General features: G+C 50.2%; 2 protein-coding genes, 2 long non-coding RNA genes and 1 pseudogene across 4 annotated transcripts; 2 read left to right on the forward strand and 3 right to left on the reverse strand.

Moving 5' to 3' along the window:
- Nucleotides 1-2,487: 2,487 nt before the first annotated feature.
- LOC123630037 lies at nt 2,488-7,841 on the reverse strand. The gene is made up of 3 exons (XR_006732566.1): nt 7,693-7,841; nt 3,056-3,215; nt 2,488-2,584 (listed from the first exon to the last, which is right to left on the reverse strand). It is a non-coding gene; the product is annotated as an uncharacterized LOC123630037 (long non-coding RNA).
- A 7,594-nt stretch (nt 7,842-15,435) lies between these two features.
- On the forward strand, nt 15,436-16,859 carry LOC123630039 (pseudouridine-5'-phosphatase-like). The gene is given in 2 exon segments (XM_045539356.1): nt 15,436-16,321; nt 16,446-16,859. Coding segments are annotated over 2 exon segments (942 nt in total). The 5' UTR covers nt 15,436-15,786; the 3' UTR covers nt 16,853-16,859.
- A 6,147-nt stretch (nt 16,860-23,006) lies between these two features.
- On the reverse strand, nt 23,007-27,103 carry LOC123630040 (annotated as a pseudogene).
- Nucleotides 27,104-39,515: 12,412 nt separating this feature from the next.
- LOC123630041 lies at nt 39,516-40,446 on the reverse strand. Its single transcript, XR_006732568.1, has 4 exons — nt 40,366-40,446; nt 39,994-40,146; nt 39,769-39,843; nt 39,516-39,648 (listed from the first exon to the last, which is right to left on the reverse strand). It is a non-coding gene; the product is annotated as an uncharacterized LOC123630041 (long non-coding RNA).
- A 7,152-nt stretch (nt 40,447-47,598) lies between these two features.
- Nucleotides 47,599-54,896, forward strand: LOC123630038 (zinc finger and BTB domain-containing protein 47-like). Its single transcript, XM_045539355.1, is given in 10 exon segments — nt 47,599-47,802; nt 51,366-51,432; nt 51,673-52,064; nt 52,435-52,513; nt 52,516-52,831; nt 52,833-52,978; nt 52,981-54,401; nt 54,403-54,527; nt 54,529-54,561; nt 54,563-54,896. Coding segments are annotated over 10 exon segments (3,117 nt in total).
- Nucleotides 54,897-70,645: the final 15,749 nt, after the last annotated feature.

Below are 70,645 nucleotides of genomic sequence, written 5' to 3' on the forward strand. Positions count from 1 at the left end.
GAGCACTTAGCAGTTCTGCTTCCTAGCCAGGCACAGTGGCTCACTCTTGCAATCCCAGCATTTTGAGAGGCCAGGGTGGGAGGATCACCTGAGGCCAGGAGTTCGAGACCAGCCTGGGGAGTAGAGTGAGACCCCTGCCACTACACAGCCTACATGCTAAGTGCAAATGGAAAGTAGTCCCCTACCCTCAGGAACTAAGAGGAATGTTGGTGGCCCTGCCCTGCTTTCTGCTTGCTGTCACCGGACAACCTGTGTCCCCAAAGCTTCCTTTCATCTCTTAAGTAGCTGGCTGTCAAATCTCCATGTCCTCCACACCTTCCCCACGTGAAGGAAGCTCTTAGAGGGATCCTGGGAAAGTGTCCCTGCCAGCGACCAGCCTTCCCCTCTGCTCACTCTCTTCCCGGCTGCTTGGCCTCCCCTGGGCCGTGGTCACTCGCGCTCCGCCCTGGTTTGCTGACCCAGCGTGTCAGGGGTGAGTCTGCCGAGGGCCTAAGCTCAGGCCAAATGTTTGAGCCCGGCTGTTCCCAAAGTCCCAGTCCCTGGAGTGAAAACAGAGCGGCAGTGGGGCAGACGGCAGCAGGAGGGAGGGAGGACGGCGGGGATCTTCCGGAAGGGCAGCTAGGGCGCAGGATGCACAAGGCCTCTGGCCGCCCCCCAGAGCCAGCTGAGACGCGGCCGCTGCCAGGGCAGCCTGCATTTCCGGGCAGGAAACAGCGGGGGTCACCTTCCAGCCTCGCCGCCGTGGAACACCAGCCTGTTCGGCCCGCACTGAGCCCAGGGAGGCGGACACCTGGCCAGGGAAGGAAAGGGGGCGCAGGTGTGTGTCTGCAGGTAGCTGCGCAGCGCTGGTTCCAGGATGCTCTTCCCCCCACTGCGCAGGAGCTAAGGGGTGGGGCGGGGCGAGGGGTGCTGGTGCTTAGTGTAGGGACAGGTACCGGGCACCACTCTGCCCCACAGCACGCCACGCACTGAGGCACGCAGTGGAGTTTGGGTCTTCAGTAAATGCCCGAATGGAAGGATTTTGCTTTTGCACCACCCCGCACGCGGTGTCCGTGCTCTAATGAGGTCAACCCGGCTGGGCCCCTTCCTGCAGGGGGTGGGGGTGGGGGGGCAGTCGTGTGTGGGGAGACGGGTTGCAGGCTTGGGGGCGGCGCGGACTGGGAGTGTTGGAGCAGGAGTCGGGAGGGACCGGCAGCCACACCCCCGAGCTCTGGCTTGAGCTCCTTCCTGGACTGTTAACTCAGGTATTGATCCGGTCCCCATTCCCTGGGGCCAGCCACTTTGTAGGCACCGAGGGCAACAGAATGAGCAGGAAAATGCCAGCTCTCTAACTCAGGGCTTGCAACTTTTTTGATCATAATCCACAGTAAAATGTAAAAAATACATTTTTCACGGTGATCCAGCACACACACACACACACAGTCACACACGGAGACACAAACACACACAGACTCACACAGACACAAACACACTCACACACACAGAAACACACATTCACACACAGAGACACACGGAGGAAACAAAAGTTGTACAAAACAGGCCGATCCATACTATCAATATGTGCGATGCATCCTATTTTGTTCTATTCTCTTCTTTTTCTTTCCTTAAACGCTGACCACAGCTCACTGCAGCGATTTCCTGATGGACTAAGGGCCGAGGGGCAGTGCGAGGAGGCTGCGGAGCCGCACGGGGAGCCGGCTGAGAACCGGGCGGCCGCGTGTGCGGCTCTGAGCTCTGCGGCAGGGGTTTCTCCCGAGCCGGGAGCTGCGGCTGGGGGGGCTGGGGGGGGGAACCTGGATCAGCCGGAGCAGGGGACGAAGGGTGGCCCGGGCCATTCGGCAGAGGAGGTCGGGCTGAGCCCGGAGAAGAGGCTGGAGGCGGCCGGGAAGACGCCGTGGCGGGAGCGCGTTTGCGAGCCGAGGGTGACGCTGTGTCGCTCCACGCTGTGTCGCTCCACGCTGTGACCCACGGCGCGTCTTGGCCTTCTCCAGCCCTCGGCTTTGGCGTTTGTGGAGTGTTTCTTATTTGGGCTGCGTGTAGGAGGAGTGAATATTCACACACGGATCATTATATTGTACGTAACATGCACTGCGCATCGGCCCTCCAGCTGGTGTCCAGCTACACAGTCCCGCACCGCGTGAAAACATTCTGTCAAGGCAGACCACACATATGACAGTGGTCCCCAAGGTCAAAACGGAGATGAATGATTTCTGTGGCCTAGTGACGCAGTGGCGGTGGAGCGTGACACATTAGTCCAACACTGCCAGGGCTATGAAAGCAAAGCGCATGCAATACGCTCGGTGTGCGACACTTGATAAAAATAAACAACTAGGTTACTGGTTTGTATATTTATTAACCTTTTATTTTTTTTTTAGAGTATGCTCATTTTGCTTACATAAAAAAAGTAAATGTAACACAGCCCCGGGCAGGTCCTCCAGGAAGCATCCAGAAGGCATTGCTGTCACAGGGCGGCAGCCTCAGGCCTGCTGTCGGCCCTGAAGACCTTCCGGAGGGACGAGGTGTGGAGTGGACGGCAGTGATATCGATGATCCTGACCCTGTGTAGGCCTACTGTGTGTTTGTGTCTTAGTTTTTAAACAAAAAGTTTAAAAAGTAAAAAAAAAAAAAGTTAAAAATAAAAAAGCTTATAGCATAAGGATGTAAAGAAAGAAACTCTTTGTATAGCTGTACAATGTGTGTTTTAAACTAAGTACTATTACAAAACAGTCAAAAGTTAAAAAAATTAAAACAAAATAAAAATGTTACAGTAAGCTAATGTTAATATATTATTGAAAAAATAAATTTTTTTTTATAAATTTAGTGTAGCCTAAGTGTGCAGTGTTTCCATAAAGTCTACAGACTTTATAAACACTAGGAACGTCCTAGGCCTCCCCTTCACCCAACACTCACTCACTGGCTCAACCAGAGCGATTTCTAGTCTCGGGAGCTCCATTCATGGTCAGTGCCCTACACAAGTGTCCATTTTTCATCTTTAGTGCTGTATTTTCACCATATCTTTTCTAAGTTTAGATATGTTTAGATGCACAAATACTTACCATTGTGTTACAGTTGCCTACAGTGTTCAGTACAGTCACATGCTGTGCAGCTTTGCAGCCCGGGAGCAATCAGCTGTCCATGTAGCCTAGGTTTGGAGTAGGCTGCACCATCTGGGTTTGTGTAAGTAACTCTGTAATGTTTGCACAGCAATGAAATCACCTAAAAAAAAGCACTTCTCAGAACATAACCCCATCATTGCCCGATGCCTGACTGTGTCAAGCTGTACATGGAGTGGTTCGTGTTGTACACTGTGTGGTGCATTGTCCCTCAGACTGCATATTGTAAGTTGTATAATGAGCGCATTGATTCGGATGTACTTGATCTGCTCAAATGCACTGATGTTATATAATAATCATACTATATTGATTTTGTTATCACCGTCACCATTAAAAAGTAGCTGAGGAAGAACCACCCCCCAAGCCATCCTGCCTGCTAAAACCATCTGTCCACCTTTGTCTTGGTGGACAGGGGTCTTGCGTGAGTTCCTGTTAGGGATGAGGGCCCATCTGCCCTGAGATCAGGATCAGGTGGGTTCTGAATGTGTCCTGAGGCCGTCCCAACCCTGGGAAAGGGGGCATTGCTCGCTCTGCAGGGGGTAGCCAGGCAAGGCAGCCTCCAAGGCCAGGGGAGCAAGCCACTCCTTCTCTGGGGGCTGCGGGGGAGAAGTAGGCGGTGCATCTGGAGAAGGCGACAGCAGGCACCCCCCAGGGTGACCCAGCTCTCCCCTAGCCCTGCCTGCTCTCCCTCTGGACTCCCTGTCTCAGGGATGGCTTCTCTCCCCTGCCCCCACAAGGCCATCGCTCCCTTGTCCTCACGGAGCACTCAGTGTCTCCATGCCACTCATCTAGCACTGTTCATACTAACTATCCTCATTGACTGGATTGTCGGGTGCTTTAGGGCAGGGCAGTGAGGTTTGCACCTGTCTCTGTTCGAGTATGCGGCCCCAGCAGGAGGCAGCTCCTCACAGGCCCTCCTGTTTCGGTAAATTGGTAAATTAAAAACCGTGCACAAGGTGTGTTGTGCCAGTGGCTCCAAGCAAGGCAACAAACAGCAATGACATATGCCCATTATAGGCAAGACAGAGAGCACCAAGGAAGGGCACAGCGAAGGCTTGCCTTTCCCAGGTCAGGTGCTGCGGGAAGACAGCCGGTGCGAGGACCCAGCTGGGGTAGTTGGCGCTCACGAGACACGCTTGCTGTCCTCCAGGCAACGCATAACACAGGCAATGGTGTAGTTACTTCCTTTCTGATTTCCTTAAGCTGTTTTTGTTTTATTCCCAAACATGACATCTCTTGTCTCCCTTTCTCATGGAGTTAGTTAAAAACAACAACAGCAGCAATAGATAGTAAAGAGAATACTAAAGAGGTAGGTGTTTGCCCCAGGCTATGAAAATTAAGTTGGGAAGAAAGAGTAGTACTGTTAGTATCAGTAGTTGTCAGGGAGAGCTATCACTAGAACAGCTCTCACAAAATCTCCACTTCTCAAAACAGCCCTGCAGTGTAGACATTATCCCCATTTTAAAGGGGAGGAAGTGCCAGCTCAGAGAAACTACCCTCACAGGCTGGGAGACGTCCACACTGATCAAGGGGTGGGGGCTTAGCACACCCCCACGTGCCTACAAGCACACACTAGCTGACGTGGACTCTGGAAATGTAATTCAGTTTAAGGTTAGCATATGCAAAAAATTATCAAGATAGCAAAATGCTACCAGTGCTGCAAAAAAAAAAAAAAAAAATACATTGGATGTAATACATGTTCAATCCGAATCAAAGCCACTTTTTCTTCATCTGCTGTTTTACAGGATCGGATTTAGCCAGGACTTCACCTTGGAGTGACCTGCTCCACTCATGAAGCAGAGCTGCGCTGCGGAGGCAGGGGGTGGGGAGTGGAGGGCCTGTCTCCTGTGTCAACCCACCTGCCACTCCAGGCCCTGAGGACAGGTGAGCCCAGCCTCTGTAAGATCTCACTGGCCTCCAGGATTTAAGAGCACCAAGGAGGGGCCAGGGGACCAGGGGGACTTTGGAAGTCTCAAGACAAAGAGACGCTCACAGCTCCGGCCAGGTGAGAGTGGAACCAGGCTCCCCTGCTGGGTTCAGGCCCCTCGTGCTCTGCTGAGGCGTGGGAGCAAAGGTGACTCTGAGGCTGAGCGGAGAGGAGTGAAAGAAGGAAATGTGGCCCCCACGGATCCTGCCAGGGGGTGGGAGAGGCTTCTGTGCACAAGCCTAGGAAAGAAAGAATATGGGAAACAGGTTCCAACATGTGCTCTGATGGGGACTCAGCACTCAGCGTATGGTGCCACCAACATCTATTTGTCATCTACCACGTGCCAGGGCCTGCGCCAGCTGCTGGGAGCACAATGGTGTATAAGTTGGTCCCTGCTCTCCAATCAGAGAGACAGATACACGACTAAACATGATTTGCTATCTGCTAAGATAGCGCCACGCAGAAGGGGGTACAGGTGACCAGAAGAGGAATTCTTAGCCCAATCCAGAGGATTCTTAGTGGAAACGACTCATGAAGTGAATCTCAAAAGACTGGCAAAGGCCGACCGAGCAGAGACAGTGGACAGAGCACCCCAGGCGTGGGGCCCGGGTCTGAGCAAAGGCCCGGGCAGCACACGGGGAGAGGCGTCTCGGGCCGCTTGGGCTGCCACAGCAAAGAACCGCAGACTGGACGAGTCGCCCGCAGAGACACGTTGTCTCCCAGTCCTGGAGGCCGGCAGTCTGGGATCCAGGTGCCTGCAGGTTGGTCTCATCTGAGGCCTCTCTCTTTGGCTTACAGCTGTCATCCCTCTGTGTGTGTCTGTGTCCTCAGCGCCTCTTATAGGGACACCAGGCACACCGGATTAGGGCCCATCACCAAGGCCTCATTTTGACTTCATCACCTCCTCAAAGACCCTGTCTCCAAATACAGATCACATCCCGAGGTACTGAGAGTTAGGGCTACAACACACAAATTTTGGGGAGGGGGACACAATTTAGCCCACGACAGTGGGGAAGTACAGGCGGCCGGTGCCCCCAGGGGAGCTCAGGTCAGCAGCTCAAGGGACATGCAGAGAGCTCTGACTTTGCTCTGCGGATGGCAGGGCTTTGAGGGTCACAGAGCCGCAAACTCAGCTCTTGCACTGGGCAGCTGTTGAACTTGGGCGTGCTGCTTCACCTCGGAGCCATAGCTCTCCCGTTTGTAAAACTGGAGTAAAACTGTCTACCTCATTGGGTTTGCCGTAAAAATTAAAAGGAAATGTTTCTAAAGCCATCGCACAGCGTGTGACAAGCGATGGGCATGCCGGGTGGCAAATGTGAGGAGAGTGCAGGTTAACAGGCCCAGCATCCAGGGGGCTGTGCAGACGTGACAGCCACTCCCCAGGCGGAAGAGCGGACCTGCCCGGCCGAGCCAGCGTCCTTGTGTGCGGCGGCTCCGCCTGGGCGGCCCGCGTGGCCGCTCCAGAGCCGCCCTGTGACAGCGCAGACCCGGGACCCGCCGGGCGTGACTCGGCCCGCACCTGCGGGGAAGCGGCTTCCAGACGTGAAGGGCGGAAGCACGGAGGGAGGCGTGTGGCTCTCACTGTCCCTGCTTGTCGCGCTAGTCAGGGAAGAAGGAGGACTCCCCAGGGGCGGAGCGGGTCGCCCTCGCTGTGCCGCTGTCTCCGCAACACCCGCAGTCCAGCGGGGCGAGAACCGAGAGTCCCCGCGACAGTCAGCCGTCCGCTGTCGCCGGGCGGCGGCTCCCCGGGACCCGGCCGTGTGGAGAGTGTGCCACACGCCGCCTGATTATTTGGGGGATTGAGGGATTGTGCGGGACCAAGCTTGTCTCCTTCCAGAAATTTAATGAGAAAAATATTACAATTAGTCAAGCCTGCAGGGCCACCAGCTGACCCGGCGCCTGGGGGTCTTTAATTAAGCTACAGTGATGAGACCCCCCCCCACCAGGTGTCCCCCACAGAGTCGTGACCAGATGAGTTCATTCGCCTTGAGTCTTTAACCTGAGAGGGCCATTAGCTCTCCAGGAAACGATCTTAATGTGAACCGGTCGCCTCTCACTGGGAAAAGGGATGCTCCGTCCCGTTGCCACCCAGCTCGGGCGGGACAGCGGTCGTGAGTCCAGTGGCCGTTTCTCCAGGGTGGGCGGCACAGTGGGGGGAGTTCACAGGCAGCCTCAGTCCTTTCTTCTCTTCTCAAAAAATTCGGGGTCTCCCAGCCACGCCCCCACAGGGCTCCCCATGCGCGCGCGCGCACTCTGACCTTCTAGAGCTCACCTTCCCGGGGGAGGGGTCATGGGGCCTGTCGCTGCGATCACAGCCTCCCTGAGAAGTGGCGCCAGCCTAGCACCGGGGCCTCTGAAAGCAAAGGGCCTGCGGAGCCGGCTCCCTGCCGTTCGCCCTCGCGCGCTCGCAAGGACGACGGTCGCTAAAACGCGGATTCATAGTAGACGCGGGACCGGGCAGATTGGCTGTGCGGGACCAGGACGCCTGTGCCGCCGGTGTTGGCTGCAAACCACAGACGGATGCACACTTTTCATGTCACGCCCAGCGTGGTGCTGGCTTAGCGATGCTTCATAAGCATGAGTCCGGGAGCTTTTGTGTGGAAGGAACAAAATGGCCTTTTTTGAAAAATGAAATTCTGCACCTCAGACTTACCAAATCTAGACTGTCCACCCCTCCCTCAGCTTGTCCTCGGTCGGGCATTTACTGCTTCCTGTTCCTGGCTCTGAAGAGGCCTTGCTGTGCCCGTCCGGAGTCCGGCGGGCGGTGCTGAGGAGGGGCAGCCTCACGCCATCCAGTGTGGCCAAGAGCCGTCAGAGACAGGGCGCCGCTGTCCCCAGGCGGTGAGGCGGCAAGGGAGGCTGCCCGGGGGAGCAGCCCTGGCTGCGCAGCCACACGGGCTGCTGAAGACTGGATCCACTCCGACTTCCTCACTCAAGCAGAACTGAAATATTTCCACAACATGCTCATGCTCCAAGGCCAAAACTGTGCCAGGCCCTGTGGAAATATAAAGATGAATCTAGTTTCTGATCTTCAGCCGAGAGACAGAGACACCAGATGCGGGCGGAGGACACAGAAGCAGCCGCAGCTGCCTGTGCTGGCCTTGCGGAAGGAGCCCGGGAAAGGGGAGCGCAGGGAGCTCTGTCCCGGGCAGGAGGCGGAAGCTTTGTCTGGAAGAGGCCAGGCAGTAGCTGTGTTCGGCTCTGCAGGCCACACGGTCTTTGTCCCAACTCAACTCTAACGCTGCACAGTCGGAAGGCATCGGGGATCACGGCTGTGTTCTGATGAAACTTTATTTATACAAACGGGCGGGGGGCTGTAGGTTATAGGCTGCTGAGCCCCACACTGGGGGAGGGATTATTGTACGTGGTTCCAGTCTATTTCTAGGAAATTTTAGAGGAAAATTGTTATTACTATTTCTCTCTCTCTCTCTCTTTCTCTATCTTCTGATGGTATTAATCCACCAGAATGATAATTTCCTTTACAATGATCATATTTTTCCTTTTTAAAACATAATAAAAGAAATACATGGTCACTATAAAATCACTGGAAAACAGAGGTAAACAAACAAAACAGTCTGATTGCTGGGCTAGTCCTCGTCCTTTACCTTGCCTCTTCCTTTCTCTGTTCACAAAGGTCCCTTGCAGTCCCACGGCCACCCACTGGAGGGACGCTCGGCTGGCAGGAGGGGAGGGAGAGCTTGGTGACCTCAGTGGGTCACTCGGCTCGTGGTGAGGCCGGCGCATGAGCACGGGGAGCTCACGGGTCTCTGCTGAAGTTCACTGTCACCTGCCTCAGCCCACTGGGCTGGAGTTGTTAGTCTCTAAATGGTGGGAATTTCTACTGCGGTGACTTCGGAAGATAGAACCTGTCCAGCTCAACTCACCTCACTTCATTCCTTCGAGAAATGTTTGTTAAGAGCCCACTGGTGCCAGCCGGGCAGACCTAGGGGCTTTCGTTCTTGTCGGGGAGGCTGATGATCAACTAACACCGTAACAATGATCACTTCCGCATTGGATGGTAATGGCCGCGAAGAATAAAAAGGCAAGCACGCGGTGGCGGGGGTAGGGTGGGGGACACTCCCTCATGGGGGTCAGGAAGCGATGAGAATGTCGAGGACAGACGGGAGCCCTGCAGGCTGCAGGAGCACAGGCGCCCGGGGCAGGAAGGACCGCAGTCCGGGAGGGAGGCAGGGCCCCGGGGCTGTGCCGGGCAGCTGGGGTCTGGCTGCAGAGCAGTGGGGAGCCGGGGGGCGCAGGCAGGAAGGCTGTGCGATGTCACCTACACTCACAGAGGCTCGCCCTGCTGTGTTTGCAGAACACACTGCAGGCACAGAGGGCAACCAGGAGCCTTATTGGCAGCCGCAGGGGAGGTGCTGATGGTTCCGATGCCCCCAGAGAGGGGGAGCTGGCAGGGCAAGATGCCAGGAACCCCTCTCGGCAATAGTGGGGAGGTGCCACTCACTGAGATGGAAACACAGAGGAGGTTGGGGCAGGCTGGGGCAGAAAGCAGGTGTGGGTCTGGATGGGACAAGCTGGCAGTGCCTGTTGACAGCAAGGGGGGGCGCTACGGCAAAAGGATGTTTTAACCAGTCCTGACTGGACATCCCCAGTATGCCAGGCACAGGCCGGGTCTGTCTGCAGCACTGCCCAGGCCCTCCTGTCCTCCTGTCTGCAGCCCGGCCCAGCAACACCTGTGGGCCTGTGACTGTCAGGCCAGGGACTTCATGCCTGCAGCCTCACCCCATCAGCCCCAGGCAGGAGGTGGCCCATTCCCAGGTCAACAAGGGACAGAGGGGTATAGGGCTCGCCACTGGGCATCTGGGACCCTGTGTGGCCATTACAGGCCCAACTGTCTCTCTGGAAAAATGCCTTGGACACTGTTGCTGGCAGTCATCACACCCACATGTCATTTCTCATGTCAGTTAGTGGCAGAGTTGCTATAACACAGAGGCCTGAAAATGTGTGGCCCAGAGCTGGGTCATGCTGCTGCAGGGTGTCATCCAGGACCCAGTTCCTTTGCAGAGGCCTGGGGGGCTGTTCTCAGTCACATAAAGCAGGGGTCACTGAGGGGCAGGCGCCGTCCTTCTAATAATGGGCCTCAGGACTTGCCCAGGGTCCCTTCTACCTGTATCCTTCTCCCAGGCTTCACTCGATGGCCACACTGTGGTCAGGGAGGCTGAGAAATGTCATGTCTACACAAGCAGACGGGAGCCCTGCTAATGCCCAGGGATTCTGTCATCGAGAGCGAGGGGCGATGAATGTGGAAGGACAATTTTATAGTCATTATCTCACTTTCAGACAGTAGCTGACCAAATTTTGAAGTCCCTGGAGCTGTCCTCAAACACAGAGGTGACCCTCATAATGGAATCCAGACAGCAAAGGAAAAGATAGGGGTCGCTTTTGGAAAACTCAAAGAGATGGTCAAAGTTTTTTGGTGAAACGTCTCCAAAATATATACTATTCTTAGATTTTTTTTCATGCCATGAAAACTTCAATTCTCACTATAATCCAGTAGTTCCCAGGATCATGACCTTTTAAAATTTATCCTTTTTGGATTGAACTCCTGCATTTTGGATCTTAGTCTAGAAGGGATTCTTTTTTTAATACAGGAAGTTTGAACAAGTTCCATTTGGCAGATTCTAGAGCAGAGAAACAAAAATCTCTCTTACATAACATATTTTGGGGTTTCTTTACGTTCAGTTAACTCAGAAGTCACCGAATTATTATGAACATTTGCGGCCTAGGGTAGGCATTGGAGTTCGGGGTTCATGTTACGCAAACCACTGCTGCTAAGAATTCCCGAGCACAAGTCTCCTCAGCCCCGGACACCTTTGGGCAGCTTTCCAAACAGTACACCTTGCTCTTTCATTTAGCATATGAAGGGGCATGGAATGCCAGGAACGTAGGTCTGCAAGGCAGGCTAACTGCTGTGCTGCTGCCGGCCGCAGTCTGTCTGCACTTGGTTTTTCCCAGTCCTTTTGGGGCCTCAGTTTGTGACTCTGCAATGAGATTGGCAATAACTAGTGAGCATCTTGTAAACTTTGGCTGCCTTTGTCCCCTGGTGGATCTCATTTTTTTCTGTCCCATAGTATAACAGCGTCCTGCCACACCAGAGGGTGTCAGACTGTATTTCGAGGATCCGCAGAGCTCTGCCCAGGCCCCTCGGGTCTCTCTGGCTGGTTAGGGGAGGAGGAGCCCAGGCTCGCAGGAGCAGCTCTGCTTGTACCTGTCTGATAATCTGAGATGTGTGATTACAGTGGAAAAATAAAACATTTGATTCTTTAAAAAAGTTAGCAGGCTACTCTTCCAGAAATGATCTTCAAAGTCATTTCCAGTCCTGAAACTATGAGACTCTGAGAGGTCAGGGAAGGGAGCCTGGAAGATGATGTCTATGAACGGCCGCCAAGTGCCCGGGTGGAGCCGGAAAGGCTGCAGAGCCAGGATGGAGGGGGAGGGCGGAGCAGGTGGGAGGGGGCGTTTGCAAGGAGCTGCCGGTGGGCGAGCCCTGCAGGGAGGCCCTCTGGGTTCACATCGAAAGAACCGGACCTTGGACCTCGGAGTTAGGAGGCAGAAGTTAAGAGCCCAGCTGGGCTTCCGTGAGCCAGGTGATCCCTAATGAGGGGCTTTTCCCCTGAGTCTTGGTTTCTTCTTCTTTGAAAGTTGAATTCGGAAGGTGAGGGTGGGAGAATTAGGCAAGTCTGTAACACCCTGTGTGTATTTCCAAAATCCCCCAACCCAAACAAGTCTTTATCCACTTGACACTAACTCATTTGGTGGCACAATCTGACCTGAACAAATATGAGGTTACATGTATGCTTTATGTATCCTTTTTAGTGCAAATACGTATCTGTAGATATCTCCACACACATGTGGTTCTGTTTCATTTCAGAAGTGGCCGTGTGTTTAACTGTGGGTGCCCTGGCAGACGCACTCAGTGTGTTAGGTAACGCATGGTGTATACATGCATGATCTTCCTGAAATCTGAGGAATTCTGGAATCCAAGTACATTTGTCCCCAGTGGTTTTGGATAAGGGGCTGAAGCCCTGTAATAATTCCTGACCTGCCCTTCAGGCCTGCGGTGAGGTTGCCAAGAGCCACCAGGCGTGAGCACCTGCTGTAAGTCATGACGCGTCCCCCGCTACAAAGGACAACGTTCCTCGAGCAATACTAGGGTCTCTGTGCTAGTCTGCCGGGGCTGCCATGGCGAAGTACCACAGACTGGGGGCCTTAAACAACAAACATTTATTTTCTCATGACTCTGGAGGCTGGAAGTGTGAGACCAAGGTGCCAGCAGGGTTGGGTTCCTCCGGGGCCTCTCTCCTGGGCTTGCAGACGCCGTCTTCTCTCTGCATCCTCACCTGGTCTCTCTATGTGTGTCTGTGTCCCAATCTCTTTTTATAGGGACACCAGTCAGATTGGGTTAGCCCACCCTGATGTCCTCATTTCAACTTAATTACCTCTTTAAAGACACTATCTCCAAATACATTCACATTCCTGTGGGGTTAGGAAGGCAACACGTGATTTTTAGGGGACATAACTCAGCCCATGGAGTCACCTTTTGCTGCAGTCAGTGCTCTTCTCCTGGCTGGGTGTCTAAACCCCTGGCCTTCTTCATTTTTCACGTGTTAACACACTTGAACCCGGATGGACCAGCCTCACCTTTCCTGCCTCCCAGCCATCGTGTGACTCCCCTACAGCGGAGCATCTGGAAATTGGGGGTGTCCGTTGCAAGAGCACACTGAGGTCCTGACGAATGACCAGAAGCGCGTCTGCTAACTGTGAAATTTCAGGCGGGGCCCCGCCAGGCTGGTGTGAAACTGGTGACCGATCCGCCCACACCAAGCAGGGTTTCCCTTTGTCCGCCCCACCTTGGGCAGGGGGAGGGCAGGAAGGAAAGCAGCAGCCTCCGGTCCCTGTGCCCGGCGGCCTGGCGGAGGCCACTCAGTCTGTGCCCAGTTTCAATGAAGGGCACAGCTGGCAGGAGAACGACCAAAGGGACGACAGCGTCGCTCCCCGACAGACCATCCGTCTGGGTTTACTGTCCTGTGTTTTCTGACGGGGCCACACTGGGGGCTGGCCGGCGGGGGCAGGCACCATGTGTCTGCAATAAGACCAGCAGAGGGGTCTGTCCAGCAACGAGTACCTGCCGGCCTCCTGAGGTCGCAGAGCTCCGGCCGGACTCTCGGGAGCCGCTCCGGCTGCAGCGTCGTTAGTCGGGCAGGAGGAGGCCCGAGTCCTTCCTCTGCCCCCGTCTCTTCCCTGGGCTTTGCTGGAGCTGCGGATGAACCCGGCACGGAGCCCGCGGTCCCCGCAACGCGCGTCCCGCAGTCTGGCACGGACGCATCTCACGCAGCGGGGACGCGTCCCCGAGTGTCAGCTGGGCCCGCTCTCGGCCTCCAGCGGCCCCGCGGCCTCGTGTCACCAGGTGTTTCCGGTGCTACGTCCTCTCCGGGGGCACTTTGGCTTCTAACCGCGTCGGACTCCCGTGCTGCGGGGACTCGCACCGGAGCCTTCCGTGGCCTCCCGGGCGTCAGCGTGAGGGACGCTGTCCCCGGCAGGGGTTTGCGGCCCGAGCACAGCCTTACGGGAGCTCGCACGGGAGGCGCCGGGGCCATCACAGTGACATGGCTTCTCTTTTAAAAGTGTGAAACGTACGTGTGGCATTAAGGAAAGAGACAGCCTCGGTGACGCTGGGATCATCGCGTGTCCCAGGCTGCTGGCAGCGCGGCTGAGAGAGACAAGGGGGTGGGGCGACAGCAGCCTTTGCTTTCTGTCCCTGCTTCTCCGTGACACAGAGTGTACCGGCCTCTTGTTCCACAAGTGATGCATCTTCCAGACGAAAGACCATCCTCTAGGAATAGGCAGCTGGGTGCTGCCAGCCTGGGGGAGCGGGAGGTCCCTGTCCCCGCACGGGACCAGGTGGCAGGCCGCGGCATGCGGGGCGCAGGGCCGGGAGTCCGCACAGGCACCGCCGCCTCACTCAGCTGCTCTTGTCCGCGACCAAGGCCCGGCGGGGACAAGGGCCACCGGCTCCAATGCACACACCGGTGACCCGAGTTCCCTCCGTGGGGGGGGCTTCGGAGCCCACGGACCTTCCCACGGGGGCGGGGGACAGCCCCTCAGCCCGCCCCTGTGCCGCCACCAGGCCTGTCTTGGACTTTGAAAATGCTCCCAACTCACGGTGCGCTGGCAAGTGACACACAGGGACGGCTCGGAGCATGTGCATGAGCGAGAGCCCGTGTGGTGTGTGTATGAGTGTGGTGTGCGGTGTGTGTGATGTGTGGTGTATGAGTGTGTGATGAGTGTGGTGTGTCGTGTGTGTAATGTGTGGTGTATGGGTGTGTGTATGTGTATGAGTGTGATGTGGGGTGTGTGTAATGTGTTGTGTATGAGGGTGTGTGAAGAGTGTGCTGTGTGGTGTGTGTAATGTGTGGTATATAGTGTGTGTGATGAGTGTGAGGTGTGGTGTGTGTGATGAGTGTAGTGTGTGGTGTGTGTAATCTGTGGTGTATGAATGTGTATGAGTCTTAAGTGTGGTGTGTGTGATGTGTGGTGCATAAGTGTGTGTGATGACTGGTGTGTGCTGTGTGTAATGTGTGGTGTATTTGTCTATGATGAGTGTGGTGTGTGGTGTGTGTAATGTGAGGTGTATGAGTGTGTGATGAGTGTGGTGTGTGGTGTGTGTGATGTGTGGTGTATGCATGTGTATGAGTGTGGTGTGTGATGCATGTGGTGTGTGGTGTCTATATTGTGTGGTATATGAGTGTGTATGAGTGTGATCTGTGGTGTGTGTGATGAGTGTGGTATGTGGTGTGTGATGTGTGGTGTATGTTTGTGTGTGATGAGTGTGGTGTGTGGTGTGAGAATGCGTGTGATGAGTGTGCTGTGTGGCGTGTGGAATGTGTGTGATGAGTGTGGTGTGTGGTGTGTGCAATGTGTGGTGTATGAGTGTGATGAGTGTGCTCTGCTGTGTGTTTGATGTGTGGTGTATGAGTGTGTGGTGAGTGTGATGTGTGGTGTGTGTGTTGTGCTGAGGGTGTGTGTTAGGCTAGAAATTTCTGGATCCTTCCAGCACGTTGATACAAGTCTCGGGTTTTCTCCCACGTTATCTCATTTCATCCTGGCACAGCCTGTCCAATGTGTGTTGTCCCCATTTCACAGATGGAAACTGAGGCTTGCGGGGACTTCAGCATCCCCCAGAATCCCACAGATGATCGATAGTCGGCAGTGCCGGCCCTGTCTGCTGATTCCCCAACCGCGATTCTTTCCCCAACGTGTGTCCCCACCCAGCTGGCTCAGCTGACAGCGTGTAGAAAAGGTGTCCCACGTCAGTCCACAGCTATCGCTGCTTTGGATGTGGGATGTGCCACCCGAGCCAGCAGGGGAGAGGGGACCGGGGTGTCCCGGGTTCCAGGGTTACAGACCCCCTGGGAGGCAGAAGAAGTGAAGAGCACCCCCCCACCTGCCACCCTCCTGCGTGTCACCCAGGGCCGGGGCACCGGCACTAGGTTTTGTTCCCCAGGCCCCAGTGCTATGGGAAGAAGAGGTTTTAAGTGAGAAAAAAGAGCCCTCAGTCCAATAAAAAAAACTTCAGAAAAATGCTGATTTTAAACAGGGGTGTGTCCGCTCGCGTGTTACATTTTGGAGTCACCACGGGGCTCCTGAGAGCCTTTGTGTCGCTGCTGGGAGCTGAGACGTCACAGGGGCGTGTGGGGTCCGGCGCATCCCCGACACGCAGCAAATACTCATGTGGGACTTTCAGACCCGCCTTGGAGAACTTCCTCTGTGCCACTGCAGTTTGGAAGTTGCCTTCCCGTCTACTCTTGTCGCCTCTGCTGCCTGCACCATGTCGCCTCAGCAGCACTGCCGGTGGCCCGCGACTCTCGGAGGGCTCAGAGCCTTCTGGGGTCAAACAGCCAATCTAGGAAGGGCCAGCGTGGCGCTCCCGGGCCCCTTCTGGCAGGTGCTGGCCCAGGTGGCTGGCGACAAGTGGAGGTGCCACCAGGCACCTGATTCCTCCTCCTCTCGGGCCCTGCGCCTGTATGAACCCAGGTCGGAACAAGACCCCGGGGTCGGGGGCGGCGAAGGCCAGCTCCGGGCGGTGACTAAAGGACGGTGTTTAGACCGAGAAGGCGGCACCATGCTGCGCCCCGTCACCCGCCTCCTCTGTGACACGCACAGCCTTCTTCTGGGTACTGCACGGCTGTGTTCAGTGGTGTTTCAAGAAACATGTGGCCGCTCTGGGAGGAATCACACCTGGGACGTGCAGTCCCTGGTCAGGGTAAGAAGGCGCCGGAGGCCGCGCAGATCGTCACAGATGTCTTGACCCCCCGCGTCCAAGGAGGAGCCGCGGGACGAAAGCCAAGCGACGTTAAAGGAGCTGTCCCCACGGCCGCGCTCATGCCAGGGGCTGAAAACTCGTCCGCCACCTGCGGAAACACAACATACCCTCTGCCGCCGCCGCCAGCTCCGGGTCTGCGTCACTCGAGATGAAGACAAGCAGGAACAAGGAATTCTTTGGTTTGTTTCGTCACCTCGTTTTGGGAGACGGCCCGGGAGTGAAGAGCGGGAAGCCGGAGCCCAACATATTCCTGGCTTGTGCCAAGACGTTGTCCCCGCCTCCTCCCGTGGAGCAGGGCCTTGTCTTTGAAGATGCTCCCAATGGGCTGCAGGCGGCCCTGGCAGCCGGGATGCAGGCGGTCACGGCTCCAGACGGACCCCTGAGCCACGACCTGACGGCAAAGGCCACGCCGGTGCTGGATTCCCTGCAGGACTTCCGGCCCGAGCTGTTTGGGCTGCCCTCCTACGGATGAGGGAGGACGTGTCCTGCACTCCCTGCCCACGCCGGGCCACGCTGCTGGGCAGGCGACAGCACCCAGACTGCAGCCTGCATATTGATCCCGGCCTTCCTGTTGGCGTGGCCCACTGCGTAAAGTGTTGATAGAACACGGCTTGGCAGTTGACAGAAAACAAAGTAGAGACAGCCCAGAACAAAGGTGAAACTTGAATGACCATCTGAAAAATCGAGCTGGTGTAGCATGTGATAGACAAGCGAGTAGACATGCTTGCGTGTGTATACCAGTGTGCTAACATGCGTGTAGGCATTACATATATATATATATATGAAGGTATATACATATATATATGTATATATATATATGCATGCATGTATGTGTAGAATGTATACCTCTCCAAGACCAAATAAGTTATATTTGCGTTTGTTTTATTTTAGTTTTTCTGAACACTTGACTGGGAAATGTGAACTATGTATACATATGTGTATATGTTTTTGTGTATATACGTGTACACATATATGTTATTTTTTATATATTGTACCCTGTTTCACTTTCCTTTGTATTGATAATTAACATGCAGGAACAACTGACGCAGTGAGACGTTAATTCTGTCTGGTTGTAATCTGAGCGGGAAAGCCATGTTTTTGATGAGTACTAAGAGGTAATTGTCCTTATTAGCTACTATTAAAATTCTTTTTGTGACCTCAAAAAAAGAAAGAAAGAAAGAAAGAAAGAATGGTGTTCATCCACAGTCCACAGGAGATCCTCCTGGAGGACGCCCAGGGGTTGGAGTTCTAACAACAGCAGGTGGAGATGAGGACCAGGAAAATGTTCTTCGCTGCTGTCAGAGTAGCCCTATTTTTAGCCTCCTTTGCTGTGGCCTGAGAAAACACAGATTATGAAAAACGCATTTTACTCCATGCAACACAGCCGTAGCTAAGGCCTACGACAGGGAATCTACTAGAAGCCATGGCTCTTTCAGGCAGAAGCATTTTAAAATTTGTCTTTGTATCTTCAAGGCCTGTAACAGGCCCTGGTATACAGGAGGTGCATAATACACGGCGAGCAGAGGGAGGCAGGAAGTGTGTCCTGGCTGGCAGGAACAGTGCTGTCGTCAACACTGTCAACAGTCTCCTGAGCAGGGAAGCCTGTCTGGAGCACAGTCCCCTGTGTCTCTGGGGGAGCTTCTCCCTCCACCCTCAACCGAGGGGCGGCCCCGGGGGGCGATAAGTGTGCTCCAGTGTGGGCACGTCGGTACGGAGAAGCGTCCTCCTCTTTCTCATTCGGAGAGAGCAGAGGCGGGTTCGGAAATGAGCTCAGAAAGAAAGAGGAGCAGCACTCGCCTGCCAGGAGTTTGCAACCAGGGACAGGAAGATCATGATGTACATAGAGACGGGGTCTCGCTACATTGCCCAGGCTGGACTCACGCTCCTGGGTGCAAGCGATCCTCCGGCCTCAGCCTCCCTCCCGAGTGGCCGTGGCAGGTTTAGACCATCGCCAGGCCCAGAAGGCAGCAGCGCGGGGCAGCCCTGCAGCAGGAGGCCAGCAGCCTCCTGCGGACACAGCTCCTCCAGTCTCCTCAGTGCCAGGGGCCAGGGGCCACTGCCTCTATTCCCACCCATGTCGCTCCCTTGCCTACCTGGACTTCCTTGTCCTGGGGGACGTCATCCACTGTCAGGTCCGTGGGAAGACAACAGCTCTTCTCCTGGTTCCAGATAAGCAGCATGTGGCCCTGCAGACAGCAGGCACACACGGCAGGAGGAGAGGGGACTCGAGGGAGGCAGTGGGAGGGACACAGACCCCGCACCAGACAACGGGCTTAAACTGGGACTCCACAGCGTCCCACTGGTGTGACCTTGGGCAGGTTACTGAAGTCGCAAAGCTGCCATTTCCACGTCTGTAGATGGGGATTTAGAACATATTTAACGGGTTTTCTCAGGGGTGAATGAGAACGTGCGCACACTCAGTGAAGGCTGGACCCCTTTGGTGCGAAGGCTGTCACACGGCTGTCCAAACCGTGTGTCCCTGCAGACTGCCGACACACAAGTCAGCCGGGTGGAGACGCTTTCACAGCCGGTCTCCCTACCCCCATCCCCGGTGGCTTCGCCTTGTCTGAGACGCCAGCGCTTGAGCGGAAAAGTCGGTGATGGACACGAACCCAGGAACCACGCGGTCAGGCCTGCTCCCAGGGAGGGTTGACGAGTCACTGGAGCCTCGGCCAGCCACTCACCTCGCCTGCAGAATGAGGACCAGCGCGTCCCCACCCAGCTGAGCTCGTCTATACAAAGATGTTTCTGAGAGACGCCGTAGACCGCGACCCGGAGCCGCTCGGAGGCGGTGAATAATAGCTCTTCAAGTCTGCAGTAACAAACGGCTCCAGGCCGGGCGCGGGGGCTCACGCCTGTAATCCCGGCACTCTGGGAGGCCGAGGCGGGAGGATCGCTCGAGGTCAGGAGTTCGAGACCAGCCTGAGCAAGAGCGAGACCCCGTCTCTACTAAAAATAGAAAGAAATTATCTGGCCAACTAAAAATATATATAGAAAAAATTAGCCGGGCATGGTGGCCATGCCTGTAGTCCCAGCTACTCGGGAGACTGAGGCAGGAGGATAGCTTAAGCCCGGGAGTCTGAGGTTGCTGTGAGCGAGGCTGACGCCACGGCACTCACTCTAGCCCGGGCAACAGAGCGAGACTCTGTCTCAAAAAAAAAAAAAAAAAAAAAAAAAAATGGCCTCCAATAAAACTGTATTGCCAAAAATGGGAAAGAAACAGAATGGGAAGAGTAAAAAGGTTGAAGAGGCAGAGCCTGAAGAATTTGTGGTGGAAAAAGTATTGGATCAACGTGTAGTAAATGGGAAAGTGGAGTATTTCCTGAAGTGGAAGGGATTTACAGATGCTGACAACACTTGGGAACCTGAAGAAAATTTGGATTGTCCAGAGTTAATTGAAGCATTTCTTTTTTTTTTTTTAGGTTAAGAAATAACTTTATTTTTTGTGTGTCAATCTCATGATTGAAAAGACATGTTGCTCTCAGATAGACAAGAGGCATAATTTGAAACAAAATTCTTTCTGAAAATTTAGCTTATGAACTCATTACACTGCAAATCAGAGAAGGATCAACAAAAAGCTGCAGCCAACATTTAAAACTGGTAAAACACTCTATCCTAGGCTTAGTAGCAGAAATTTTGAAGCTTTATCAAAAGCACATCAGCCACAGAATAGCAACAATAGAGGCATTAACTGTTGTGCCTTCAACTTAAGAAAAGCATTTAAAATATCATCCCATTTCCTATAAAAAAGTCATTTCCCAGAAAAGAATTTATTTATTTAATCAAAAGACTGTTAGAACTGGAATACTCTTCTTCCACTTCAGTCTAGGTTTGCCTTTAATCAACATCTCTAGCTAATACTTTGACAGAATTTGGCTTCTCAGAAGTCTGTCATTTAAGCACAGTGTGGAATGGGAAAAAGTGTGTATACGAAGAAACTAGAAGAGTACAAAAAATAGTCACTTCTGAAACTCACTGGTGCTCAAGACATCAGAGGCTCTCTATTAAAGTGGGTCCCATAGGCCTGAGAGCTTTGTGCTTGAGGAAATACTACTTAGAGGTAGCTCTGGTTCTGGTTTATATTTAATTACAATTTGCTGTGTCCTGTAACAGGAAAGTTCTAACATTTTCAGGAAAGTAAAAGCACTCTAAACTTCCTCCTTACCCACCCTATAGCTTCCCCATAGAGAAGGGTAAGAAAAAGCTTAATGTGACTCCACATAAAATAGCAGCTAATTCAGCAATTCATACCTTATAGTTGGCAGGACTAGGAAAGGCAGCCTGGTGCCCCAAGCTCTAGGAGCTGGACCTACAGAAGTGTGGAGCTCTGGTGTGCTCACAGCACTCAGGAAAAGGAGGAGAGGGGACTGATTAGGGTGCACATATGGAGAAGTTCTTTTATGCATTTCATGGCACATTCTGCCACAGCAACAAATCAACCAAATCAGGAAGAAATTTGACTGTACTCTTAGATTTCAAAGTCTGTGCCCCTCATCCACTCCCTACCTACACTTCATGCAAGAAAGAATGATCACTATTATCTATTTGAATATAGGGCCTAAGAAGAGGTGGGCCAGTATGGGTACAAACACTATATTCTATAACAAAACACTTTTTGAAAAGATTTATGTAACTTTAAGTATGAAAATGAATGCTTCACCTCTATATAGGTATCATTGTATAGTCTTGCACCCATATGAATATGGTCATGTTTGAAAGAGAACTCAAGCACACACACTGAATCCAAAAGGCAGTTTTACGGGAGATGCGAGTCGCTAATAACTTTGCCCAGAGCATCAACCATGCCACTCTGAGCCTCTCTCCTTGAGTCAATACTCTGAATGTCAAACTGAAAGGGAAAGCATCAAATATTCAGACCAAATTAATTAGGTGCCACAAACTTTACCACTCAGGGTATCATTTCAATGATACTGAAAAAATACCTACTGTCTAAAGTATTCATTTTTAAGAAGTTAATAAACTGAAAATTTCAAAGGAGAAAGTGGTTGTGAGAACCTTCCTCCCACTCCCTCTTCAAATAAATCATTAAATACACTGTCATTTTTATCATAACAATATAAATAATTTCCATCATCCTGAATATTACTTTATAAAGGTATATATTTCAAGAGGCTTTAAAAACATTTTTCAACCCAGCATTTGAGAATAAAGCATTCAAAGAGTTTTGTATATAGTAACACATACATGTGATAAGTGATGATATATGTATATATATTTATATAAAAAACAAACTTGGCCAGAAGTTAAGGCTACCTACAAAGTTGTCCAAGTAAATTATGCTTGTCAAAACAATTACAAAATTAAAATCACACATACATTTTTAAATCATCTAAACCACTGACAAAATAAGGTTCAGCATCTAAAGTTTTCAAATTAACTGCAAGAAAGTGCTACAGACATTTACATTTTCTTAGTATAAGTCAGTGTTCCCACAAAGTTGCATTTAAATTTTTTACCAGCCTCAAAAGTAATACAACTAAAAACAAACTTCTACAATTTAGTACCTAGCACTCTTAAGAGAGAATAGGTTGTAAATGGCAGGCAACAAGCATCATTTACAAGTGTGCTGTCTCACACACCAAAGTCCAGTTCATAATACTGTTTGACCTGACACATGGTTGAAATTCTAAGCCTCAAAAGGGACTGAGAATGAACATTTCATTAATAATTACACATATCAGCAACCACATGATAAAGGTTTCAGGCTTTTCCCATTCAAAGTAAATAATTTAAATATGAAACAAAATAACACCAAAATGTAAGTTGCCTCATTTCAAAACAATGAAAAGTCATTCCTGACATTTGCCTAAATATTTAAATCCTTTAAAAAAAGTATTCTGAACAAATGCTTTTTAAAATTAATTTCAGAAAATATATTTATAAATATAACTTAGAGCCTGCAAGCTTCTCATAGAGTTTTGAACGAACAGAATTCACTAAGATGGAGGGAAGTCATTTAACTCATGTATTATTTTAGAAAATAAACTGAGATGGCTAAATCTATCTTACTTTTAGTTTGGTGTTTTACATTTCCAGTTTGCACATCTAAAAGCTACTTTTATTTTTTTTTTTTGTCTTCCAAATTCTGTACAACATATATTTTAGGATGAAAATTTCCATCAAATGGTAACAGGAGCAAGATTTTTAACACAATAATGTTTAATGCTAAGGATGTTATGTCTCTGTTGATCAAAAAGAAAATCCTATCTTAGACTTGATTAAAATTTAGTGTTTTAGGCACTATCTTAATAAAACTAGCACCCTCAATTATTAGCTCATGCCTAAATAGGTTACTTTCAATAAATTACTGAAATAATTTCTCTCTTTTAAAAGAGTTTGTTCCTATTTAAAGATAAAATATATTTATTCACTGAATCAATAGAACATTTTGAGCAACTCATAGCTTTTTTATGAGAGCTGATTCACCAAAAGAAAATCATTTCAATCCTCTACAGCAGAACTTCAGCTATAGAATTTAGGCATCACTGAGAAGTTAGGACAGGTAAAAAGACATTTATTAATACTTAGTGACATAACAGTTTTTTTAATAACTTTAAACATTATTTCTCTTAATAATTTTTCAGGTAACAGTGTCTGAAGAATACAATTTTTAAGATTAATATACAAAATCACCTTAAGGAATTACTGCAAGATGCTACTTTGCCAGCATGGCCCAGCATTTGTCTTAGTTTGTTTTCCCTTCATCTTTGCTTTAAAAAAAAAAAGCCCAAAACTAAAAACAAAAAAACACCTAGAAGGTGAGGCAGGTGATTGTCTTCATGAGCTATTTGATATAGACAGTGGCAGAAGATGAAGAGAATAGAATGACATATTTAAAAAGCCAACTCAAGCACAGAATGCTTCCCATGTTATGATCCAGTGGAATGCAAGCTAGAAATAGGATAGAATTTAGAAATACGGCTCTGTGTTGATGGGTTAAGGCATTCAGACTCCCCAGTCCTTTTAAAGAACACTTCCTGTTCCTGGAGTTTCCTGGCAAACTCTTCTTCCAGTGTCTTTTTCCTAGGTCTCAATTTCTCTCTCCACTTCTTTAATTTTTGGCTGTGTTCCTCAATCTAACTCCTTTAGTTTCTGTGTCTCATGCTCAACCAACAGGTGGCATTTTTCATTCTGCAGCTGAGGCAGTTCTCAGACATTGGCTTCACACTGCAACTGAAGATCCCGCATTTGATTTTCATGTTTCTGATGCTGAGCCATTCTCTCGTTTTTCTGCCTCTTTTCTTCTTGTGCAGCAAACTGTTTAATTTTGTCACAGTCCTGATCTGGCGTAGCTGTTGAGTTAATTCTCAAACTTTTCTTAAACATGGCCATTCGAGTCTTAGCTTCACTGTGTTGAATCTTGGGTAATATTGTTCTTTCTTGAGTCTGCCTGTTTTTCAGTTCCTCAAATAAGTCATTGACTGTAATGCTCCATTTGTTCTGTTTCCTTCTCATGGCGCTTAAGTAGCTGATGTCTTTGTATGAAATATTGATCTTTAAGTTGCTGTTTGAGCAGTTGGTGTTTTTCTTGTAAGTGTCGTTCTTCAAGCTCCCAAATTGCAGCTTCTCGAGCTCTCATGAGCTGTTGCTTGTTATTCAGGCACTTGCTCTCAATATTGGCCAACTCTGCCTTCTGTTGTTGGATGATCTTTTTCAGAGAGCCATCTAATTCTTATTGTTGCTTCTGAACAAACTCTTGTTCTTGAGCATGCTGGCTTTCTGCAAGTTCCTCTTTCCTGCATTCCATGAGCTCTTTTCTCAGCTCTTTGGGTGCCTTCTCCACTTCATTTATAACCTCCTTCTTTCGGTTCTTTAGTATGTTCTGAAATTTGGACAGCTCTTTCTCTTGCTCTCCTTTGATGCGTTTGGCTTCATCCTGCAAGCGATTTGTGTGTTCTTGTTCCAGACGTTCAATAGTCTGTTTCTGCTGGTTTTCTAGTTTCTCGATTTCCCGGTCATATGCCGCTTTTTACTCATCATTTCCTGCTCAAAGCGCCGGAAAATTTGTTCTCGTTGTTGCTACAGTTTACTATTAAGCTGTTGTTGGGCTCGTTGCTCTTCTTTTTGAAGAAATCTTAATTCCCGAAGTTCCTGACATCTAAGAAACCTCAATTCTTCACTTTTGGAATCACTATCTGTAACTGTCTTTGACGTTGTTACACTCACTTCTACACCATCAACCATAAATTTGCATGTTTTCTTCAATGTTTTCTTTTGTCTTCTTGTTTCTTGTAAAGATATTGATCCACTGTCTTTAGTTTTACTGAGGAAGCTAGAGACGGATAAATTCAAGTCAATGCTGCTGTTATCAGCAGTAGAACCAGTGCCTGAATCAGCATCATGTTCCTTTTGATTCTCAGATTCTGGAAGCAGCATGGTTTCATTTTTTGACAAAGCACTGATTTCTCCTTTATTTTCTGCATCTCTAGAGTTGATATTAATACTGGGTATTAGAACAGGCTGAGGTTTACTGGGCTGTGAAACTGCAGTAACCTGAGGTTCTGTTTTAATTGGCACTTCACATGGCATTTCTTTTTCCTCTGTATCTATCTGAGTAGTGGCTTTATGAACATCCTGAGTTTCACCTCCTAAAGTCTTTTGGTCAGCATCAATCACTACATTTCCAACCTGTTTTTTCTGTGCTACTTCATTCAGTAATTTCTTCAACCTCATTTGTCCCTAGTTCTTCACTGGTCTCCAATATGTTCTCTGAACTGTTTATTAATTGTTCCTTATTTTTACCTTCTACAGATTTTTGATCTATCTCATTAGTTTCAACTATTTCTTTAATAGAAACTTCCTTAGTACCACCAGCCTCAAGATCCTCCTCAGGCTTCCTTATTAATTTCTGGTCTACTTCAATCACTTCTTCCCCATCATTACTCTGAGTATCCTCAGCACTGTTTTCAACAACCTTCTGAACATCTACTCCCTCGTTTATTTCTACCACATTACTTGTATCGTTGATGACATCTTTTTGAGTTTTGTCATCTTTTCCTAATTTCTCTTGGCTGTCTTCCTTTTTAAGGCCAACTTCACTATCAATTGCTTGAATATCTTCCTCTTTTTCTGCAGTCTCTTGAGTAACTGAATCTATTGTTTGAATAACAGTATCTTTAATTTCTTCAGATTTTATAAGCCTATTTTCAAATGTCTGTTTCTCTTCCTGATCCCTTTCTTCCTCAGATTTTAGATTATCTTCAATGTTTGTTTCTAAAGTTATCACTGCATTATTCTCTTTTCCTTCACTGACTGAATTAGTGTTCACAGTTTCTTGGTTTCTTGTATCAGGTAGATTTTCCGACTCAGGTCTCTTCTCTCTCCCATTCTCTTTGATTACTGTTGTTCTATTATGGAGTTCAGCCATAGCTTCTAAAGGAGCATCGTCACCAAGTTCATTAATTCTATCCATAGCCTTTTCAGGTTCATCAGTGGTAGGTTTTTCAATAAGAAATTTGTTGTTGAATTTATCTTCAGAAGTATTACATTCTGTCTTTTCTGAGACAGATTCCAAAATACACGCATTTTGTGAAAGTTTGTCTTCTTCAGAGGTGGCAATACTAAGATCAGAGGAGGCATGCTTATCTGAAGGTATTGGCAGAGAATTTTCTGCTTCCTCATCATCATCTTCCTCTTTACCATCTTCAACTTCTGTTACTTCAGCCTTTGCCTCTGCAATCAATTCTCAGATTGGTTTATTGGAACCAACAGTAACAAAGGGATGCTGCAGTAGCTGAGATGTATTCCACCTAGCATCCACATTCTTTTCCAAGCATTTCTTTAGAAAGTCCTTAAAATTTGAAAACCATTTTGATGGCTGTGCTCAGTAGGGGGCTCAGATTTTGCTATTTTTAGCAGCACTCCCATTGGATTTAATTCATCATGAGGTGGTTCTATCTCAGCCATTTCTATTAAAGTAATACCCAGGGACCAAACATCAGCTTTGTAGTCATAGGGTCTGTCCTTAGATGTTTCACACGTGACTACTTCAGGAGCCATCCAATATGGTGTGCCAATAAAGGAATCTCTTCTTTGAATTGTCCTCGTGTTTTTAGCTGATACTCCAAAATCTGCCAATTTAATATCTCCATCTAAAGTAAAAAGAATGTTGCCAGCCTTTAGATCTCTGTGGATGATTTTATTATCATGTAAGTAGTTCAATGCCTCTAAAGTCTGTTTGCAAACTACTTGTATTTGGGACTCAGTTAATGGTCTCTCAAGTTCAAGCATCACAGCATCTACTTCTCCACCTGCACAAAATTCAATAAGGATCCAAAGATTATTCTCATAATAGAAGGCATCTAGAAGCTTGACTATATTTGGGTGATCACAAGATGCTAATATATCAATTTCAACCATGTAGTCTTCAAGTTCTTCAGATTTGGTGTCAATCACCTTTGCAGCAGCTAAAACGCTGGTCTCATTATTCTGGGCCTTGTACACTTTCCCAAAGGCTCCGTCATCCAGTTCTCCTATAATCTCCCTAAACTCCTCGGGGAGCAGATCCCTCTTCACATGTTCGTACTGCCTCTTCTTCTTCTCGCTCCCCAACTTGAAGATCTTACGGAAATTGAAGAAGGACATTTTTCCTTCCAACACAGAGTTCCTTGCACTTAACGGCTAAAAACAATAAAGGGCAAAGTTTCTCCTCCCTCCTCTCCTGCACGCAGCCAGCGTGGGGTCCCCCGGCTCCCGCAGCTCCGGCCCGCCGTCCCCCAGCAGGCGGTGCGGCGACTCGGCTCCGGCCCACGGTGGGGGGCCGCGCGGGTGGGCGCCTTGGCCCTGGCCCACCCTCTGAGGGGCGGCACCTGCCTGGCCCGAGGGTCCGAGCTGTCCAGACGCCCGAGTCGCGGTAGCTTAGGCCCGTGTCACGGCGAGTCTCCCTGAAGCATTTCTTAATTCTCAAAGAGCTGGTAAAGAAAAAGATGGTACAAAAAGAAAATCTTTATCTGACAGTGAATCTGACGATAGCAAATCAAAGAAAAAAAGAGATGGTGCTGACAAACCAAGAGGCTTTGCCAGAGGTCTTGATCCTGAAAGAATAATTGGTGCCACGGATAGCAGTGGAGAATTAATGTTTCTTATGAAATGGAAAGATTCAGATGAGGCAGATTTGGTGCTGGCAAAAGAAGCAAATATGAAGTGTCCTCAAATTGTAATTGCTTTTTATGAAGAGAGACTAACTTGGCATTCTTGTCCAGAAGATGAAGCTCAATAATTGTGTGCATTGTTTTTTATATATATTTATATATACACACACAATCTGGGGCTTGGTTTTTGATTTACTAATGTGAAGAAATAACTACATCTAATAAATCAAGTTTGATACATTTGTTTTGAAAGTAGTATTGAGAGAATTGTTGGGGGGTGCATCAATAGCACTGGTTACTTTGAACAAACAAAAGCTTTCGGTAGTTGCTTCCTTTATCAGAAAAGAACATATGATACCATGGTATATTATTTCCTCTGCACTAGAGAACAGCTTTTCTAAATGCTAGGGGAAATTTCCATAGCCATTTTTCAGTCAGAACTTGTGTTTAACTCATGCCTAAGGACCATTCTGGGTTTTTTAAATTTGTTTTTGTGTGTGTATACGTAAAATGCATATGTAAATGATTCTCTTTATTTTTAAACATTCACCGAAACAAAAATCATGGGTAAGCCCATGTGTCTGTGATGCTAACATTCTGAGCAACCTAAGAATTGAAAATTTTCCTGAAGCTGTAACATTTCAAACTAAATAGTTGGTTCATAATTAATTGGATAATTTAAAGGCAGCCATATTAGAATCCGTATCTACATGTATATTCATATAAATGCAACATTGTGTTTGCAAAATTCCTAAAAGGAAATCTTTATCGCTACCAAAAATCTCCCCACCCAGATGAGGAAACTAGACAAATTCTGGTGTGTTCTAATACAGTAAACAAGACTTAGTTAAATGAACATTAAAGATTCCCCTAGTGAGCAATTCTTTTACAAAAACTTGAAATCCCTGTGCTGCATTGACTAAAAGTTCATGATTAATGGAATAGCTGAGGTTTGGCCCATGGAAACTTATTAGATGGTTAGAAACGTTGGCAGTTTCAGACCTGCTGACATAAATGAGTGAACAAACTTTTTGTAATCTAAACTATTGACCTGCATGTTTTTTCTTACCCCAATTCATTTCTTACATGTAGGCTCAATCTTTTCAGTATTTGGGTTGCTGGTTCTGCAGAAGCCAGGAAGAACAGCCTTGTAGTAATCAGAATGGTATCCAACTGTATACTGTTTATTGTAAATACTGGTGAACAGCGGTCAATAAATATTTTTATATTCCTAAAAAAAAAAAAATGTTTCTTAACTGTAAACCCCTGGACAGCTGTAATAACCTAAGACTGACACTGGCTCAGGGTCTCTGCCCTGCAGATGCCATGCCCTGCGACTGCCCGTGTTTACCAGACCGAGACAGCCTTGGCTTCGCAGGAGGAGGCGGGGCCCAACCTCTGCGTTGTGTGAGGTCTCTCTGCGGCAGGTTGGCTGCTGCCTTTCGTCTTGTACATTCTGTGAAGAGAACATATTTTTAAAAATAAAATCAATCTTTTGAGGTGGTAGTGAGTGAGTGATTTGTGGGACTCTCAGAAACTAACCTCTTCTCCTTATAAGCACTGAATGAAGCCGAAAGAAATAAACTTTTGCTCTCCGGAAGTTGTCATCCTTTGTTTGAGCTGGCCACCTTTCTATTTTCGGGGCTCCTGATAGGGTCTCCAGGAGGTGACCCAGGACGAGAAGTGTCTGAGGAGCTAGTGGTTCCCGAGGGTTCGCTCGAGCGATGCGTGGTGACAGATGGGGCCTTGCTGAAGACTAACCCACATTCTGGGGGGAGCCTTCCTCCTCTGGTTCTCCTCTTCAGAATTCATTCCTCCTTCTACAGGAGCCCACGGACCTTATTTTTAACTTTTTTTTTTTTTTTTTTGAGACAGGGTCTCACTCTGTCACCCAGGCTAAGGTGCTGTGGTGCCATCATAGCTCACAGCAGCCTCACACTCCTTTGCTCAAGCGATCCTCCTGCCACAGCCTCCCGAGTAGCTGGGAGTACAGATGTGAGCCGCTGAGTCCCGCCCGTCTGTCTTTTGATTCACCTTTTTGGTCAGTTTGGGCCCCTGACAACTCTAGCGTGGTCTGGTCTTGTCACCGTACCTGCGGGATCTGGTCACCGCAGACTCAGCGGTCAGGGAGCGTGGGCTCCTCCGCTGTGGCCCGGGGCAAGTCACCCGCCTTCTCCAGGTCTCCGTCTCCTCACCCACCTCTCAAGTGAAAACAGAACCAGGTGCTGCTCCACTGCTGCCGTGCGAAGGGCATGAGCTGGTGCAGGCGATGTCGCTAGAAGCGTCTGGAACACAGGGCCCCTCAGTGCGTGCCGACGGCACCCGCAGCGCAAGGCGGGAGCCTGGCCCACAGCAGTGTGACCAGGGCCCGCCCGGCCGGCCAGCGAGCCCGCCGCCCTCCTGCCGCCGCCCAGCCCCCCGGGGAGGAGAAGGGCGTCCTGTCCGGTCCTGCCCGCGCTGCTCCTGCCGCTCTGATGGCCCCGGCGGCAGCAGCCCACCGGTCCCCAGGGCAGGAGATTCCAGCCCTCGGCTTCTCCCGCTGCCGTCGCGTCCCCTGACTCTTCCTGGCAGCGTGCCCCGGCTCAGCCTTGAGCCCACCTTCCCACCCCTCGCCTGCCCTGGCCCCACGCCAGGGCTGCGGGCCTCTCTGCTCCTCCTTTGACCTCCCAGGGTCTGCTGTCCCGATCCTGTCCCCAGAACCTGCTCTGGTGGAGGAGCCGTGGCCCGGGACACTTGGCTCCACCGAGCCCGCCGTCCAGACCCAGGGTTGCCAGAAAGGGCGGCGGCACCACCCCCTCCAGGGAGCCCCCCGGGCCTGGAGGAAAAGCTGCCGCTCTGAGAGGCCCGGGAGGCTGTGGAGTCGGCAGGGGCAGCCCAGGAGCTCCCGGTCCCCACACTGCACGTGCTGCGAGGGAGGCCAGCGTCCTTCCCTCCCGCCTGTGGCCGGCTCCACCCCGGCCCTGCCCGTGCAGGGCCTCGCTTCTTTGGGCCTTTCTCTCCTTCGTGCCGTGTGGGGTGAAGGCCCAGGAAGGTCGCAGGACACAGGCCCGGGGCTAGGAGCAGCCGCCAGCGTGGATGTGAGCACACTAAGGCATCGCCACACGGCCCAGAAACATCCAGGCTGGACTCACTTGCATCCCTGGATGTCAGGTGCAGGCAGGGGACACCCGCACCTGACGGGGAAGCAACTGCTACAAACCCCTGCTGGGCGGGCCGCGGGTGACAGCTCGCTGCCGCAGTCCTGCCTTACCTTCCCCGGCTGGTGCCCTGGGACCCTGGGGAAACAAACCGCATGGAGGTTTGTAATAACTTCCGACCGCTGTGAGTGGTGACAGGCAGGTAACTGCTCAGCGACTGGCTGTCTCCTGGCCGCGGCCAAAACCCAGCAGTCTCAGCGGGCGCCGCCTCCCCCATCCGAAAAGAATGGTTTCCGCTTCCCCGTAAGACAAACATCTGTAAACATTTCTCCTTTGATGTCGCTAGGCTAGTCCCAAGTAATCCCCCCTCCACCCCGGCCAGCCGCAGAGGAAGAGGCTGCTGTCACCTGAAGCGGGGGCGGCCGGGACGCTGCTCACTTGCGCAGAAAGAGCCGGTTCTGCGCAGCCTCCGCGGTGGCCCTGGGGGACCTCGCGCTGCTCTTACTTTTAAACTCCAAAGTCCATCTTGGAGCTAAAGCCCTCTTTCCCCACGAGATGCCGAGGGTCGTGCACGGTGTGAGGGACAGTGTGGACCTTGGATAATGACCCGTAACCCCAGAGGCAGCAGCAACGCTGGGAGCTGCCCGCCCGGCCCGCGAAGCGCTGGGAGGTCCCTTTAGCTCTGAGCGCGGGGACCGAGCCGCCCCCTCCCGCAGCGCCGCCGCAGCTCAGCCTGGGCCTCAGCGTTCTGTTTGTTTTTCCCACAAGCACCCCACTTTCTGATCCACTTGGGTTTGCTAGTGGTACTGTTTAAGCGGAACCCAAAAAAATGTGGGGAAAAAGCTTTAACAATCAAATGAAGGCGTTAATATGAATCCTAAACGCTCACTGTGTTACTCTTTGCCTAACGTACACATAAAAGATGGAAGGCAAAACAGTAAGACGGAATCTTTAAAACTCGAAATAGAAAGGTCCTCCTCTACAAAGCTCATTTGGGCTGAGCTGCTGCGAAACTCCCTTCTGAGGGTCAACGCTAGCGGGGACTAAAGTTCCCCCCAGCACCGCCTTTCTGTTGTCCTTCTCCCTCCTGGACCCCGTCAGAATATGTGTGGGATGGCGCCGCCACAGGGGCCTTCGGTTCCCTCATCTGCTCCTCCCCTTGTCCCTGTCCCTGTCCCTGCGGGGAGGGGTCCCGGCTGCAGGCACAGCAGCAGCAGATGCTGGGACACTGAGTCCTACAGGCTGCCCTCCCACCTCCCACCTCTCCGCTGCCTTCTCTGTCACACGGCCAAGAGCAAAGCCTCCTGTTGCTTTCTATTCTACCCTCCCACGGGGCACCAACCCCCACAGCTCAGCAATGCTGGCTGAAATCCACTAAACTGATTTCCCAGTCCCCCAGCGGTTTGTGGCAGCAGTCTGGAAAGCACCGGCCGGCCGAGACACTAACGACAGGGTGTCAGGGGCCCTCGCCAGGGGGCAGGGAGGAAGGAAGGCTTCCTAGCTCTTGTTCCCACAGACGGGCTCCTCCTGCCCTTTGCCCCACCTGCCACCTGCCACTTGCCGGTAAATAGCAGTTTAACACCCCGAAGCGCCTTTCATGCAAGGACTCACTGGATTAGGAGGAGCCAGCGGGAGCCTAAAGCAGATTAAGGGGAGACAAAGGAAGCTTTGGGGTTTATCTTCAGCTTTCCTGTTTCCAAGAGCTCCGCTCTCTTCCTGTGCTCAGCCCCAAGCATCAAAGGGAGACCAAAGGGAGGGAGGGAGAGAAGGAAAAGGAGGGAACCCTGCCACCCCCTCACCTGCTGAGGCCAACCAACACTAGATGGTCACCTCCACCCCTAGCCCCACTCATCCTAAGGTGAGCGTGGCCTTCCTGCCAGGGCTGAGACAATTTCTTCTTCTCCCTTCCTCTGTCCCTGCCCCAGCCCCTCCGTCCCTCCCTCCCTTCTCTCTCCCCTTCCTCTCTCCATCCCTTTCTCCCCTCCTCCATCCGACCGTCCAGTGTCCAGTCCTGGACACCTTGGGGAGGTTCCTTCCCTTCCCGGATCCCTGTGGGGCTGGGGCTGGAAGGCGCAGACGGGTCGGGCAAGCAGCCGCCCTGGCGGCCGGGCCTCAGCTTCAGCCAGAAGGTGGTGGCCCCAATGCAGAGCTGCCCTCTGTGCCTGGCTCAGCTGTCTTCGTCCTGGTGCTAATGGTTCGCACACCTCTGTGTCTCCTTTGGTTTTCAGGCCGCAACACTAAATGTGACCCCGACAGCCCTCGGGCTCCCTGTCTCACAAGGCCAGGCTGGGGGGGTAAGAGGAGGTCCCTGTCAAGAGTCTCCTCCTTTCACCCCCTCCCTGTCTGGGTGTTCTTCCGTCAGCTCTTACATCTGACGCTCATTGTCAACAGGTCCCACGTTGTGTACATGCGCCGAAGGGACAGATGACTGGAAGGGCGGAGCCCATCCGGCCGACTTTCCCTCCTTCGCTGCATCTCTCTCGGGATTCTCTACATTTCATGTTTGAAAAGGAGGGCCCTGGGCACTGTCCCTGGTCACAGTGGAAGCTTCGTTGACCCGGAAAGACACCAAGCTCTGTCGTCTCTGCAGCCCTGCTGCTGACTGGACGGCGGATCCCAGGAAGGGAACACGGGAGCCAAGGCCGGCAGGAGAGCGGGGCTGGGTGGGAAGACCTGCTCCGCGGGAGGCTGTGAGGGTTCTGGAAGGAGCCCACCAAACCGTGAGCTCCTCAGGAGGAACAATGAGGTCAGGTCTTGAGATTCTTAGTGTGGGAGGTAGAAAGGGGTGGGTTGGGGTGGGGGCGAGGTGGGCATTTCTCTGCCATTTTAGGCAAAGAAGAAGAGTTATTCACCCCCCGTCCCCCTCCCTAGCCTACATGTGTGCACAAGCACACACACACAAACGGGTAAAAAATAGTAATCCACCAGACTGGTAAACTAGCTGTGGAAAATTCAAAATGGTTTTGGGTAAAGTTCCAAGGAAAGGAGGAGTGTGGCTGCACAGCAGGCTTTCTCCAGAAGGATTCTGGGCCCGTTTACAATTGCCGTCCTTCAGCTTCTCCACAGAAACACCAAAATGGCGTCTGGGTGGCGGCCACACTGGCGTGTCCACGCGGGTCACTGCCGTGCACACAGCAGCCCACCCAGGGGGTTTGTGTTTACTCTGCCGCACGCCACAATGGTCTGAGGAGGCTTTCAGCCAAAATAGGTACGGGGACATGCTAACACAGGATTACAGAGTTTGCTGAAGGACAGACATCAGAAAACTGGCGGACTAGGAAGCTCTAAGCTTTCCTTTTCCCACAGAACATTAAAAAATAAAAAGAAATTTTTTGAACCACTTTTGTCTGAGTACTGGAAAACAGTCAAAGGTTTACAGCAACCAAGTGAATGCCCGATCAAGAAAATGCCATCTTCAAAGTGAAAATTTCTGTTGTGTTTTTACTTACCCTGGTCCCACCTTCTTCCCAGTGTGGTGGCTGTATCAGTCTTGAAGCAGCAGCAACCAGCCTCGTTTCCAGTTCCTTCCCTGGTGCTGAAAGAATCAGAGCAGATATTACTTGCAAATTGTTATGCACATCTCTTCTATACTGTCTGGGAGATACCTGAAGGACTGACTCACTAGTCTGTGTCACATAGCACAGAACACACACAGGTGGGAACACAGGGGGACAATGTTCATGAAAGCTGCAAGATGACTGCAGACTCACCGATGCCTGGGGTGAAAGATTATGAGTGGAGACATACAATAGACCACCTGAGGCCCAGACTGGAAGCTGGAGTGAGACTCTGAGAAATTGGGATATTCAAAAGCAGCTGTGTCTGCAGGGGAATTTACATGCTCAGGGACAATGTGTGCTCACAAAGTTCTGAGAGGACCTAGACTTTCACCTCATGCTGATCCCTGGGCTCTGAGCAAGCTTCACTGATTTTGAAGGAGTGCACAAAGACAGTCTGCAAAGACCAGGAGACCCCTTGGCCTTCAAGGAAATCTCTGTCCAAACATTAGCTGAACACAAAGTCAAGGAACAGAGACTTCAGCAATTACACATGACAAGGAATAGTCTTATAAAAAAAGTTTGGAAAAGTCTCAAACAAATGGACTGCTGCTACATGCTTCAACAATTTTTACAAAAACCAGCAACCCCTGGAGAAGGTAAAGATTCTGAATGTCAGAGTTACCACATTATAACAGTAAGATGCCCAATTCTCTCTCTCTCTCTCTCTCTCTCTCACACACACACACACACACACACACACACACACACACACACACACACCCCCCACAATGTGTACAAACAAAGAGGAAAACATGGCTCATTCAAGTAAAAAAATATTAAACAGAAACCATTCCTGAGGAAGCCCAGACATCAGACTTACTACACAAAAAAGTTTAAAACGTGCTCAAATAACTAAAGGAAAACATAAGCAAAACCACTAAAGGAGATCAGGAAAATGATATATGAACAAAATGACAATATTAACAAAGAGATCAGAATTTTTGAAAGTACCAAACAGAAATTCTGGAGCTGAAAGTACAACAACTGAAATGAAAAATTCACTATAGGTGTTCAACAGCAATTTGATTTCAGCAGACAAAAGAAAGATGAGTGAACTTGAAAAAAGAACAAATGAAATTATCTCATCTGAGGAGTAGAAAGAAAAAAGAAGGAAGAAAAGTTAGCAGAGCCTAACAGACCTGTGGGGCACCATCAAGCAGAAAAACACACGTTATGGAATTCCCAGAAGGAGGAGAGAGAAAAGCAAAACAGATGATTGAAAGAAATAATGGTTGAAAATGGCCCACATTTGCTTCTACACATGAATTCACAAATTTAAGAAACTTGAACTCTAAGTAGAATAAAGTCTGAGACCCATACCAATACACATTATACTCAAATTGTCAAAAGACAAAAAAAAAGAAAAAAAAGAATCTTGAAAGTAGCAAGAGAGAAGGGACTCATAACATACAAGAGATGCCCCATACGATTATCAGCAGATTAATCATCAGAAACATTTGATGTCAGAAAGCAGTAAGAAGATTTTTAAAAAGAATAAAGCAATGGGAAAGTAGTTTAAAGTACTGAAAGAAAAATAATGTGTCAACTGAGAGTTTTATATTCCAAAAACTGTCTTTCAAAAATATGCAAGAAATTAAGACATTCCCAGATAAACAAAAACTGAAGGAGCTCATTACTGGCCCTATAGGAAATGCTAACAGAAGTTCTTTAAGTTAAAATGAAAGAAAACTAGACAGTAACTCAAAGCCACATGAGGACAGTGCTGGGAAAGGCTCCTTCATTTCCAACGACTGCCTTCCCTTTGGCAGGGAGGTGAAAAGCCTGGGTGGTGGCAACTAGGGCAGGGCTGGGTCTCTCAAGCCCCCCCAGGGCTCATCTCCCAGCAGGAACTCGGCCCTGACAGTCCACATCTTCTGGGCCTGAAAGCAGGTGGAAGGCATTTCACTGCAGGGTCAACAGCACACCTGCTGTCACTCCAGCAGGTCCAGTTGATCTCTGACACATGTAAAGCAAGGTGTGAAGATAAAAATAAAAGCTTTGGAAGCTGCGTTTAAACAGGAAGCCAGTCCTACCTTCCAGCACATCCCCACACAGGCACCTCAGAGATAGTGCGGGTTTGGTTCACACCGTCCAAGAAAGCAAACATCGCAATAAAGCAAGTCACACCAATTTTTTGATTCCCGGTGTATGTAAAAGTTGTATCTATACCAGACTGCAGTCTATTAAGTGTGCAATAGCACTGTCTAAAAACAAAACGTAAATCCCTTAATTAAAAACCACTTAATTGCTAAAAAATGGTAGCGATCATCTGAGCCTTCAGTGAGTTGCAATCTTTTTGCTGGTGCGGAGTCTTGTCTTGACGGTGATGGCTGCTGACTGATCAGTGTGGTGGTTCCTGAAGGGCGGACGGCTGTGGTAGTTTCTTAAAACAGGACAACAATGAGGCCAGGTGTGGTGGCTCATGCCTGCAGTCCTACCTAGCACTGTGGGAGGCCAAGGCAGGAGGATCACTTGAGGCCAGGAGCTTGAGAGCAGCTGGGCAAAACAGTGAGATCTTGCCTCTTCCAAAAATAAAAAAAAAAATTGTCTGTGCATGGCGGGGCACACCTGTAGTCTCAGCTACTTGGGAGGATCGCTTGAGTCCAGGAGTTCGAGGCTGCAATGAGCTATGATCACCCCACTGTTCTCCAGCCTGGGTGACAGGGCAAAACCCTGTCAATCAATTAATCAATAAAGGAAGGAAGTTTGCCACATTAACTCTTTCTTTCACAAAAAAAAATTCTCTGTAGCATATGACACTGTGGGTAACAGTAGAACTTCTTTCAAAGTTAGAGTCAGTTCTCTCAAACTCTCCTGCTGCTTTATCAACTAAGTTTCTGTAATATTCTAAATCCTTTGTTGTCATTTCAACAGTGCTCACAGCATCTTCACCAGGAGTAGATTCCATCTGAAGAAACACTTTCTTTGCTCACCCGTAAGAAGCAGCTCCTCATCCGTTCAAGTTTGGCCATGAGATCGCAGCAACGCAGTCCCATCTTCAGGCTCCACTGCTAATCCTAGTGCTCCTGCTATTTTTGCCACATCTGCAGTTATTTTCTCCTCTGAAGTCTTAAATCCCTCAAACTCATCCACGAGAGTTGGAATCACCTTTTTCCAACCTCCTTTTAATGTTGGTATTTTGATCTTCTCTCATGAATGGCATCTAGAATAGTGAATCCTTTCCAGAAGGTTTTCAATTAACTTTGCTCAGATCCACCACAGGAATCACTACCTATGACAGCTGTGGCCTTACAGAATATATTTCTTAAATAATAAGACTTGAAAGTCGAAATTACTCCTTGACCCACCGGCTGCAGGGCGGACATTGTGTTGGCATGAAAACAACATCAATTTCCTGGTACATCTCCATGAGGGCTCTCGGCTGACTGGCTGCATTGTCAATGAACAGTGACATTTTGAAAGGAATCTCTTTTTCTGAGCAGTAAATCTCAACATTGGGCTTAAAATATTCACTGAAACACGCTGTAAACAGATGTGCTGTCACTGCTGTTTCGCCGACAGAGCACAGGCAGAGCCGAGTCGGCCTAAGTCTTAGGGCCCTGCGGCTTTCACAGTGGTAAATGGCACTGGCTTCAGCTTAAAGTCGCCAGCGGCATTGGCCCTGACAGAAGAGTCACCTGACCTGTGAGGCTTTGAAGCCGGACATTGACTGCTCCCGTCCAGCTGTGAAAGTCCTGGATGGCACCTGCTCCCGACAGGAGGCTGTTTCATTCACATTAAAAATCTGCGTTGAGCGTGGCCGGCAGTTACCTTGGCGAGATCGTCTGGACAACTTGCCGCAGCTTCTCACCAGCACCGGCTGCTTCCCCGTGAGTTTTACTAATGTTGTGGAGACGGCTTCTCTCCTTCAACCTCGGGAACCAACCTCTGCTGGCTTCCGACTTCCCTTCTGCAGCTTCCTCTCCTCTCTCAGCCTTCACAGAACTGAAGAGAGTTAGGGCCTCGCTCTGGATTAGGCTTTGGCCTAAGGGAACGCTGTGGCCGGTTGGATCTTCTGTCCCCACCGCTAACACTTTCTCCGTGTCAGCGAGACTATTTCACTGTCTCATCACTTGTGTGATCGCTGGAGCAGCAGTTTTCATTTCCCTCAGGAACTTTCCTTGGCAGTCACAGCTTGGCTGACTGCGGGGAGTTAGCTACGCTCCCCGCAAAGAGGTTTTGTCTCTTTCTTCGGGTCAGGTCTCTAAGTTGACCACGCCAGTTTGCGGGGAGTCAGCTGCGCTCCCCGCAAAGAGGTTTTCTCTTCCGATCAGGTCTCTCAGGCAGGGGCCATCGCAAAGGATGAAAAAATAGTAGGAAACAGAAATAATAGTAATAATACACAGAGCCAAAGATATAGTTTATAAAGTAAAGGTTTATGAAAATAGATAAAGGAGGGTATCTGGATGCGAATATTTCCTCCTGCCAAAAATATATCCAAAACTGAAAATCCACACAGGTGTTATATAGGGTAGATACAGGCTCCCGTTGGCAAGGGCAAGGGAATTCGCATGCTAACAGGCAGTTTGCTTTAGGGTCAAAGTCTTCTAAAAGGCTACTACAGATCCTTCAACTAACTCTAACTAGGGGAACAATGAGTTGTAAAATCTTCTTGGGACAAACTTCTAAGTTTTCTGATAAGGCTATTACTTTAGCAAAAACCAGAGACATCTTGGCTCCGGTGATTGTGTTCTTGGAGACAGAGATGATCTCAGAAGTCAACATGAGCTGTGCTTTGTGTTAATTACTTTAACCGCATGGCTCCTTCTGGGCCCGGCGTGGGCATTAGCATATCTCTCTGATCAGCTCTCATCTCCGGGGGTCCTTGCCAGCTCCGGCAACCCATGGCTCTAGGAAGAGGCCTGCCTTGTCTTTCAAAACAGGTGAGAACCATAGGCCCAGTTTACAGCTGTCTCTTTGAAGTGCAGCTTTTACTGACCAAGGAGACGCCCTCCTGAGACGAGGCAGCTTTTGAACTAACACATTTCTTTTTTCTTTAAGGCAAAGCCTTATGTGACTTCTGAAATCAAATCTTGTCTCCGGAAATACAGGGGGCATTTCTGTGACTCAGTATTCTTAGGCTCAACAGCTGACCTCGGAGCAAGCTGTCACCTGTCTTGGCTTCAGACTTGCCTTCCTTGCTAAATTTAATCCTTTGTAGCTTTTGACTAAAAGCGAGAGACGTGCAACTTCCCTTCCCTTGAACACTCAGAGGCCCCTGTATGGTTATTAATTGCCCTAATTTCTATTTTTTTATGTCTCAGGAAACAGGGAGGATTGAGGAGAGGGAGAGAGATGGGAGACTGTACTCCCCGCACAACACGACATCAATGCAAAACAGCCCTCGGAATGAACCCCACCTCCAGGGAGGAAGAGCGGTGCTGTGAGATGCTTGGCCTCAGACCCGTCTCCACGCTGGAGCACCCACGACAGTAGACACAGAAGCTGGAACGTGGGTCTCTGTGGAAGGAGAAAGGTGGCAGTCTCGCACTTCCCACCCTCTGCCTGTCACCAGCTAGTGCAGCACTCTCGCTCCCAGGCTCCCTTCTCCCTCCTCACCACTCACCCCTCCCGGCTTACCTCTCCTGTCTCCACTCTTTGCAGGTCAGGACCGGCCCTTTCCCCTCCACCCTCTGTGCAAAGCCCAGAAGAAATCTGAAAGTGACACGGGGGGAGGCAGCTGTTGAGACTGACAGAATCTAGGCAAGAGAACACCCTCCCACTCCACGTGGTTTAGCAAATTTCCAGAGAATACGGCGGGACGACAGCGCCAAAGTGTCACCTTGTAATAAAGTGCTCTCATACCTAGAACCATTCTCTGGGCTCATCTCTCCCAAGAGGCTCAGGAGTTGTCCCCTGGACACCTGGTTCCCGACCCTGTGCTCTTAGGACTCAGCTGCTCTCACTCCCGACACACGGGAAGGAACTTCTTTGAACTGGTGACTTTGCAAAGCAACGCTATAGCGGGGTGAACAGAATTGAATTCATACTAAGGTATAGAATATCGGCAGGTTATTGAGCAATTAAGTTAAACATAATTCTGGAGAACTGCAGTTGTGCGTCAACTTTAACCCTGCATGTACAACACTGTGCTGTGAGCCTGTTACTAACTTCCACCCCCGCTGGCCCCCGCCAGTGGCCTGGCCCTGGTTTGTCCAGGCCCATTGCCTTCGTTACCTGTCTCTGTCCTCCTGTGTGTCCCAAGCTGGTCCAGACGAGCCCGGGTGGGATTCGTCTCCCGCGGTGTCTGCGGACTGGCCGGCTGCAGAGACTGTTCAGTTCTCTGTTGCTGCAGCTGTGAAAGTACAGAACTCCCTCCTTAAGCACATGGCACTGTCAAACAGGGTCACAGTCCCGCGCCTGGTGGTCTCGTGCCTGTGCGAAGGATGACAGGCCTGAGAGTTCCCCTGTCTGTGCTCCCCTGAGTGTGCATGTCCCCAAGTCCCCCTGCCGCTGTGAGACGCCTCTGCCAGAGGAAAGGCCCGGCTGGCCCCCCACAGGGTGGACAGAGATTCGCAGACCTGGTGGGCGCCAAGAGGGGACAGTCCACCCTCCCGCCGGGGCCCCCGCAGGACCCGATTGGGCCAAACAGAAGCCTCTTCTCTGGGTGGTTTCCTGTCTGTCCCTCAGTCTCAAATCCTCCACGTGCCACCTGCAGCTCAGACACCAGCGCTAAAAGGTAACTGCTCTGGACAAAAGGCTGCTTCCCCACAGTTGGGGGTTTACCATGGCCTTTCCCAGCGTTAAGTGCCAGGGACACACAGGAGGATGAGACTGTCAACGAGACCTTGTGAGGAATGATGCCGGAGAACCGTAAGGACCCACCAGCTGGCGTTGAACAAGGAAAGCGCCCAAAGCACTGGGGGATTGTCGGTGCCCTCCCAGGTGTCAGTCTCCAGTTCACTCTCCTGGTAGATTACGTGTAGGACGGAGGACCAGGTGGAATCTTCTTTCAGTGTTAGGGGGCTATGCGGTGGCTCACGTGACCTCCAGGGGCCTGAGCCAAGGGGGAGGAGCAGGCAGTGGGTCCCGAGCTGAGTTCATGGGTGGTTGTCTGCTGCGGGGTTAGACGTGGGGAACCCCAAGTGCATCGTTTTATATGCTAGGATACAATACCAGATCTTGTGCAACTAAGAAATTCCATTCCTAGGCCAGGCGCGGTGGCTCACGCCTGTAATCTTAGCACTCTGGGAGGCCGAGGTGGGTGGATGGCTCGAGGTCAGGAGTTTGAGACCAGCCTGAGCAAGAGTGAGACCCCGTCTCTGCTAAAAATAGAAAGAAATTATCTGGACAACTAAAATATATACATAGAAAACATTAGCCGGGCATGGTGGCACATGCCTGTAGTCCCAGCTGCTCAGGAGGCTGAGGCAGGAGGATCACTTGAGCCCAGGAGTTTGAGGTTGCTGTGAGCTAGGCTGACACCATGGCACTCACTCTAGCCTGGGCAGCACAGTGAGACTCTGTCTCAAAAAAAAAAAAAAAACAACAGAAGTTCCATTCCTAAAAACAGTGTGTTGTTACACACTGCTGTTGGAGATCATCTTGAATCGGCTGAGACCTAGAAATCATCCTCCTTCCTTTGTTTACTAAATGCCTAATATGAACTGGTTTCTTATCAGTTGCCCTTCTCTGCAAAAAAGCCCGGTATGGAAAAGGTGGCGTCTGCCCAGCAGTGATTCCAGCCTCCGTGGGCCTGTGTGTGTCTGGGAGGGGCCCGTTTTCCCTGTGGCCTCCGACTCGCCCATCCACCACCCTCCTGCTCTTGGTTCTTTCAACGACCGTGGGACGGGCGGCCAGGAGGGAGCGACGTCTGCTTCTGAGCGAGGCTCCTACAGGTCTCCACCCGCCCTCAATGATCATTCGCTTCCTCAACTGCCAGCATCTGATCTAGCTGGGACTCCAGAGGAAACAAGAAATGTTCACTGGACAAGAATAAAGAGTGTGCTAATGCACTGGAGATTTCTCCCTCGCCCTAGTCACTTGTCTCTTCCCCTCCCTCCAGCCTCCCTCCAGCCCCCGCTGGCCCTGCCAGTGCTGCGTGTCTGCTTCAGGGGCCCGGGTCTTTCCACATTTCAGGAGGCATCCCGCCGAGCCCTCCTGAGTTCACCAGGGACAGCGACACCTGCTGCTGCTTTTCTGCTGCAGGACAATTTCATTCTCCCAGAAAACACACTTTGGGTCCCTACTGGGTGCCAGGCTCTATTTTAAACACTAAGGCTACAGAAACATACACACACACACGCGGTTCCTGCAGTAAAGCCAGTTATAGTGTTGTAGGGCAGACGGGTGACTGTAACAGAGTGACGAATGCTGACAGCAGTCAGGACAGGGATGGGGGTAGGATCCCAGAGAGAGGGACATCTAGCTCAAAGAGACAGGCATAAAATTCCTGACACATCCCGCTACAGCTGCATCCTGGACACCCAGTGGCTTTGGCAAGGAAGTGAAGATGATTTAGACATTTATCTTCACTTAGCTTTGCTTGGGGACAAGTGCCCTGCAGACTTGTCTACCTGGCCCAGATGACTCAGGTAATGAAGATAGCCACTCCGCCCCACACAGCCCCATCCCACCGTCTACCTGGGGCTTGGGTGGCTGCCATTGCATGAATCTGGAAGCAAACCAGTCCCGGCCACTAGAGAGGAGTATTTGCTTCCAAAAAGTCACGTGCCCTCACCCACGCTCTGTAATCTGCCTGCGACTGGCTAGTGGTGAGGGTCCTTTTTCCCCTACGGGCTGAGCTCTAGAGGCACGACAGGCTGGTGAGGGTCTTGTGTCTCAGCCCCACTGCCCCTGGATCCACCGAGGCTACTTTAAGAGGGGCCGTCAGCGGGCGAGGGGAGAGCTCCTCGGGAGCACGGTGTTCACGCTGTCGTGTTTCCGTGCCTCGGTTGCACCATCCCTCACTCAGAGAAAATGTGCTAAGTAGTTCCAGGAGACAATTAAGGGGAAAATAATTGCACAGCATTTTAGGACAACGTATCAACAAGGGCAAATATCAGCAACTTCACTGGAGGAGGCAGAGGACGGCCCTCTAGTTGGGAAACCAGGCCTTTGGCAAAAGAGTTTAAACTCCCTGACTACATTTTATTGACAAGGTCAGTCTTTATTCTTGCTGCCAAAATTAGAATCTAACCTTTTTTCTCTGTCATAACAACCCTGGTGTTTAATCACCAATTGTGCAGGGTGGTAAAAAAAAAAAAGTTGTATCCTTTAAGTCTGGAGATTGACAACACAGAGGAGGGAGCTATTAATTTCCAGAACCACCCTGTCCAAGAACTATTTTCCTTTCCTCTCTTCCCAGATACCCAGATGGAAATCTGCCCTTCAGAGAAGGAAGGAAATGACACAATGGACAAGACTTCTACGAATAAGTAAGCTTTGCCCAGGACATGGACGGAAAAGTAAAGAGAGAGAGAGGGGGAGAGAGAGAAACTCGTTAACCCCGCCTGACGGCGCGTCAGATGCGGTGTGTGTCCCTCCCCATCCCAGCACTGGACAACCAGGACACTGAGCAGCCTATGAGCCTTCTCGTGTTCACCACACGAGTTCACGGAGAAACAAGAACAGCGTGCTGTGTTTCCAGACCCTCTGCCTGGCTGCCTGAGGATGCAGCCCCTGCCCACATCCAGCCAGGGCCACGGCTTCAGATGCTCATTCAGGGACCTCACACTGTCGCTAGGACAAGGGCAGCAGGCACGTGGCTGAACCAAGTCCATGGCAGGACGTGCGAGGCAACTGCGGTGTAGAGGGGGCGAGGAGGTGGAGGGAGGGCCGCCACAAAAGCAAAGCAGGAAAGACGTGGTTTCCTGGAATGAGGGCAAGAGCATGTCAGAGAAGCTCGATGGTCAGGAAGGCTGCGTTCCTGCCCGAGCTAGATGCAGGCAGAGGCAGGTCTGGGATAGAAGGACAAACGCTGCCTGTAACGGGATATGAAATCTCAAGTCCCCGTGTCTGTTTTTTCCTGCCTTAGATTTGGCCCGTCCTTGGCTGGACAGGGAGGGAGAGTGACCCTCCCTGGGACGTGCTGACCAGGCGGCTGGGTCTGCAGGGAGAGCCTTCCTCTCGGCAAAGAAGGGGGAGATACATTCGGTCGTGAACGGCTCAGAATCCTGTTTTAGAAGTTCTTTCTGATTTGACCACCATAGCTTTTTGTGAAAGAAAAGCCAGGAAGATGGCTTTGATGTGAAAGAGAAAGGGGGATCCAGGCACAAAGTGGAGGAAGGTGAGGAAGAAACCAAGAAGTGGAGAGAAACCCCAGCTCTGAATCTGGGAACTCAGTGGCAGCAAGGGAGGGAGTGGCCCCAGTGTGGGCGGGAACTCAGCACTGCAGCAAGGGAAGAGCCCCTGGGGGTGCAGTTTAAATACCCAGGAAGTCCTTCAGCTCAGGCTCTGCCCACAGAGCTCCTGGCCAGCACCGTGCACCCACCCACATGCACACACACACATGTGCACCCACCCACGTGCACACACATGCATGCACACACACCCAGGTGCACCCATGCATGTACACACACACCCAGATGCACACCCGAATGTGCACCTACCTATGTGCGCACACGCGTGTGGACACACGCCCACATGCACGCACACCAAATACAAAGAAGTCTCCTGGCACCACACAGGCTGGTGGGCAATAGCTCATCTGGGCCAGGGGTCGGACTGAGCAGCCTGGGCTAGAACAGCGGGAATCAACACACACCAGGATACGCATTCCTTGAAAGACAAAAGGATTTTGTGACTATCTGAGGTAAAGCAAGTTTGGAGAAAACTGTACACCAAGGTTGAAAGGTATCATGATGCCCCAAAGATCTTGCCTCTGGGACTTCAAGGGCTTGTGGAGCCCTCCCACAATGCTGCGGGGCTGGCGGGGGTGACCAATAGAGTCTGGGGGAGGTGATGCCTCCTGCAGCTTCTGCCTTGTCCCTTGGGGGAAGCTGGCCACCACAGCGGGAGGACCCTGAAGCAGCCCTGTACAGAGGGGTCCGGGGAGAGGAACCGAGGGCTCCACCAATCACCAGCTTGCGGGCCGAGTGAGGATCCCCGGCTCCAGTCCAGCCTTCGGATGACGCGTCACCAGCTGACACCTTTACTGCAGCCTCGGGGGAGACCATGAGCCAAAGTCACCCAAGCAGGACGCTCATAAATTCCTGACCCGCAGATGCCGTGAGTGGCATCTCACAGTTTATTGTTGTTTCTAACCACTGGCTTTTGGGATAATATGTTCTATAGCAATAGATAGCCAATATAAATATATACTAGCATGTTGAGATCTTAGAGGGAGTCCTGCAGTTTCAGATAACGTGTTCAGCTTTCACTCAGTGTTTGGCAAATGCTTTTGTTACACAACATTTCTTTCAAAGAACACCTCATGAACACCTTAGGGTGTTAATGTCGCACCCGAAGTGTACTTTAGGAAGATCTGGGCTAGCTCTGGTTGTATTTGTGGTTAAAACTTATATCACATACACTTTATGCAATAGTTTGCATGAGATAAAATTGCATCTAAAAATATTTAAATAAAGACTTAATTGTAATTTTAGAAACATAACTACATCACATGCATTTAGGTAGTTCCCCATTTAAAGGAAATCTTGTGTCGAGTTAGCATTTGGAACACGGAAATTTGCTTCCCATCCCATCGTCTTTTAATATTAATATATTGCTTTTTCTAGGCTAGCTGAAGGAAATAAAAAATAAAATAAGAAATAATGTATTGGCTTTTTTGTAAAATCAAAGCTTATTTTTATAACTGTATTTAAAGCATTTGTAAAATGAAAAAATAAAAATAAAAGACCACTCTGGTCATTAAAAACTTTAACCCCAGCTTCTGGTTAAAATGGGAAACCTGAGCTGTTTGCTGCTCTAAGTAGTCTGGTTGTCTGAAGAGGAGAAGGTCGAGGAAGACTCGGCACAGCCCCAGGCGTCCCAGAGGGCTGGGAGGGAAACACTAAGCCATTGTCCTCCGGGCCACTGTGGAATGAGCCCAGGACACTCACCCAGAGAAAACTCATCTCCTCTCTTGAAGGATAAGGGGACTCGATTCTGAGAATGGCTTCAAAGAGCTAGAAGTAAGAGCGGCCTGAAATTCCAGAGCCTTCAAGGTTGTTCCCAGACAGAGGGCTGCAGCGCCCAGGGCCTCCTTCCAGGCCGGCGGTGAAGTGGCCTCAGACCGAGTCCTGGCCCAGCCCCTGCCAGCGGGGCCACCTCAGACTCCTACTTGGCCTCTTCTGGCCTCACTTTGTTCACTTGGGAAAGGGGGTAGTGACACCTACCGCACAGGACTCCCAAGTGGGTCACGTGAGAACAGGAAGCAGCAGGTGCTCAATTCACCTGCCCCCCCACTGTGCTGCTTCCCCCCTTCCCCCTCCCCCATCTGCCCCTTGGAGCCACGTGACCCCGCTGACCCCAGTGCACTCAAGACCCCCTACGGCAAGGGAAGCCCAATTCACCAGAGGCGTCGATTAGGGGAGATCATTCTTCACTACAAAAGGATTTTTCTCTTTCCCAAAGGATTCACTTAGAATAGCTTGTCGCCTCGGATAGGAACCCCAACTTCCCCGGAGTTTACAGACAAGTAACTGCTTGGGAACCTCAACGCGGACGCCGGCGGGCACTCCACGATCAGTCGGCCGCGCAGCCTTCCCGACACCGTGACGCCAGCCCAAGGCAAATGCTCACGAAAACCAGTTGTGCACAGTTTCTCAGGAACATTCTAATGGAAGCGGACCCGCCACTGCCCGGTGCCCCAACACGACAGGCCGCGGCGGCTGCCCCCGCGCTGGCCAGAGCAGGCCGGTGCCCGGCCACGGGGTTTTAGTTGAGTGAGGAAAATGAGCTATAATTACATTGTCAAGAAGTCAGCTCGTGTAATCTCCTCAGCTTGGGTCTCGAATGCCCCTCACTAAACAGAACGCGCCTGTTCCATTAAAACAGCCCCTCGCACCCTGTCCCAGCGTGTTGCCATGGAGACTCCACAGGCCTGCAAAGCAAGATGCTGGCCGGCCCCGGGGACCACAGTTGTGTCGCCCCTGTCACCCGGCAAGATGAGGGGAGACTAAGTGCCCTCAGGGAGCAGCTGGGTGCCCAGGCCACGGGCCTGCTGGGTGCACATTCAGCCCTGGGCATCTGCCAGGTGGCAGGACCCCTGCAGGAGGGCAGCCCCGGCCCTAGATCTCATGGGGGCTGCCTGCGGGGCTCTGAGGAGCCTGGGGCTAGAGGACCTGGACTTGATGTGGACAAAGAAAATCCCCCAGGACCCCCTCAGCTCCAGCCAGGAGAATTTCTAAGAACAAGGGGCACAGAAAAGGAAGAAGAAGAAAACACAGGCTATGTCCTCACAGTGTGCAGTCTAGCTCAGGAGCTACATCTAATCCACTCACTGCACGGACAATAATCCAGGACCGAATGTCACGCCTCAGCGCGGCAGGGCTCGGCTGCTGTGTGGCCAGAGAAGTCAACAAGCCCATGAGGCAGGCAGGTCCCACTGGACCTCAGGAACGGAGGAGGACTGCGACCACGTCTCGAAGCTCCCCATTTACCAGACCCTGTGACGAGTGCTTCTCGTGGGACTCTGCACGTCACTCTTCTGCCGACATCGTGCGGGTGCTGGTACCATTTTCATTTTACATGAGGTGACCGGATTCTGAGGGTTCAATGAAGTCACACACATGGTTTTAACACGGATCTCTTTAACCCCGAAGGCCCCTTGGTCCTAACCTCATTTAGATGGGCAGGAGGCAGGGAGTGTTTGAAAAATATGAAAGAGGCCAGCACAGCGGCGCACACCTATAATCCCAGCACTTTGAGGGGCTGAGGCGGGAGGATCACTTGCGGCCAGGAGTTCGAGAGCAGCCTGGGCAACACAGCAGGACTCCATCTCTACAAAAATAAAAATTAAAAAATTAGCTGGAACCTGCAGTCCCAGGCACTCAGGAGGCTGAGGCAGGAGGATCACTTAAGCCCTGGAGTTTGAGGTTGCTGTGAGCTAAGCTGACACCATGGCACTCTAGCCCAGGTGACAGAATGAGACTCTGTCAAAAAAAAAAAAAAAAAACACACAAGAGAATCTATTGGTTCTGAAAATGAGAAATGGACCCACAGTTTGAAAAAGTCATCCAATGTGACCTCGTCCACCAAGGTCCCGATTAGCACTGTCTCATTACTTCACATTCAGATTCATGTACTGGTTTCCTACGGTCTCCCTTGATGTTGAAGCATCTTTCCCACCACGCTCCAACACCCTTGGATCAACCCCCATGGCGGAAGGCTTTAATCTTGAAAACAACTTTCCATGAGTCATCGTGATCCCTGAATTAATTGACGCTTCTTAGCTGGATGTCTCAGGGCAGGGTGTCTGAGACACGGGTCTCAGGGCTGGATGTCTCAGGGCTGGATGTCTCAGGGCAGGTGTCTGAGACACGGGTCTCAGGGCAGGGTGTCTGAGACACGGGTCTCAGGGCTGGATGTCTCAGGGCTGGATGTCTCAGGGCAGGTGTCTGAGACACGGGTCTCAGGGCTGGGTGTCTCAGGGCAGGTGTCTGAGACACGGGTCTCAGGGCAGGGGGTCTCAGGGCAGGTGTCTGAGACACGGGTCTCAGGGCTGGATGTCTCAGGGCTGGATGTCTCAGGGCAGGTGTCTGAGACACGGGTCTCAGGGCTGGATGTCTCAGGGCTGGATGTCTCAGGGCAGGTGTCTGAGACACGGGTCTCAGGGCTGGATGTCTCAGGGCTGGGTGTCTCAGGGCAGGTGTCTGAGACACGGGTCTCAGGGCAGGGGGTCTCAGGGCAGGTGTCTGAGACACGGGTCTCAGGGCAGGGTGTGAGCAGCGTCCACCAGAACCACACATTTGGGCCCCGCAGGGTCTGGCTTGCCTGAGAGGGAAGAGGAAGTGAGTGGCCTGAGTTGGAGCTGCTGACGGGCGGCTCCCGGGTGCCCTCACAGAGTCGAGACCAACTCTCGGCCCTCGGAGCGTGGAACTGGCTTTGGGGGACACCTGTGTGACAGGAGAGTGTGGCGAGCAGGAACCTGTGCAGAGGGATGGTCGTGAGTGGATGGCACAGGGAATCACCCCACCCCACAGTCCACCCCAGTGGACTTTGCCAGGTATGGACTAGAAGAGGGAAGTTGAGAAAAAGGATAGAAGAGAAACCGTTTGGGACAAACCTCCAAGGAAAGATAAAGGCAGATGCTGGGCTGCGTCTGGGACCGTGCAGTCCGGATCCCTGGGGCGCTGGTGAGCTCCTCAGACCTCCTCGGTCAGAAGCTCTTGTTAGGCAGAGATCAAATCTGCAGGTGGCTGATAGAGGCCAGGATGACAGTTCCGAGGGAATGGAGAAGTGGGGAAGGGACTGCAGGAAAGCGCAGCTGACAACCACGAAGAGCAGGGACTTGAGGTCTGAGGCTCACACAGCTGCGGAGCTGCGACTTTGTTATAAGAACACCTGTCAAATCACATGCATCAATCATCTGGTGACACCCACAGTCCCCGTAAGCCCTGCCCCGGACCAGGCCAATCAAAGGAAACCACCTGGGAGTCCTCAATGTCATTCCCCACTCGTGGAGACTGACCCGTTCCTCTCTGGAATGTGCTCTCACTTTGTATAGCTCCCTTCTTTTCTGCAATAAAAGCTGTTTGCATGGAATTGCTTCCTGTCTGTGGTCACTCGGTGGCACCGGCCCTGCTTGTGAATTTTCCAAGCAAGGAGCCAAAGAAGCAGGACAACAGTCCACCAGGAGGCCGGACCTGACACTCTGAGAGGGGGAGAGGAGCTTTGCATTCTAACAGGACCCCAGGCGGTGTTGACGGCTCTGGGGAGTGCTTCAGCTGAACAGCAGGGAGGTGGGGCCTTCAGAGAACACCATTTGTGAGCCAATAACTGATCTTAACATGGGCAGGAGGAGGCCGTTTCTCGCCATTTACAGGTGGCTTCACCACAAATAGAGTGTCTAGCTGAGTCAGGGCCCCCAAGACCACCCACAGGTTTGATAATTCTCTAGGGGGACTCCCAAGACTCAGTAGAGAGCTGGACTCATGGCTGAGATTTGTTATAGCAAAAGGATGCTATGCACAATCAGCAAAGGGACAAAGTCATGGGGCAAAATTCCGGAGGGAACCAGGAGCAAGCTTCAAGGTCTCTCCCAGGGGAGCCATGCAGAACATACTGATTTTCCCAGCAATAAGTGGGAAATGCTGCTGACCAGGAAAACCTCGTAGAGGCTCAGTGCCCAGGGTTTTTATTGGGGCTGGTCACATGGGCACCCTCTGCCTGGAGAGAACCAAATTCTAGATCCCAGAAGGGAAGTTTGTACTCCGCCTAAACCATACTGTTTGTACAATTTGTGAGCCACTCATCAGTTAGTTAATGTGGGATCCTCCCAAAGTCTAAGTTCCCGGATGCCAGCCAAGGACCAAGCTTGCAAGCAGGCCTTTCTAAGGAGAGCAATTTCAGATCGCCTGTGTTAACTCTTTCCTGCACACTAGCCAAAACAATTACACAAGAGAAGGAAACAATAACTATAAAAGCAGCAAAGGGCTGGGCATGGTGGCTCACACCTGTAATCTCAGTACTTCGGGAGGCCGAGGCAGGAAGCTTGCTTGAAGCCAGGAGTTTGAGATCAGCCTGGGCACTACAATGACATCCCATCTTTACCAAAAAAAAAAAAAATTTTAATTAGCTGGCTGTGGTGGTACACATCTGTAGTCCTAGTTACTCGGGAGGCTGAGGCAGGAGGATCGCTTGAGCCCAGGAGTTTGAGGTTGCAATGAGCTATGATGATGCCACTGCACTCCAGCCTGGAGGACAGAGCGAGACCTTGTCTCCAAAAAAAAAAAAAAAAAAAGGCAGCAAAGGAGGCACAAAATTAACAATTAACATTAAGTTGACCCTTGAACATGGCAGGGGTTGAGTGAGGGAACTGACCTCGTATAACATTTGACTCCCCAAAAACTTAACTACTGATAGCCTACTCTTGGCTGGAAGCCTTATCAGTAACATAGTTGATTAACACATATCTTATATGTTATATGTATTATTAGCTTACAATAAAGTAAGCTAGAGAAAAGAAAATGTTATTAAGAAAATCATAAGGAAAAGAAAATATATTTACTATCCATTAAGTGGAAGTGGAGCCTCAGGAAGGTCTTCATCCCCGTCGTCTCCATGCTGAGCAGGCTGAGGCGGAGGAGGATGAGGGTGGTCGGGCTGTCTTGGGCGGCAGAGGCGGAGGAGAAACCACACGTAACTGGGCCTGTGCAGTTCAAACCCGTGTTGTTCAAGGGCCAACTGTATTTCCAGACCATATGGTTGTTGACCTGAAAAAGAATAAGAAAATCAACCGAAAATTATTCAAAATGAAATTTCTACTTGGAGCGAACTAGGCTAGAGCCCCGTCCCAGGCTCCTACCTGCAGAGGCCCCGGCAGGAAAAGCTGGAGCTGGCGGGACCTGAATGGAGTTAGAAGCTTTCGCTGTTCCGCAGGCCTGGACGCTCTCATTGTCACCCAGTTGAGATGCACTTGGGGATTTTCTAAGAGAAACCGGAGAAGCCGGAGGGCTGCGCAGGCACGGCCCGCAGCGGGGCGACCTGGCTGGAGGGGCCGCGCCTCGGCCTCGCTCCTGCCGCGCCCCGGGGCCCGCGAAGGGCTCCGGCGACAGCATGTGCGTGGCCCTGTGTCATCAGACATTGCGAAAATTAGACAGCTCAGCTGTCGTCAGTTCGGAACAGTCTCTCAGGCTGACTTTAACTCCTGCCTGGTGGCGCTGGGCGGGGCCACAGGACCGGTTCCTGCGCCCGCCGGTCAGCAGCGGAGACGCTGCAGCGAGACATTCCCGGGAGACGTCCCAGACCACGACGGCCACCAGGAGCTGAGCGTGAGGAAGTGACTGTGACCCACTAAACTCAAACCAGATGAGTCCCCACCTCCCGTCAGGGTCCCAGCGATGTGCCATTCAAGCCCTGCAAGGTGACCAACCAACATTTTAACATGGCTCTAAAATGTGTTTTCAGAGACAGGCACGAGAAACTTGGACACAAACAAAAAGCAAAACGCTTATTCAAAACTTATTAAAGCCTAAGAGCTGCTCGGCGCTGGACTCGCCCCCGGGGCCGTGGTCGCGGGGCCCTGTGCGGGGGCGGCCCGGCCCGGCCGTGGGGGCAGCGCGACCCCGCGGGGCCCTGCGAGCCCCCAGCGCCACGCGCCACGCTGCAGGTTGGGACGACAGCTGACTCACCGGCGCTGAGTTCTCGCTGGCGGAGGACGGGGCGCCGCACTTCGCCTGCTTGACGGGCCGCCTGACCCAGCAGCGCCTCTTCCGGCCCGACCCTGCGACCTGGGCCTGGTGCGGGTGCCCCAGCGCAGCGTCTTCCCGGCGCACACGGGCGCGCGCGCTGCCCATAGCCAGTTCTTCCACTCGCTCTTCACCCAGAACGAGCAGCTGCGGCGTGTGGAGCTGTCCCTGGAGGCGCTGGCGCCTGGTGGCCTGCAGCAGATCCTCAGCTTCATCTACACGCCGGAGCTGCTGGTCAACGCAGCCAGCGCCCACGAGGTGCTCAGTGCCGCCTCCTTGCTGCAGATGGCCGGCATCGCCGCGTCCCGCCAGGAACTGCTGGACGCCCGCTCCCTAGGCCCACCAGGTCCCTGTGGCCCTGGCCCAGCCGGCTGCCAGCTGCACCCCAGCTGTGCCACCCTACTACTGTGACATCAAGCAGGAGGCGGACACCCCAGGCCTGCCCAAGATCTGTGCCCGCGAGGGTCCTGACCCCTACTCAGTGCGCCTGGAGGACGGGCAGGGACCGCTGGAGGCACAGTGCCTGCCACCATTGGGCCAGCCCAGCCCTTCTTCAAGGAGGAGAAGGAGGGTGCTGTCGAGGAGGCCGGCAGGCCCCCGGCCAGCTTGTGTAAGCTGGAGGGTGGGGGCGAGTTGGAGGAAGAGCTTGGGGGTTCTGGCACCTACAGCCGCCAGGAGCAGCCCCAGATCATTGTGGAGGTGAACCTCAACAACCAGACACTGCACGTGTCCACTGGCCGAGGGGAAGCCAGGCCCTGGGACAAGCCGGCCACCATGATGCTGGGCCGGGAGGATGCGCTGCAGAGACACTCAGAGGAGGAGGAGGAGGAGGAAGAAGAGGATGAGGAAGAGGAGGATGGTGGCAGTGGAGGAGAGGAGGAGGAGGATCAAGAAAGTGGCAGTGAGGGAGAAGAGGAAGAGGAGGAAGAGGAAGGGCACAGTGAGCAGGAGGAAGAGGAAGAAGAGGAGGAGGAGGAAGGGCCCAGTGAGCAGGATCAAGAGAGCTCTGAGGAGGAGGAAGCAGAGGAGGGGGAAACTGGCAGCATGCAGGGGCCGCCAGGGCGCCGGGGCAGCCGTGCTGACCCCCCTCCCCACAGTCGCATGGCCACGCGGTCCCGGGAGAATGCCTGGCGCCAAGGCACCTCTGAGCCTGAGGAGGCTGGGCCACGTAGTGGGAAGCGACCCAAGCTGTCCCCCAGAGTGGCCTCTGCACCAGCCCGAGGGCCTCCAGCCACTGATGGGCGGGGGGCCAACGTGAGGCTGGAGGAGAAGCAGCACCACCCGTGCCAGAAGTGCCCACGAGTTTTCAACAACCGCTGGTACCTGGAGAAACACATGAATGTGACCCACAGCCACATGCAGATCTGTGACCAGTGCGGCAAGCGCTTCCTGCTAGAGAGTGAGCGGCTGCTGCAGCGGCAGACGGACTGCGAGCGCATCATCCAGTGTGTGACGTGTGGCAAAGCTTTCAAGAAGCTCTGGTCCCTCCATGAGCACAAGAAGATTGTGCATGGGTACGCAGAGAAGAAGTTCTCATGTGAGATCTGTGAGTTCTATACAATGGCCCACGTTTCGCACATGGTTGCCCACACCAAGGACATGCCCTCCACCTGTGAAGCCTGCGGGAAGTCCTTCAAGCGCAGCATGTCCCTCGAGGTGCACTCACTGCAGCGCTCTGGGGAGAAGCCATTCAGATGTGACAACTGCAACTAGCGTTTCCAGTACAAGTACCAGCTGCCGTCACACATGAGCATCCACACTGGCCACAAGCAGCTCCTGTGCCAGTGGTGTGGCCAGGACTTCAACATGAAGCAGTGCTTTGATGAGCACACGAAGACCCACACAGGGGAGAGGCCGGACATCTGCGACATCTGCGGCAGGAGCTTCCCCAGCCCGCCCAGCGTGAAGCGGCGCCGGCGCCGCACACGGGGAGAAGCCGGAGCCTTGCGACGTGTGCGGCCCGCGCTGCCGCTGCCCCGACGTGCTCGAGGCCCACAAGGAGAAATGCTTCCTTGTCAGCCGCCCGCGGGCCGGCGACCGCCCGCCCCGGCCCGGGCCTGCCCCCCGCCCAGCCTCAGGCCCGCGCTGCCCCTGCTCCCCGGGCTCCCCCAGACCCCGCCTCCCCGCCGCCCCTCGTCCCCACCGCTGCCGGCACTGGCGGGGCATGAACGCCACCAACTAGCTGCCGAGCTACACCTGCTGCGACCTGGAGCCCAGGGCCCGCTCCGGGGGGGACCCCGCTGCCCTCCCCCCTTGCTGGGGGGCAGCAGCTCGGGCCTGGGCCGCCGCCCCCTCCTCCAGAGGTGGCTGGATGTGCTCCGCCTGAGACCCCGACCCGGGGGGCGCGGGCCGGCAGCCCCCAGAGCCGGTGGAGGACGCCTCCCTCGCAAGTGCCCCCCTTCTGCGGCTCCCTGAAGCCTTTACTTTTTGGGTTTTTTTTGGAAGTGAAGGAAAAAGAAAAGAGAGGAAACTGTTCGCAGCACCCCTCCAGGCGAGGAGGGTGCTGGAGGCGGCAGGTCCGGCGGGGACGGAGGGGCCCGGGGCAGGTGTAGTGACCGGTCACGCTGCTGAGGCCGGAGCCGGAGAGGGTTGGTCAGGCCCAGCCTGGAGCGGCCTCAGCGGTTTAGCCCCACGTGCTCGTGCCCCTAATTTGCTCCTTCTTCTTGCAGGGTTTGGGGAGAAGTTGGGGTGCCGCCCCGTAGAAGAGTTGTGGACCCAGTCTGAGGGCTGTGGACACCCCGCCAGGGCTTGAGACTGGACACTGGCGGGTGCGGGTGGGGAGCGTTGAGCAGCGGGAACTGCAGTCCGGGCTCTGCACCAAGTAGTGTGGGGGAGGCAGGGGCTGGACCCCAGGGGCTTGCTTTCCCCAGCCACATCCCTGCCGGCAGGCCCGGGGCCCCCCAACCTGCACCAGGCTGCACCGTGGGTCTTGAGTCCCGGCGATGTCCCCCGAAGCTGCTAGGCCTTGGTGCTGTGGGCCAGGCCCTAGGTGGGCAGACAGGTGCCTCCCTCAGCACCAGCTCCCAGGGGCTGGAGTCAAGGAACCCCTGCAGACAGGCTAGACTCCAGGGGCAGGGTCCAAGGAGGACCACTTGGACAAGTGTTTTGGGGTTTCAAGGTGCTCTCGGTGGGACAGGGGGCAGGGCTGCCGCTCACAGAGCACCTCCGCCCCTCACCAGCTACCCTGGCATGTGTTTCACACCAGAAGGAGACGTGTGTGTCTGTGTCCGTCTCTGCTCCCCTGTGGCCGCACTAGGGCAGCCACAGCCTGTCCCTGGCCGGCTCCAGCATCCTGGCTCCTCCCGGGCCTCTACACAGGTGGGTGGGCCACTCACAGCACTGCTGGTGAGAGAAACCCCTGGGGACAGGGGACCCCAGCCTGTGCCCGGTGCTTGCCCTCATGAGGCCTGCACTAATAGGAAATCCTATTTTGTTGTCATTTAATGTCTTCATTCCTGCTTTTAAGATGGAGTGGAAGGTTCCGTAAACTACATGTTTCCTAGTTAAGCTCTTTCCTCTTGTGTTTATACAGTTTTGTTTGTTATACTTTTTGCACCTTAAACTCCCACTACTCCCCCACGCTACCACCTTCCCAGCGTGGCCGGGGTGGGAAGGGGCCTGGGCCCAAGGGGCATAGTTGGGGGCGCTGAACCCTTCTGACCTCCCTGTGAGGCCCATGGCCCTGGGGCAGGGGGCTGGGGACATTTTAATCATCAATAAATGAAGCACTTTATTCTGAAAAAAAAAAAAAAAAAAGCTTAAATATGCCATTATCACTATAATTGAAAGATGTTTTGGAACATAATTATATATTCCTGATTTGGGCATATATAAAAAGGACTTTATTTTCTCATCTTTAAATTTATTAAAAAGCTTAGAGGAAATCCACATATAAAATTAATGGCATATGAAACAAAAGTGACAAATAGAAGCAAAGAAATTGATAAAAATTGTTCTAACATCAAGAAGGAAATTGTAACCAAAACAAATTTCAGATCATACCAAAAGCAATAATTCATTAAACAGGAAAAAAATAGATCAATAGTAGAAGTAATGAGTTATGATGAATAGGCTCTTGTGTTGGGTGATAATTCAATTGGTGAAGAGGAATCAATCACGATTCATTGGAAAAATATTTAAATTTTTTGTTGATTTAACACAAAATGGTGGCATCAACATAAATAACAAAAAACTCCTAATACACTATACACATAGAGGGATATCCATGACAAATCTGTTAATAAGTTCTGTCAAAGTAAAGGATACTCAACATTAGCTACTGCACAAGAAAACCTGAATTGACCAGTAATAAAGAAAGAATTTACTGTATGAATAAATATTAAAAAGAAGAGGGAACAAATTAATTTCTAATGATTTAAAACCCTCATTTAGTTTGCCTGTTTCACAAACAAGAAAATTCAAAATTAACATGCAGAAATGATTAACTCAATATCCTTCAATAAATACAAATTACAACCAGTTAGAAAATATACTAAACAGGAATTTACAATAGCAAAAAGAAAATCTACTTGGAAATAACAAGAAATAGGTAAGATCTATATGAAATAAAAACTTTAAAATGTTATTAATACTATTGGACACATAATAAATGTCCTGAGCAAATAATAAGGCATAGCATATTCTTGGAATGGAAACATCATAAATGCCATTTTTCCTTTACTCTATACATAGCTCATAAATTAAAAAATCCCAATAAAATAATGAGGTGTTTTAAGTAGATAAGCTGATCCTAAAAATCATATGTAGAAATAAACAAGCAAAATAGTCAAAAAATTTCTGGGAAAAAAAAAGTAATAATGGGTCAGCCCAGCCAAATATTGACATTTTACAATTAATCACTGAAATAGTAGGATATTGATAAATAGATAAATGGGACAGAATATAAAATCCATAAATAAATCCACACATAAATGAAAATGTAGTATATGAAAAGGACAGCACTTCAAATTAGTGCAGAAAAGATGCTTCTGAAATAACTGGATAACCATCTGGAGGAAAACATGAATTTGAATTCACACCTCACTAGGCAATATTGAAAAGCAGATGGAAAAAGGAAACAAAAAAACAGAAGATGAATTCACACTTCACATCTTATACCAGGATAAATTTAATATGGATTTAAATTTTTAATATAAAAAATTAAATTATGAAAGTGTTAAAAGACTTTATGGGAAAAATTTTTAATAATCTTAGTATTGGCTGGGTGCAATGGCTCACACCTGTAATCCTAGCACTTTGGGAGGCCAAGGTGTTAGGATGGCTTGAGGCCAGGAGTTCAAGACCAGCCTGAGCAACATACTGAGACCCCATCTCTACAAAATTAAAAAAAAAAAAAAAAAACTTAGCCAGGTGTGATGTTGCACTCCTGTAGTCCCAGCTACTCAGGAGCCTGAGGCAGGAGGATCCCTGTGTTTGGGGCTGCAGTGAGCTATGATACGCCCCTGCACTCTAGCCCAGGCAACAGAGTGAGAAACTGTCTCAAAAATAACAACAATAATAATCCTGGTATAAAGAATATCTTTTTAACTATGAAACACAACAGACACCATAAAGGAAAAGATTGATTCATTCAACAGTATACAAATTTCTTAAAGTCCCTGAAGCAAACCAACGCAAGTAAAACTAAATGACAAATGAAAAAATACATTTGCAACTCACATCACTAACAAAGAGCTAATCTGGCCTAATATATAAAGTGCTCCTTGTAAATAAAAAGGAAAAAATAATGTAACCCAATAAAAAAAGAGAAATGGATACGGGGGGAGCAAAATTCCTCCAAAAGAATATGAAAATAGATTTTAAACATACAGAGGATGTTGAAATCCACTTATAACACGAGGAATGAAGATTAAAATTTCAATGGGATACCTTTTGTTTTTTTTACCTACAGGATTGCAAATGACAAAAAATTGATTCTTATGGTGGGAAGAGTGTGACAAAATGTACAATTACATTAACACATTGTTGGTGGACATGTCAATTAGTACTTCAGTGGAAGGCAGTCACTTGTCCATCAAACTCTCAAAGCTCACATCCTTGTAGCCAACAATTCTTACTTGTAGGAATTTAACCTGCAGCTATACTCATGTGGATGTTATACATTTTATATGTATGTTATAATGGGAAAAATTTGGAAAGGATCTACATGACCACTAATTGGAGACCAATTAGTTAAATCACAACCATGGATACCGTGGATACCATACAGTCGCAGAAACAAGGAGGAGGTTCCTCATGATAGGAAATGATCTCCAAGAGATATTTTCAAATAGATGAAAAAAGCAAAGTACAATGGTATCTACGATGTACTAGAATTTTTTTCCAAAAAAAAAAAAATGACCAAAAGTATATATGCCTTAATATACAGAGACTATCTCTGGGAAGATACACAGGAAACGAGAAACATCGGTCACCTCTGGGAGGCATCATGACGGGGGGGGGGGGCTGGAATAGCAGGAGCCCTATTCATTGGGTCTTCTTTGATAGTTTTGATCTTTCAACTACAGAGTGCATTGTCTACTGAAGGAGTAAACGTTAAAGAAAATAAGCAAATAAGAAACAAGTAAATGCAGCCCCCTCTGGAGAGCAGAGGAGGAGTCAAGACCTTGCCTGGGGGGAGCAGGAAGAGGAAGCCCGGAGGTGATGGCAAAGGCAGCCAGGCAGGGGCGTCGCACATCCAGCCAGAGAGAGCGGCCTCCAGCGGTGGAAGAGGTGAAGGTTCCTGGGGATCTGGAACCTGACGACTCCAAAGGCCATGGGGGTGGGACCCGAGGGTGGGTTTCCAACTATTTCACTGGTAAGGGCTGAGACAAAAGCTTGAGTTGTTTTGTCATCATCATTATTATTATTTGACTATTACTATTAGGACCCACATTCCCACTTCTTATCTGCAGAAAATGGGTTCTCTACATTCAGGAATTCCCTCCCATCCCCATCATCTGGAGCCCGACTTTCTTAACACTGCTGTTTCCCAGTCACTTCCCTTCGTGCAAACTTTATGGCAGCTCCAGGCTACGCTTGCACCGTCCTCGTCAGCGGTGAGACCAGGCCTGGGCCGAGCTCCCTGAGAGAAGGGAGGCTCTGTCTGTCTGAACTATATTCTCCACGCCTTGCAAAGTTCCTGGCACACACGTGGGATTCACAAAATAGTCACTGAAAACACAGATGAATAATCCCAAACACCTTGTGTGCTTCACCCTCCCACCTTGCTCCTGCCCCTTTATCTGGTGCTCCTCGTGTGCGCGCCCTGGTTCGCGGCGCCTGCTTTCCCCAGCACGTCATTCAGGAATGGCATGTCAATATCGGACCAGCAGCAGCAGCAGCGTCACCACTGTTGCCTGTGCCACCGTTTATGAGCCACCACCTTTGTGTCAGTAATGTTACCTTGGATTCCTGGGGGCTTTGAGTGACTACAAGACCATCTCTGAGGACACCATGTCACTGTGTCAGTGAAGAGACACAGGAAAGAGCAAGGGAGTTCAGCACAGCTGGCAGTGTCACTGGGTCTGGGCAGGTGACTTAATCCTAAACCAGCCCTAGTTCCTGCCTCAAAACGGTTGGCTCAGAATCCAGTTTGCCCAGGGCAAGCATAGCCAAGACCAGCCAGGGCTACAGTCATCCTGCCACCCCCGAGATTTTGCACAAATCTGCTTGAAGAAGTTCCTCTTAAAGTGTCATCCACCAACCAGCTCACCCAGAATCATCTGAGGCGCTTGTGGAAAACGCAGATCGTGGGGCCTCGCCCCAAACCTCCTGCAGCAGACTGCCTGCCCTGGGCCTGCTGAGTCGAGTCTAAACACACAGCAAATTCTAACGCAGACAGCTGGGAAACACACCCCAATAAACATGGTCCTAGGAAGCCCATATCCTGTGATTTTTATTTTTTAATTTTGAAATAATTTTAAATTTTAGAGAAGAGATTCATAAATAATACAAAAAACTCTCTTATCCCCTTCACTCAGCAACTATTCACATTTTGCTACATTTGCTTTCTGCCTCTGTCTCTGTCTTTATCTCTCGATCTCTCTCCCTCTCTCTCAATATGTCTCTCTCCTCCGCCCCTCTACATATATGGTGTCAACCTTAAATAATTGAAAGGATCAGAACACAGTTTAAAAGGGTTTATTAAAGCACAAAGCTGAGAATAGCCATTCAGGTAACACAGACTCCAAAGAAATGGGGTCAGTACTCTGAAGTTTAAAGTTAAGGTCTTGCTTATATAGGCAGAAAACAAAGGAATTTAGTGGGATTGTGACAGAAGGGCCTGAAAAAGATCAAAATGTATTACAAGTTGTCTCTGTAAACCCTGCCCCTACTCTTTTTGGGAATTAAAACCTGCGTTCCTGCCCAAGGCCAGTAGTCAGAGGGGCAGGGAGTGTCCTTTGTTCTTTGCACCACAAGAGACAGCCCAACTGAACTGCCGGGCAGAGGTCAGGACCGTCTTCACCCAAGGTGCTACAGCTACACGGCGATAGCCCAACGCTGAAAACTCCTTTTAAAGGCTCTGTATTTCTGCTTATAGGAGGACAATGATTGTTTAAGATGAAAGTCTGCGATCCTCCTCATTTGCCAGCAAATTAATAAACTTCTCTTTCCTTTTCCTTAAACCACTTGTCCTCATTCTTCTGATGCAGCCTTGGGGACAGGTGTGAACTTTTTCTAACAGTATTGTGACATTTTCTATACAGGCTTGTTTATGAGTTACAGCAATTTAATTAGTTACAGTTTGTTTTCTTTTCTTTCCAACTTAAAAGACTGTATTTAACATTCCATCTTAGACAATGTGACAGTCATGGAGTGTCTGGATGAGAGTCAGGAAGACTTTGGGAAGTTAATCAGGTAAGAGGGAAGGGGTCTTCCTTGTCACCCTTCAGTCATTTACAACGTTTTACATAACAATGTAGGTAAGGAAACAGCTAATCTATTAACAATCAGAGAAATAAAAGTTACAGCTGCCTGTTGTGGCTCATAATATTTTAAAGTTTCAACAGCTTAGATTTTTAATTACTTATTTTCACAATATGTATAATAAAATTTTGTGATTTCTTCCTGAACCATTTGAAAGTGAGTTGCAGAGCCACCATTCCCCATCCCCCTAAATATTCCAGCATTTCTTTCCTAAGAATAAGGATGTTCTTTCACATATAACAGTATGATTTTCAAACTCAGGAAATTTCAAATAGATACAATTATCTACTCTACAATCCATATACCAGGTTCTTCAATTATCCAGTAATGTCCTCTGTAGCAATTTTCCCCAACGCAGAATCCAATCCAGGCTACACATCTCATTTACTGGTCATGTCTCTTTAGTGGGGACGATTCCTCAGCCCCCTGCCTTTCCTGACATGGCCACGTGAGAACGCAGGGCAGAGGTGCTGCAGCGCGTGCTCTGATTGGGTTGTCTGCTGTTTCCTCCTGCAGAGACCCTCCAGAGCAGCTGGGAGGACAGAAGATTGACACGCAGAGGACAAGGACTAAAATCCAAGACTCTGAGCCTGAAGATATCTCTCTGTGGTGGTCACAGCTGTCCATGGTGCCAGAGCAGTGGACACGCGGACCTGCTGGCGGCTGGCCGGTGTGTGCAGACACCAGGCTATCCCAGCACCCGCTGCCCAGACAGCTCCGGGAGAGACAAGGTTGCCAAACGCTTCCTTCTCATGAATAATTCAGCCTCCCAGACTCCAGTTCACGATCTTAAGGAGCGCCCATTTCAGCTCCACTGGAAGCCGAGGATCTTCCCCCTTCCTTTCATGGCTATGAGGACAATCGCTGCAGCCGGTAGCTCTCTGCCCACCCCATGCACCCCCAACCCCCAACCCACTTCTTTTTTTCCCCTTCTCCACTTCTACCTTTGTTGCTATTTTCCTCGCATTTTCACTTCAAGACCAAAGCAGTGGGACTCTCTCCTAAAAACTGTTGCTCCTGGCCTTTGCACAGGCCCTTAAAGATAAGCATGTCCCTGTAACTGAAAGTTCAGTACTTGTCCCTGAGGCCAAATGAAGAATGAGGACAATTGGTTTGAGGAAAAGGAAGGAGAAGTTTATTAATTTGCCAGCAACTGGGGAGGGTGGCACTCTCATCCTAAAGTCTCAAAGAATCATCATCCTCCTTTAAGCAGAAACACAGAGCTCTTAAGGGGCTTTTCAGCTTCAGGCTGTTGCTGTTTAATCACAGCGTCTCCAGTGAGGACGGTGACCTCTGTCCAGACAATTCTGCTGAGCCATCTCCTGTGGGTTAAGATACAAAGAACAAAGAACATTTTTCTACCCCTTTGATTACTGGCCTCCAGCAGGAATGCAGGTTTTAATTCCCAAAAATGGCAAGGCGTTTTAAACGGTGTGAGCTAAAATGAAATCTGTAGACTCCCCCCACCCCTCCTACCTGCTGACAGAATAGATCCCCTCTTGGCCAAGGGGATACCCTAAAACTGAGCTGGTGGCCATGAGAAGAGAGGTCAGACCTGACTCATCACGCCCCCTTCCCTTCTCGGGGACATCCTCTGTAGCTCATTGACAGGCCTAAGGCTGCCCAGGACAAGCCTGCAGGGCCTCAACTGACACAAGTACAGAGCCAGTAGCTTATCTTTGATTAACAGACTTTCTTCTCTTAACTTAAAACATTCCAAGCCTTCAGACAAAGCTTCATTTCTTTAACCAATTACAAGTCAAAGAGTCTTTAAACCCACCAGTAACCTGTGAGCCCCCACTTTGAGATGTCCCACTTTTTCAAGCCAAACCAATGTATGCCTTCCATGTATTGATTTATGACTTTACCTGTAATTCCTGTCTCCCTAAAATGTATAAAACCAAACTGTAACGCAGCCACAGCGAGTCCACTTGCTCAAGACTTCTTGGGCGTGGCTCTAGGTCATGGGCCTCAAATTTGGCTCAGAATAAACCTCTTTAAATTATTTTACAGAGTCTGGCTTCTTTTCCATTGACAAGAGACAACTTGTAAAACATTTTGCCCTTTTTCAGACCCTTACTTCTGCTACATCCCCAGATTTGGTGGGAGGATCAAGTTCCAGCTGCCAGCTGCCATTACCAATGGTTTCAGAAGACAGCAAGTGACAAAGGAGCCACTCATTCAAGGAGCTGCTGCAGGGGACCTTCCAGGGAAATCACAGGGGCCTGGAGGTAGGTTTCTGGGAAGCCAACACAGCTTAAGCTTCTGGCCAGAACCTGGGAGGAGCTTGAGCAATGCATTAACATAGTCATGTTTGGGGAAATTTTTGCAAAAGTAAGATATTTTGTATTTTTCCCTTATGTTGGGCCACAGAAACTGACACCCCGCAATACAGTACTTGGGCATGCTGAGTGCTTTGAACTGAAGAAAACTGAAAGACCTCAGAAATAGGCCTTAGAGCCAGGTCTCTCTGACCTTCCCCCGACACTCCCATTCCCTCCGGCCCCCACTGTGTCCTCCTTTCCTGCACCTGGAGGAACCTGCTCCAGAATTTCCTTATCTGACTAAGAAAGCTTTCTTCCAAAAGAAATGCGATTGTCTTAAGAGCCCCTCCCTAGGAATCTCATCAAATAACCAGGAAAGATGAATGAAAGAACGAAAGTCATCACCAGGCCCAGACAGACTTTCCACCTACCAGAGACGACCTGCAGGACTTCACCTGCACAGTCAGACGGCCTTCGCTCCCAGCGCAGTTCTCCTCCCCTGCCCACGGCCTCCGCAGGGCTCAGAGGATCCCTGTCATTTACCCACGTGGCCCAGGCCCTGCCCTGTGGAGGAGGGTGTGCAGGCGCCCGGCCCCCACGGGGCACTCGCTCCTGCAACTGCCCCTTGCTATGCCTGGTGAATAAGCCTGTGTGCCTTTTGCTCCTTTTAATCTGACTTTTATCAGTTCATTTTCAGTGAATCTTCAGAGGGAGAAGTGTAACCGGCCCCCACTGAACAAACCTCAGTGACCCCTATATAATCCTCTCCCTTCACTACTTGACCTTTGGAGTTGTTTCCCAGAAATGGTGGGTTTTCTGCAGGACAAAGGAACGGAGATTCTGAAGGCCCCTGGGCAGACTTCCTGATGCCAGGACCCACCGTCCCCCACACGCTGCCCCCAGTGCCCGTGGCCCCTTGCCAGCTACACCACACCCGCCGGCCTCCCGCCGGGGCCTCCCCCAGCTGGGGGTGGATCTGAGGCAGCTTCTCCCCTTCCCCCGACAAGACAAGACATCTGTCACATGGAAAACTGCGTTCTTCCCTGGCAGTCCTCCCTGTCTCAGTACTGCAATGGGCAACCGGACCTAGACTGACACCGCCTTGTGGTTTCAACAGCAGAAGGGGAAGCTTGCCCTCTTCGACCCTACACTGAAAAAGGGCCACCAAATTTTATAAGCTATGACCCCTCAAAACTATTAGTCACCTGAATGTATTATATATTTATATACTTACACTAGATACATATATACTACATACATATATATTATATACCATATATTAACATTATATGCTTGCATATACAGTATATATGTGTATGTATATAATAATAAAGAATCCTCCAATGAGTTCTTTCAAGGAAAATAAAGATTTAAATAAAGACTATTATTTTTTACATTTTGATTTGTTTTCAAACAGGGGCTGAAGGTGGGAGGAGCAGCCTTGCAAGAATAACAGGAAAATACCCCCCCCCCCCCCCCCCCCGTTTCCCCAGCACCAGTTACAGACCACTCCTGCGGGTTCTCTCACTAAGGAACCGGCAGTTCTGTTTCGCACAACCTCTGAAGAAAGCTGAATGAACAGAAAAGAGACGTAACTCTCCCTCTTTCAAACTGTTTTTTGAGACTCTGCTTTACCAGAGGTCCTGAGTAAACAGCAGGAGAAGAGCTCCAGCCTCGACCACGTCTCAGGATGAGGACGGAGTCGCATCTCCTGTGATAATCCCTTCTCCAAGGAAAGGCAGGAAACCAAGTCTTGGACTTTGACATCCGTGCAGTTTTTGTCATCCACCTGCTGCCGCTTTTGTTCTCCACCGACGGCCATCGCTGTTTTTTTCTCTCTTCATCCCCCTTAAAATCAGCAGCCACCCGGCCTCGCTGCCGGAGCCTCTCCTCCTTCTTTGGGCTGCCACGTGTCTCCCTGCCCTCTGCCCCCCTCTTCTCTCTTTCTCCCTTTCTCTCTCTCTCTCATTCCCACTGTCCTTCTAAAAGACAAAATAAATTTTACTTTTTTGTTTAATCTCTGAGTGAGAAATCTTCCTCCACCCGCACCATGAGCACCTGCCAAGCTTTCCACCCTAACAGAAGGAAAACCAAGCTGAAGGCCTATTAGCAACTCGCGCCGAATCTTCTGAGCAAAGTTCCAGACTGAAGGAAGCTTTTACCCTTTTCTTTTTTGGTTGTTTTGTTATTGTTGTTGTTAGTTTTTTTGGGGGGGGGTGTTGTTTGTTTGTTTTTTAACATTACTAGATTCTTCCTGGTTTTTCTAATCCAAAACTTCCTTCTCTGGCTTTCTCTTTATGGGACACGGCATAAACCCCCACGGTCAGGGTGGTGCCTAGGCATGCAGTTGAAATACAGCTGAAATGCACAGTCTTCGGCCGAAGGAAGAGATGGAAAAATAGAACTAACCCAAGGCATGGCTTAGAAATACCATATACACACAGCATGCTGTTGGTCCCATTTTTCATATCCATTTCTGGAATGTTAAATCAAGGAACAAATATTGTTCAAGTTAACTGTCTTCCAACCTAAAATGACGTTCATTTTGTCCTATTCTCCAACATGCTGCCTCACTCAAGAAAATAAAAATCATTTTCATCCTCAGTTACTCCATTTAAAATATTCTCTTCCTAACTAAATTGATCAAGTGTTAAATAAAGCTGTTTTCCAACATTTCTAGAATAATCCAAAGAAAAATTTTGTGTCTCTTCACTATACCTTTTCTTAGAAGAATTTGTAGGCTATGAGCAAGTTATTCTCATTGCTCCCCTTTCTATGGAGAGCTTATGTTTGCTAGGCTAGGTAACAAAACCAACGGGATAGTGAAAACCCAGGCAAGAACAAGACCCTAAGAAGTTACACAGAAAGGCCTCCCCATTCTGGGGTAGCCTACAAGCCATGCTGCCTCCCCCTCCCACGAGAATCTCAAAGCTTGACAGGACCGAGAGCAACATAGGACCTTCCCAGAGCCGAGCTGGAGGTCCAGAATCCGCCGCTGCTGTCCAAATGCAAACCTTTGGCGCTCCAGGGCCAATGTTATGTGAAAGACAACTGGACACTTGAGCAGCGTCTGAGGATGTCGTCGTCTGCTCTATTTCTACAAGAGAGAGGAGAACCAGAAATAACAAGGGCAGCTGGCATTTACTGAGCAAGGCGCTATGCTGCACTAAGTGTTTTTCATACATTCTCATCGGACCCTCAAAACAAAATCCCAGGGAACTATTACTAAAAAAAAGAAGAAGAAAATAACAAGTGTTGCTAAGGATGTGGAGACATTGGAACCCTTGTGCATTGCTGGTAGGAATGTAGAATGGTGTAGTTGCTGTAGAAAACAATATGGTAGATTCTCTAAAAATGAAACATTGAATTACCATATGACCGGCCCAGCAATTCTGCTCCTGGGTATATACCTAAAAGAACTGAAAACAGAGACTTGAACACATGCTGTTACACCCAGGTTCACAGCAGCGTTATTCACAGTAGCCAAAAGATGGAAACAGCCTAAGTGTCCATCCACGGATAAATAAAATGTGCTGTGTCCATACTGTGGAGCATGAGTCAGCTTTACAAAGGAAGGAAATTCTGACAGGTACTACACCCTGGATGAATCTTGAAGATGTTTCATTAAGCGAGATAAGCCAGTCACAAAAGGACAAATATTGTGTGATTCCACTTGTATAAGGTACTTAAGAGTAGTCAGATCCACACAGACAGAAAGTGGAGTGGGGGCTGCCAGGGGCTGGGGAGGGGGAGATGGGAGTTGGTGCTCACTGGGTACGGAGTTTCAGTTTGGGGAGATGAACAGAGTCCTGTGGATGGATAGTGACGACCGTGTACAATGGGAATGTACTAAATGCCACTGAACTGTATGCTTAAAAGCACTAAAATGATAAATTTTATGTAATGTTTATTGAAACACAATAAAAAACAAATCCCATGAGTGAGGTGCTATTATCTTGCAGCTGTGGCAACTGAGGCAAAAAGGTTGAGCTGCAAGTCGGAGGAAGAGCCCACATTCTCACTAGGCAGCTGGACTCTAAGTGGGCTCTACCCACCACCGCATATATTACGTCATGAACCATCTAACACCAGCCGTCACCATCCACCTGTGCCATGTGCTATAGACCATCTACTCGGAAACCACCCTTGCTCTGGGCACTCAGGGATCCCAAGTCACCTGAAAGAGTTAACGTGGCCTTCCCAGGGTAGCTAGTTCCAACCAGAGGCTAATCCACTACCCCACGTCAGTTGTAATGTAGCCACAAATTAGTACTTGTCTCATTCTTATCTATAACATGAAATGGAATTTGAACCCAGAACTTACAAAACTAGAGTAAATTCTAAGAATTCTTCAGTCAATTTCCTGATTTCCTGGGCTTCAGTGAGGAGGCAGGTGCCAGTCCTGTCATTTCCAACTCGGTCTTTCCACTGGACGCATCTGCCCCAGAGCCCTCTGGTGGCTGCCCAGAGGTGTTACGGGGCAAAGAACCCAAGTGAAACAATCATCAGAAAGCCACAGAAACGCAATGGTTTCATCCCTGATGGAACAGTCATCCCAAGGCCATTTAGAACTTGGTCATCTTCAAGGGTCACCAAGCACTGGATGACTTCATCTGTTTTCCTTGACTAAGCGCTAAGTCCATGTCCCAGTGGTGGCAGTGGCTGAGGTCCCTGCCCTGCACTCCCCCCGACAGCAGCCGTGTCCCTGCCCACGGCCAGGTCTGCTGCTCCCCCCGGCCCACTCTAGCCTAGAGGAGAAGGGGCTGTGCAGGCCTGACGCATCTGTCAAGAGAACCTGTACCCAGCCCAGGGTCACGGCAGGAAGACAGCTAGTTTAAACTGTGGTATTTAAAACCAAATCAAACAGGGAAGGAGTCAAGTGGAGATTGCTGGAAAGCAAACATTACAAACCCTCCAAAACCGGAAGCCCAGAGGCACATTGTCTTTGGGGATAGGCCAGCTCTTTGTTCTTCTAGCGGGTGTGGTGTTTATTTAACTGGAAAAGAGAGGGTGCACACAGGTGTGTGCGTCTGCACGTGGAAGTGGGAAGGTAACAGGTTTCCTACAGCTGGTCCGAATTTCCCCTCTTTCATGTCAGAAAACAGACCAGCACCCTGAGGTCAGTGGTTGAACATGGGCGTCATCTTCCTTTTTTATTTGCGTTTCTGGAAAGGCAGGGTAGGAGGGGTACAAATAATCATAGTTAAATGCCTATCCCGACTGGGGAGGCGCCAGGCCAACGGCTCTAAATGTTTTAGGAAACGCGTCTCTGTTGCAGCCCCCGTACACACACACATTCGCACACACATTTGCACAGATATTTCAAGCAAACGATGTTAACCCTTCCTAAATGTAACGTGCTCTGATAGTTTCTATCTTTACACCTAATTTTCGGGTTGAGGTCGAACATACCATAATAACATTCACAAATCCCAGAGGTAGGGCGTGATGGGCTTTTTAAGGGCTCTCTAATCTTTTTTTATGAACAATTTCACTGAGATGTGATTTATATCCCACAAAATTTACCCAATTGAAGTCCACAACTAAATAGTTTTTAGTATATTTCCCGAGTTGTGCCATCACCGTCATAATCTAATTTTAGAACATTTTCATCGCCCTCCAAAAAAACACCATATCCCCAATATCTATTCTATTTTACTTAACTTTTTTTCCCCTGGGTACTGATTGACAGTTTTCATAATTTACTTAACTTATTAAAAATGTTGGTCACAACTCACCAAATTCATTTCATTCATGGGTCACAACTGCAAATTGTAAAACTAGTGTAGATGTTTTACTAAAACGTCTCATTTATTCCTCACAAGAGTCCTGAAAGGGAGGCGTCACCCATGCCCAGGTCACAGGAGCACCAAGGGGCAGGGAGAACCACCAACTTTTCCAAGGTCACACCCTCACGGGTGGCAGAACTGAAAGTCAAAGCCAGTCGGCCAGGCTCTCTTGGGAGGGCTTCCAGTGGACTGAGACAGCAAGAGCCACTTCCGTCCCCTGAAGGGTGAATGCTGAGGTCACAAGAGCGAGCTGGCCTCACACAAATCCCTCCACTGCCGGGAGACACTGGTGGTGGTCGGCAGAGGCGGCACATCGCACAAAACAGATCACAGTCGCAAATCCTGCCAGACAACCCGGATTCCTGAGTGAACTGTGTTCAGACCTCATTAATGCAGAACTCGACAATGAAACTCATAACTGGGCTGGGCCGGGATGACATTTACCATAGCAGGACTTAGACAATGACTTGGAGAAGCAAACTAACAACACAAAGCCTTGAGGAAGAATGCTGTGTCAAATTCTGTAAACACAGAGCAGGTGACCATGTTTTAGAAGCTACAAACCATAACAAGTATATACATATTGAAGGGCAGAAGGGGGAGCAGGAGTGACTCCATGACAGGCTGAATCTCCTGACACAGGCCTAAGTTTCGGTTTCCCCAAGACGGGTGGGCCTAAGTCACGAGTTCCTGGGATGGGTCCTCTTCCCGCCCAATGACTCTGCAAAACAGCTGGAAAAGTATTGGGACATGGAGCACCTTGGAGCCAACCAATTAGGAGACAACTCAATCAAGCCACCTTTGAAGGAGCAAATGAACTAAGGGGGGAGGGGGAATGGTGTGCACAGCGTATGTAACCTACTGAAAAGCATAAAAGCTTAGCTTTTACCCCAGGGCGGGGTCCTAGTTCATAAAGAGACCACTGCGTTGGTGCTCTGGGACTTGGACCCTGGCTCGAGCCAGCCAATAAACTCCTTTGCCTTTTGCAGCCTTGGACTCTGCCACTCTGTTCCTGGGGCCGAACTGGGAACCGGTTCTAACAATATATTTTTATAGCATTAAACTATTGCCGTCAAGTAAAACTTGGAGCAATTTTAAGCAGACATAACATTGAAAACTTCTGTACGAAAACTGCTGACCAGCATGTTGCATGACAATTAAGTGCAGATGGAAAGTTCATGTC

Source organism: Lemur catta, unplaced genomic scaffold (assembly GCF_020740605.2).
Source record: "Lemur catta isolate mLemCat1 unplaced genomic scaffold, mLemCat1.pri scaffold_81_ctg1, whole genome shotgun sequence".
NCBI lineage: Eukaryota > Metazoa > Chordata > Mammalia > Primates > Lemuridae > Lemur > Lemur catta.